Source organism: Lissotriton vulgaris, chromosome 4_1 (assembly GCF_964263255.1).
Source record: "Lissotriton vulgaris chromosome 4_1, aLisVul1.2, whole genome shotgun sequence".
Taxonomy (NCBI): Eukaryota; Metazoa; Chordata; class Amphibia; order Caudata; family Salamandridae; genus Lissotriton; species Lissotriton vulgaris.
Window position 1 is genome coordinate 964,747,422 of NC_141691.1, and position 72,089 is coordinate 964,819,510.

Sequence of the window (72,089 nt, forward strand, 5' to 3'; positions counted from 1 at the left end):
TTGAGACTAATGTGGTTCATCTCAAGTGGGATGACTACGGTTACACAAATAACTGAAACTCAGTTTAAACCCAAAAGTAAATTTGTCTCACCTATATCCCACAAAACCTTGGATAACTTTGAAGTCTTGGTGAAAAAAGACTTAGAACAAGTCAAATATACAACATCTGCCTATCCTAATCTAACCTCTGAAGACCGGAGGATTCTAAACAACATGCGACAAGATTATACAATAACCTTTTTACCAGCAAATAAGGGAGGTGCATTGGTGATTCTTGACACTGAATTCTACCAAAGTAATGTAAACACGCATGTTTCGGATGAAGACATTTATTTCCAACTAGAAGTAGACCCCATTAAAGAGCTACAACAAGTTTTGAATACCATTTTGACAAAAGCAGTGGAGACGGGAGTGATCACGGAAAAAGAAAAACAGTTTTTGTACAACCAACACCCTAAAACTCCTTCAATGTACATGTTACCTAAGGTACATAAAGAAGGAAACAACCCCCCATTCCGCCCCATTGTGGAGGGGTGTGGGTCAATACATGAAGCATTGGGTTTCTTTTTGGATTTCTATTTACAACCACTTGTCCAGAGCTGGACGACCTATGTGAAAGACACAACAGATTGTCTAAGAAAACTTGATTCCATAAAAGACATTTTCATCAAAACATACTGCTTTGTACCATCGATGTGGTGGCGCTTTATACATCTATAGCCCATGAAGAAGGACTTAAAGCCACAGAATGGAGACTCCTCAATTCACATTTACCACATGAAAAAAGTGTATTTTTATTGGAACTATTACACTTTGCTCTGTTTCATAGTTATTTTTGCTGGCAAGATCGATTTTATGCACAAAGGACAGGGACCTCCATGGGATTTCCAGGGGCGCCCGCGTATGCAAATACATTTATGGCACACTTTGAAGAGAAATACATACTCCATCATCCTGACTGGAAACTAAATGCCATGATGTTCATCCGTTACATCGATGACATCTTAGTTATTTGGAAAGGCCCACGTTCAACACTGGAAAAATGCCTTGATGAACTGAATTTATTCAATAGTCGGATACAGTTCACACATGATATCAATGAGAAGAAGATACATTTTCTGGACATTGAAATTTTGAAAACAGAAAGAGGACTGGTGACCAGAGTTTACAAAAAACCAACTGATGTAAACAGTGCACTTTATTCTCTAGCGCACATCCATTGTCTCTGAGGAAACATTTACCTGTTTCACAGCTGATGAGAATCAAAAGGATAACATCACAGAAAGAAGATTGTGAACAACTGATGGATGATCAGGTGAAGAGATATAAATCTAGGGGTTATCCAGATTCCACTTTGATTGAAGCGAGAAGAACAGTGTCCAACAAAAAAAGAGAAGATCTTCTACGGAAACAGGATAAACCCAGCGCTAAAAAGGAAGTGTTTGTCTTAAAATATTCCACCCAAGCTCCAAAAATTAAAGCAATCATCTGCAAGAGATGGGAACTGATTGAAAATGAACCTGATTTTCATGGTATCATTACAGGAAAACCCCTATTTGCCCATACCCGGGCCCAAAATCTTCGAGAACTGTTGAAATCTCCAAAGAAAAATACATTGAGTGAATTTAAGGGGATGAGAAAGTGCCACAATTGTGGTCAATGTGGGAACGTAATTATCGGGAAAGAATATCGACATCCCCATACTGGCAAAATCATTCCCTTAAGGCACACTTCTGATTGTACGACTGAGAATGTAATATATGCAATCAAGTGTCCATGTGGATTAACATATGTGGGCAGAACAAGTAGAAAAATCAAAACACGGATAGTCGAGCATAAGAGCGGCATACGCAATAAAAACATGAACTCTGTACTAGGAGCACACTGGGTTAACACAGGACACACAATTCCGCAATTGAGATACACCATCCTTGAACGCATTACACCACACACAGGTACTGACATCAACACCACACTTTCACAGAAAGAGACACAGTGGATCCTCAAATTAGGGAGCGTAATCCCAGGGGTCTTAATGACCACTACGAACTTCTGTGTTTTTTATAAGTGTATTACCATTTGAGTTCAGAATGTGAGGGGCATTTTACATACTTCAGACGACAGAGTATTTAATTTGCACGTTTAAATTTCATTTTGCACTTTTTATTTTTATTTTCATTTATATTTATTTTCATTTTCATTTTTACTTTCATCTTAATCTATTTTTATTAGCCATCTACACTTGATGAGGTTTATGTAGCTTTAGACTAGAGGGAAGCGCCATTTTGGATAAGGACAACTTAGGAGTCCTTTGTTGATGTTGCTGATTAATGAAGGGCGGTGCGCCGTCTCTCTGACTAATAACATGAGTCGAATCCGGCTACCATTTGTGAACACACACGAGGAGCAGTGAGACTTATTTGCGCAGCATATTTGAAGATTCGAAGGTAGGGGGTCGGTCACAATAACCTCCCTTTCATAACTGCTTTCTAATTGTTTCTTCGATTCCAGATACGTTTTACCTACTAGTATGGTATTGGTTTCAGATACTTCCTCAGAAGGGTGATAACACGAGACCCAGCATTTTGCATCAAAAACTGAGAGATTATTATTGTGAGTAAATAGTCCGTTCTCATAAACGTTTTACCATTCTTTCTATAAAATAGACTTACATAGAAATCAACATTGGTTACAGATTTTCCCATGAGGTAGAGTTAAGAAAAACGGAGGGGGAGTATCCGAGTTTCTGGTTATCTTCCTGAACTTGTTGTGAGTACTAAGCTTGTTGATACTAACAGTTTAACGGTGATGATTAGCACCAGGATGGTTAAACAACAGTACTTTATTAATTTTTTCAAGAAAAAGTGCTGTGCATCAAACTTGTTTGCGATAGACCTCTTTGGCCTTTTGAGGTACTTTGAACATCTCACCATAGATTATTCCTAATCATATCTAAGTGGCATTGAGCACGGTTAGACATATGTGGTGATTCTTTTACTTCACTGCTCACACAGGCATATAGACTTTGGCTTTATTATGTTTTTTGATTCACATTGTTTTTAACTCACATGGTGGAGGCAACTTTTTTAGACACTATTGTCGTTTTGCGGTATGAAAAACCCACAGGGACATGGATCACAAATGAATACTGCTGTACTCATTTCCTTTATTTTGAAACTGACATTTTTAAACTCTTCTTGTTGTAGATTCGCAATCTGACTGGCTCCGAGGAGTTCAAACCATTTGTAAATATGTAAACTTGATTTCCCCTGATGAAGGGTTCTGAATGAACCCGAAATGCATTGGGTTGTGGATGAATATTTAACAATACTATAAAGTGATATGTACTTCTCAAAACAGAGATATTGATCAGTTTATTGATAAGTACTAATTTTTTGAGTTCTCTTGAACTGTGTATAACATTGTTTATGTTTGTCTCATTGGAGGAACATTTGATTTAATAAATTTGCTGAACAACTGTGGCAACAAGAATTTTGTTCATAAAAATTAGGCCTTAGTGCCTCTCAAGGGGGTCCCGTGGGGCCATTAGGATGCTCCCGCCACACTGGTGGGCGCATCCCACATTTTTAGCATTGCAGCAGGCGGTACTGAAAGCACCGCCCGCCACAATGCTAAAAATGCACATCATGCATTTTAATGCACAATGTGACACGCACTGAGCGGTGCCTGCCACATTGTATTTTGAAATGCAGGGGTTACCATAGGTATCCCTCCTTGTGCACCCCCCAGCCCACAGAATCCCTGGGGGCCCGCTAGGGGTCCCGCAAGTGATTTCCCCTGCCTTCAGTGGTGGCAACGAGGCATGTCCCCGCATTTATGCTAATATGGATGGTGGTGTCTGGGAGACACCGCCGCCATGTTAGCAGCTTTTCCGCCGGGTCGACTCTCTGACCAGGCGGAAAAACGACGGACGGTCTTTCCGTCTGCCGGGCTCCCCCCCCGCCTAGGTAATGTGGCGGGGGAGATTACAGTATGGGCGGAGGTTTTCTGCGGGCGGATCGCCACTGCCATATGGGCGGTGGTGATCCGCCAGAAATCATAATGGGGCCCCTAGTGAGGATGTAAAAACATATATCCCTAGAGAAGATTGCACTGTGTTCAAAAACAGGGTGTACCAAAATATCTCGTAGAGAAATAGGAATTTGTGGGAATATCTGCAACGGACCATCGGGTGCCAGCCAGACAGTGCTGGGATTTCAATGGGGGGCACATGACCAAAAACCGTATGCCTCCAGGTAAAGATGGTAAAAAAGGTGGAGAAGTGTGGCTCACTGGTTAGAGCAGGCAGACCCTGAAGCAGAGGTCAGACCTTGGACCAGGGTTCAATTCCCGACGCGGCAGGGTCTTGAGCTCAAATGTCCATGGACTCGATAATTCTCGCTTCGGTGCCTGACCTAATCATGGGTTCACACTCTGCAACTCTGGGCATTAAGCTTGCTTAATCTCCACAATGGCCCCCCCGCCGCGGGATGCCTGGCTTTCACCTTGGGGATGCCCTGTAGGGGCTATCTCACAGGGAAAAGCCAGGACGGGTTCCCAAGGCAAGCGCGGAGATACCCCTTCGGGGGTCGATTCAGGCGCTATATAAGAAACATAATAATAATAATAATAAAGGGAGCCCTGCTACAGGCCACAAAAGCAACTTTCTGACAGCCCTTCAATGTCAGAAAAGCCTGAATGGAAAAGATGTAAAACATTGTAATCCTGATATTGAAAACACTGCCGATCAGGTGTTTTACACTGAAAGAGTCAACATCATAATCCCAAAGTCACACTGTAGAGCTGCCATGTCGGTCTGCAAGACTCCTACTAGAATTCAGAGGCTTAACGTCTGACATTGTAATAATACCCATAATATAATTTACCAGTATGAATAGCATGTGATTGTATTCAAAGTACTCATCACATTTCAACCAACATGCTCATAAAAAGAAAAATATAAATAAAGAAATGATACAATAAACATGATTATTATCAAGTGTGCTTTTAGATTTCAAGTTAAACATGAATAAATATTGAATTAGTAATTGAAAATGCACCAGAATTTCAAATTTATAAACACGAAAATGCCCAACGATGATAAAACATCCATAAAGATTTGCTATTAAAAGTTATACCTAGATTTTTAATAATACTTTTAATAAAATTACAAACATAGGGCCTCATTAGGATGGCGGGCGCCATCCTCACGGTAAAAGGGACTGCCCGCCATAAGGGCAGGGGTCCCGTCGGGGCAATTAGGATGCGCCCACCAAAGTGGCGGGTGCATCCCGTATTTTTAACATTGCTTTCAGCACTGCCCGCCACAATGCTAAAAACACATGTTGTGCTTTTCAAAGCACAACGTGACAGGCACCGAACGGTGCCTTCCATGTTGTTTTTTGAATGGCAGGGGGGTACCATAGGTACCCCCCATGTGCACCCCCCACCCCCCAGAGTCCATGTGGGCCCGCAACGGTCCCCCTAAGCAGACTCTGCATGCCTTGCCGCCACAGAAAAGCATTCACAAATGCACATTCTAATATGGCTGGCAGTACCTGAAAGACACCGCCACCATATTGAACGCTTTTCTGCCCAGTCGTCATGTCGACCAGGCAGAAAAGCGGCAGACGGTCTTTCTGTCCGCCGCTGACCCCCAGCCATTATAAATAGGGTTCCCGGTTTTATGCTATTTATTTTTTTGCCATTTCAGTCTGTATTTATCCATATTTATTTTTTGGGCTTTTTTTCTGTATTTATCCACATTTATTTTTGTCACAAGTAAAAGACGATGCAACAGCTAGTTTTTTCCACGTTTATTTAAATTGACAATGCACACATGTGCTTACTTGAACTGGCGGTTTGTTGTGGCTTTAGCAGTGCTTTAAATGGTCCGGTAATTAATAATTTGAAAAGGAGAGTACCTGTGCTTCTCAGTTCTGCTATAAAAACATTTTAGGATAGAGTACATGCACTTTCAAATTTAAAATATAGACAGAACTCCTCGGGTGAAAAATTAACTGATGCTGGTTAACAGAACAGATGCTGTCCTTACATAAATGCTATATTTCTCTATTATTCCATGCACTTCACATTTTACCTTTCCCTCATTACCTCTGTCTTGGGCAGTCTGACAATCCTTCCACCTCCCCTCGTTTCCCTCCTTGCGACCAGCAATCTGCCCCTCATTCTCCTTCTTTTCCCTCACAGGCACGTCCGCGTACCACAGACTAGTTATTATGTGTTCCATCATTAACTATGAATTAAATCACTGAGGGAATGTTAAGGGGCTAGACTATTTACATTGCAAAGGGTGCTATGAGACTTTCATGCCATAGAAATGTAAAGTTAATATTTATATATGTACTGCAAACAAAGTTAAGAAAATGATGGGTTGGTACAAAATATTAACAGGAACAGCTATTGGTGGTGCAGCAAGTGCAGTGGCACCGGAGCCTGAGGGCCCCACTATAGCTGCACTTCACCGCCCAAACTGTGGACCAAAACGGTTCCAATTTCCTACTTGCTTATGGCAAATTTTCTACGCCACTCACTGCATATTCCTGTGTGGGCTCCATATGCAGACATTGTAGTGAGGGGAGATGTGGGGTAGGTTTGTTGACCTGATCCCTGAGAGAGCTGTGTAGGAAATGTGCGGTGGTGGTGAAAAGCTCAGCAAGGGAAGAGACTCTCCTTTCCTCTCAGGAACCGGAGCAGGCTATATAGGATAGATCTGTCACAGTATTGTTTCTCTCAGCAAACCCCTCCCCGCCCAGGATTTCAATTGCTGGGTGTGTCATTGACATCTCTTTAGGCGATACCTCATTGTACTGAAATGTGTCCGCTCAACGCGGCTTGGAAGAGCTCGCCTCCCAGCCTATGCAACATTACATAACTCCGGAGTGAAACGGAGAGACGCACTTTAAGAAATACAAAAATACCTGGGAGCTGGGAGCTAACGAACAGGCAAATGAACAGAGATGCAGAGGCGCATCCCCCGAACTCACAAGAAATATAACTTTCTGATGGGCAAGATACGTTCTCATATACTGACCTTCACCTAATGCAGCGAGTCGCGAGGAAACAGGAAAGAATATCCTCCAGACCCCCCCCACCCACCCATGAGTCACAAGGTACCAAGAAACTATTTTTCAGTAGTTGTGCTTGTTTGAATGTCTCGTATTTCATTACGAGGAGACCTGATCATTCATTATGCGCTCGAAAATAAGGGACTAATTAAATACATGGATTCAACATCATGTTGCGGTACATCATTATTTTAATGTATAAAATACAATCAAAGGTTGAAAAACCTTGTCAAATGTTTTCTACATTTGTAATGATCTCAAATTAATCATTCTCAATTAGATGCTTTTCTCACCAAGTTATTGTACATTTTACATGGTTCAAGTTATATAACATGAAACAAAACAATATTTTTCTTTTGAGGAAACACAAGAAACAAGCTTGAATAAGCAAAAAAGTATTAATTATTTCACAGATGGTGCCAATGGTAATATTGCACCTTTTCCAAAAGATCGTGAGCAGTGAGAGGAATTATTGACAGCGTTAACGCCCAAAGGCCTCTATTATCCTTGTAGCTGTACTGCATTAATGGCTGTGGTTGTTTGTGGACCTGAGCATACTGAGCGCGAAAACCCACAACATAAACACATTTACATTTCAAAGCTATGGCACAGTTTTAACACAACTGCAATACCTCCTTATACAAGGAATAATCATCTTCTTTTAGGTTTAAAAAAGCCGAGTGACAGGATGCCCTGCTGCAGCACTGTGAATTTAAGTGCTTAAAACGTGCACTGTATGTGGCCTGGGACAGGAGGAGTCGGGGCGTTGGGGGAGGCTATGGCATGGGGTGAAAGAATAAAGACTCATTAACAAATAAATGGTCTTTCAAAAGACCTGTGATGTACTGTGGTGCGGCTGGCTGTGTGTGTGTGTGCCCGGGAAGGAATTTCCAGCAGTAGGAAAGGGGCCTGGAGAGAACTCGGGATTCGAGTGCAGCAACGTTTTCTAGTATTTTGCAGTTTCTAAATATAAATACAGACAAAGGAAATATAGATTCCCGTCTGTATTTATATGTAGAAATCCGTAAAAACGGAAAACCGGGAGCCCTAATTATAATATGGCGGGCAGATTGCTCCGCCATCCTAATGGGGCCGATAGTTTTAAATCATTGTAATAAAAAAGAACATTTAAAAAAAGATTGTTCTGAAGTATATTAGTATTTAGGATTTTTTTATCATGCGTTATTAAATTGAAAAATTCGTTAAAAATAAATAAATAATAGAATTTCTTTAGATAGATGTAATTAGGGCCCACATATAATTTTGACACACAATATTTTCAATGGAGGAACATTTTTGGAAGTCAATATTTAAGTCTGACAATTTCTTATTTTTTTTATTGTAATATTTGTCACCATCAGTACACAAGAGTTCATATACTCTAGAGGATTGTACATATACGTACAATGCATTTTAATGAATAAGGAATTTATACTCACCCTTTATCATTTTTCAAGATAATAATACCAAGGGGGTCAGTAGCACATACCCCTCTGAAATGAGACCGTCCAAAATACCTGCGGCGGTCCTGCACATCCCATTAGGATGCGCCCGCCACACTGGCGTGCACATCCCGCATTTCTACCATTGCGGTGGACGGTCTTTCCGTTCACAGGAGAACCCCCGCCATGGTAATGTGGCCGGGGAAATTTACATGTGGGCGGGGGAATATGTCGGGCGGATCTCCACTGCCATGTGGGCGGTGGCGATCGGCCCCCAAGTCTTGAAAGAAGTTGCAGAGTTTCACAATAAAGAAGCTTTTTGGTAATTTGAAAGAGAACTTTTAACATTTATCATATACATGGAATTGTACTTGCAGACCACCAAAAAGATTTGGTGAAGAAACAGAAGTCTAAGGGCATCATTAGGATTAGGATGGCGGGTCGACTTCACAAGTTGTTGAACAGGTGTAAGGACCACCTAACATTTGAAAATCTGCAGGAAAAAACATATGGACAAGTTTAATACCAATAATGATGTATTCAAGTTCTTTCAGAATAAACATAGGAAGGTGGGAGTGACAAAGTGAGATGGTTACGTGGCGTTTGTTTAACTGGGTGCCATATTAAATATGGTCCACCAAGGGAAGTTATAGGAGTTGCTCATTGGGACTGCACTTGATTGGGGTAATCATTGAGGGGAATGTTCACTAATTATGGTGTAGAATGAAGAAAGTAACCAAGGCTTTATTGTAAACCATGATGTACGTATATTCAACGGTCAGCAGTCTAGCTGCTACCCATTTCTAATTAAACCAAAGCCATAGCCGACGCACAGCGGGTGTGATGCCAGCATGCCAAAGGGAAGCTGGTCACGTCTGTTGATGCACATCGGTTTCCAGGATAAATTAAATCTGCTACTTCCAAACCAGGGGTTAGCCGGCACCAGTAATTTTCTTACACAAGCGTAAAGCTTATTGTACAAAGATTGACAAGCCCTTGGAAATGTTCCTCTAAGACCCTCACAGACAGGGAGGGACCATTTGCATTTAGGAACTGCCAATTACATAGTCTTGAATTGAGTCATGAACAATGGGGACTCTGCTACCAGCCCATGGTAAAAGACAATCAAACGCAACATAAACAACTTCCCTCCCCCAAAAACACTCTATTAGTAGTGTGAAACCGAGCTCCATCCCAATGATTATGGTGGCAAAATCTGATGGCTACTGTATCCAATGACTTGAGATGCAGTACAAGATGGGCGTAGATATAGCCATTGCTCTTAAAGACCCCATACTTAACAGTGTATTGCCAATAAAATATAAATCCTCATTTTAAAAATCGATTTTCAATCACACTGCTGTTGGAAAGGGGAACATATATAATGGCCCCCAGGATCCCTAAAGAATTTCTCGCCAACACTTATGGAACTAATTGCCCCTCACATTATTTCTAATACACACTTCTTACTTCTAGGAGACTTCAATATACATAGCGAGATTAACACCTATGCAGATACCGCAATGGTTTTATCGGACTTAACTGCCTTAAGACTAGATATGATCAATGTACGGCCCACACATCTTGCAAGTCCTACCTTTAATCCAGATCACTGAAATAATTAAGCATGGGCGGAAAATCCGTTCTGCCTGCGGATTTTGCGGATTTTCGGTAAATTCGCAATCCGCGAAAGCTCGTGAATTTATCGAAAATCCGCAAATTTGCACGCAGCGGATTTTATTTCTTGGTGATACAATTTTGCGGCGCGCGGCGTTCACTTACCGTCATTCAGCGTTTGCCGAGTTGTTTTTCTCGATATTTTGCGAGTGCTGTGCCATTTTGGATCTTGCTGCGGGATCCCGCGGGAGTTTGGCGAGCGCGATTACGTCATCGCAGCTTGCTACCTTGCACAGCGAGAGTTTGTCAACGCGAGTACGCCGTGATCACGTATCGCGGGGGTTCGCAATTGCGAACACGTAGATGCGGCGGGCAGCAACAATCTCGCACTCGCAAAAATACAAAATTTGGAATTCTGCACAAGAAATCCACCAGCAAGCAGCATAAACCTTCGGGAAATGATGATTTTTATCAGAATAAATTCTCAGGTTGACATTTGCCTGCACTTTTTTTTGCAAGGAGTCCATTTGGGGGGGGGGGGAGTGCCCCACAGTCTCCAACCTTCTGTTCCTGTCCAGCAGGCTCCTCCCAGCGCTTTCTTCATGTGCTGGTCACTTTCATTCGGAATCTTCACCTGGAAGGATTACTTTTTGTGGATGCTGCTGGATATTTGGATTTGAGGCCTTTTTGACTTTCTTTGGATCACTATTGGATTAGAAATTTCACAAGTAAGTTTGTTTGGGGCATTACAGTTGCTGCAACTACAATTTAGGAATTTTCGCTTTTTGGGCTGCTTTGGGGCCTTTTGCCCAGGGGTACTCAGTGGAGGGTGGACTGAGTCTTTCTGTGGGGTGTTTTGAATTTAAACATCATGGAGGGCCTGGATGGCTTGGGATTGTGCTGATTTTTCTGTGATTTTCGTTTTTTTGGGCTGTTGTTGTGGCCTTTTCACCAGGGGTAGTGAGTGGTGCATGAGCTTAGTCTTTCTGTGGGGTGTCTTGAATTTAAACATCATGGAGGGCATGGATGGCATGGGATTGTGCTGATGTTTCTGTGTTTTTCGATTTTTTGGGGTGTTCATGGGGACAGGCCATGTGGGTGGGGGGCATTTTGAGTGCTGCTACAGGCAGGCCCTTGCCATGTGCTGGGAGGCAGGGGGGCCATTTTGAATGCAGGCAGTGTTCTTAGGTCTGCAACCATTTTGCCTAGCTTTCAACCTTTATGCCCAGGGGTAGTGAGTGATGCATGGGCCTAGTCTTTCTGTGGGGTGTCTTGAATTTAAACATCATGGAGGGCCTGGATGGCTTGGGATTGTGCTGATTTTTCTGTGATTTTCGTTTTTTTGGGCTGTTGTGGCCTTTTCACCAGGGGTAGTGAGTGGTGCATGAGCCTAGTCTTTCTGCGGGGTGTCTTGAATTTAAACATCATGGAGGGCATGGATGGCATGGGATTGTGCTGATTTTTCTGTGTTTTTCGATATTTTGCGGTGTTCATGGGGACAGGCCATGTGGGTGGGGGCCATTTTGAGTGCTGCTACAGGCAGGCCCTGGCCATGTGCTGGGAGGCAGGGGGCCATTTTGAATGAAGGCAGTGTACTTAGGTCTGCAACCATTTTGCCTAGCTTTCAACCTTCATGCCCAGGGGTAGTGAGTGATGCATGGGCCTAGTCTTTCTGTGGGGTGTCTTGAATTTAAACATCATGGAGGGCCTGGATGGCTTGGGATTGTGCTGATTTTTCTGTGATTTTCATTTTTTTGGGGTGTATAACTGAACTGATGTTCCTCTGTCTTCCATTGCTTTTAGGTGCACAAGACTCAAGAGAACCACCAGTGCCAGGAAGAAGTCCTGCAGCGGTGTGTGTGTGCAGCATAACGTCACGCGATGTCACGTCTGGCCACAGACAACTCTGCAACTCGTGCTACTGCGGCCTGCTGTTCTGACCTGCTCTGAAGAAGATGGCCCCCAAAAAAGTTCCCCGTAGCTCCTCTAGGAAGAAAGTTGCCAATAAGGAGCAGAAGAAGCAAGTTACCTAGGAGACTGGTGTGCCGCCCGCCACATTTTTTGAGAGTAAAAAAAAAAGTACGCCTGCAGCAGCAGCGGGATCTGCTGGGGATCAAGCTGGGAGCAGCACCCCTGCTCCATTGGGCTCAGTGCCACCACCACCACCACGCCAACTTAAGTCCAAGCCCTTGAGTGCTTCAGAGGCAGCCAGTGTACTTGTTCAATCACCATCGACCAGTGATGTTGGATCATCGCAAGAAAGTAGCAGCAATGTCTCTCAATCAACACAGGTTGTTGTAACTCATATGACGAGTGTTGAACAACCACAGCCGCAACAACAAGCACATGTGGAAGTACAAGCCCAAGTACAAGTGGAAGGAGAGGCAGCGCAAGGAGATGCGCAAGCAGAGGTGCATGGAGGGTCACAAGTGCCCACAATAGTTGTTCCTCCCGAAGTAGGGGCACATCAGGAAATCGACAATCAAGGCGAGGTATCATTTGAGGAAGCCACTCCTCCTGATGATCATTCATTGTCTTCCATAACCCTAGCAAGGAAGAGATCAAGGGTGGTGTCTACATCTTCTTCAAACACCCCTCCTTCTGATTATACGGATCACAATTGGGAACCAGCACCACTGCCGTCTGAGAGTGAGGCACACCATGATCTGACAAAGGTACTTAAGCGTAAAAGGAAGCTCGTCCAAAGTCTCATAGTTATGGAGTGTGATGAGGCTCAACAAGAAGTGGCGGATACTGCTGCTGATGAAGGCTCTCACGACGACGACCCAGTCATCATAAAGGTCACTTCAGCCCCAGCGGGCATGCAACAAACAGACATTTTGACCCTAGCTCGAGAAGCTGCTGATCGTGATGATGATGTTGACGAGGAGGCAATGGAAACACAACAACCATTGGAGTTAACTAGTACACCAACACGTACCGCTTCCATATTTCTTCCTCACCAGAAGGGACCTCCATCCACCTCGACCTCAATTAGTGGTGGTGAAAGTGCACAACGTACTAAAATTCTGAAATCCACATCCTCCATTTCATCTGGCATTAGCAGCATGACCACCACCACCAGTATCGCCGCCTCCTTCGGCCCCCACAGACAATTCAAGTCCCCAGCTTGGGACTTCTTTAGTGTTTGCCCAAAAAGGGAAAACTTTGCCATTTGTAGCATTTGTAAGCTTGCAGTTAGTAGTGGTACGTTTGGTACCAACTATGGTACCGGAGGCCAGAGAGGTCATCTTAAGAGACAGCACGCTGTCCAATGGTTTGCGCACCTAAAGGCGATCAAGGAAGCCCGAATTGCACGTCAAGAAAACGTTGATGTTTCATCTGATGATGACGAGGAGGAAGAAGACGTGTCAAACACTTCACTTACACCCAGTACCCCTGTCAGCAGCAAACCCCATGTGAGCCACACTAAGAGTGTGAGAGAGAGTGTGACACCAATGTGAAAAAGTTCATCAGCGAGCGTAATTGGGTCGAAGAAGTCATCATCATCATCCCGTAAATGCTTGGTCCAGGGTAACATTAGAACCATGTTGTTTGCAGAAGCGCCAGATGAACGCAACCACCCACTGACGCGTCTGTATAACACTAAGCTGGCTAAAATGCTAGCTCTGGACCTTCTCCCTTTTTCTTTTGTAGAAAGGGTTGGTTTTCTAGAATTAGTGGCAGCGCTCTGCCCTAAATGGAAGGTTCCTAGCCGGTTCTATTTTGCCAGAGTTGCGGTTCCAGCACTACATGAAGATGTGCTGGAGGTGATTGGGGCAGCTTTGCAGAAGAGTGCTGTTCACACTATACATCTGACAACAGACATGTGGACCAGTGGCGCAGGCGCTGATTACATGTGCATCACTGCACACTGGGTCTCTTTTTCAGGGGTTAAAGCAAAGCTAAACGCAGGTGTTGACCCAGACCAAGTTTTTAAAGCTGCTCGGAAACATGCAACACTAGCCATGTTTGGCTTGGAGAAACGTCACACAGCAGAAAACATTTTGAATGAGTTTAACACAAAGGTCTTTCACTGGCTGTCCCCAAAAAAATGCCAGATTGGTTATGTTTCCACGGATAATGGCGCCAATATAGTTAAGGCCATGGAGCTGGGTGACTATTTCAGAGTGCCGTGTTTGGCGCACTGTATAAACCTGGTTGTTAAAAAATTCTTGAGTGATGAAGACAGTCCAGCGTGCGAGATAGTGGCCATCTGCCAAAGAATGTGCAACCATTTCAGCCATTCTTTTAAGGCCCGAAAGCATCTGAGGACCCTGCTACATGAGCGTTGAATGCCAGTGAAAGGACCCATCCAGGAGGTGGCAACACATTGGAACTCAACCTTCTACATGCTTGAGCGTCTGTATGAGCAGTATACGGTACTCGATCACTATTTCTTAACAGTGGGTACAGCTCAGAAGGACCTGAGGCTAGATGTGGCGCAATGGGACCTAGTTAAAAGCCTGACAGACATGCTTCGTCCTTTTGAGGTCTTCACGCATGCAGTCAGCAAGGAGGACTGTAATTTGGGAAAAGCTATCCCATTGTTGCGCATGCTGGAGCACCAACTGAAGGCGGTGTCTTCTATGTTTGAAAAAGATGAAGAAATGAAAGACGCTTTTCTTTTGGCGGAGAAATTATTAGAGCGTCTACTTGGTGATGAACGTCTCAAAATTATCCACTCAGAACAGCATTACATTTGTGCTACTATTCTGGATCCACGCTACAAAAAGGTGCTGGCAGGTCAAGCATTCTTTCCTTTTGGTGATCAAGATGTTACGAAGTACAAACGTTGGCTAGCCTTGTCAGCCAAGAGGTTTGAAAGAGAACGGCAGAAAATTGAAGGAAAAGGCAGTACATCAGCATCAGCAGGCCATCCCAAGTCAAAAGAATCCACTTCTGCACCTGTGGCTGGGGCACAAGTGACCTCTCAGCCGTTAAAGACACCGGCAACCGGATCATCTGCACCAGACACAACAGTAACATTGGATGCAGAAGAGGATTGGCTAACTCGGCTTGGGTTTGGTTCTCAAAAGGTCACAGCAAAAAGTAAGCCTAGTGGAGAAACCTTGGAGGACCTTGAGTCGATGGTGCAGGACTATCTGAATGACTCAACAGAGGTCTATGTTAATGCTGACCCATTGGCGTATTGGCATTGGAAAAAAGAATTGTGGGCACAGCTCTCAAACCTGGCTATAAACTACTTGTCTTGCCCACTCGCAAGTGTGTCTTCTGAACGTGTTTTCAGTGCTGCTGGTGGCATTGTAACTTCCAAACGGAGTCGCCTCTCGCCCAAAAATGTGGAGAGGTTAACAATGATCAAGATGAACCAGCACCTCATACCAACAGATTACAAAGTACGAGAAAGCACGCCGGATGAAGACAAGGTGGACAGCAACGTAGATGAGGGAGTTTCTTCTCTGTTAGGTGACACTGACCTCACCCTGCCTGAATTCGCAGAGTATGATAACGAAGCCTTATTCTTATTCACTGACACCGAGCCCTGAAAATGAGACAATGAATCAATAACTGTCTTTTTCGTCCTTATTCACTTTTATTCCTGTGTGTCTGTCTTTCTTTGTTGTGCACAGTTAATATAATTCAAACTTTAATCACCTAATCACAAAAACAAGCCCATCATCAGAACTGTCTTCACTTGTTTGCTTATTGATTTGAAGGTGCCGCAGTCTGTCTTCCTCAGGTTCAAAAGTTCACAAGAACATGCTCCTCTATCCTCCTCCTCCTCCAGACTCCTATTTCCCTCAAAGCTGAGGGCTGGATTACGCCCAATGAAGAAAGACTCTGCACTTGTGGGGGTGTTCTACTTCTTTGCGGGTGAGTTGACGGCTCTGGGGCCATTGCTGGGAAGCTCTAATACCGGATAAAAGTGGTTTGGACCAAATCGGAGGCGAATTTTTTTTTGCGTTTTTGCTGACTTGCTTGCCTTTCAGGTGCTGTTTGGGGGGGTTCCAGGTGTTTGTGGGTGAGTTTTGGGGTCTGGGAGCACTGCTGGGACAGGACAGTCTAATTTTGATTGCATTTGCTTTTCAGGAAATCCGTGGTGGAAAACAGGAGTTATGACCTAGCTGCACAGCGCGTTTGGACCGAAGGCCGAGAAATATTGTAAGTATGAGATTTTCCTTTTTGGCTGTTTGGGGGTGTTGTGCTTTTTTGCGGGTGGGTTGGCGGGTCTTGGGGCATTGCTGGGAAGGTCTAATACCGGATAGAAATGGTTCGTACAAAATCCATGCAGAATTATTTTTGCTATTTCTGACATTTTGCTCAATGTAGCGTTTTTGGGGACCTGTTTGGGGGGCTTCCTGGTGTTTGTGGGTGGTTTTCAAGGTCTGGGAACACTGCTGGCTATGGATACTTTAGATTGCAAGAGGTTTGAAGCAAATCCATGGTGGCAGAGGGGAGTTAGGGCCTAGCTGCAGAGCACGCGCGGAGTGATTTTGGAAATTGCCAAAAAAATGACTAAGTCCCCATTTTTGTACTTTTGCTTTTTGGCTGTTTGGGGGTCTTCTACTAGTTTTCGCCTGGGTTGACGGCTCTGGGGACATTGCTGGGAAGCTCCAATACCGGATAAAAGTAGTTTGGACCAAATCGGAGGCAAATTTTATTTTGCATTTTTGCTGACTTGCTTGCCTTTCAGGTGCAGTTTGGGGGGGTTCCGGGTGTTTGTGGGTGAGTTTTGGGGTCTGGGAGCACTGCTGGGACAGTCTAATCTTGATTGCATTTGCTTTTTATGAAACCTGTGGTGGAAAACAGGAGTTATGACCTAGCTGCACAGCGCGTTTGGACCGAAGGCCGAGAAATATTGTAAGTATGAGATTTTCCTTTTTGGCTGTTTGGGGGTGTTGTGCTTTTTTGCGGGTGGGTTGGCGGGTCTTGGGGCATTGCTGGGAAGGTCTAATACCGGATAGAAGTTGTTTGGACAAAATCCATAAGGAAAAACCTTTTGGCACTTTTTGTAACTTAGGGTTCATTAGGGTTAGCCCTAGCAGCAGGATTGCATGTGTTTCGGGGTGTTCTACATTTTTGCAACTGAGTTCTGGGGTCTTAGAGCACTCGCGGGAATGTGTAATTTTGGTTGCAAGTCATTTGAAGAAAATCCATGGTGGGAAAGGGGGGATTTGGCATAGTTAAAGAAAGCCTTTGACACTATTCTTAACTTAGGGCTCGTTAGGGTTAGCAGTATTTCTATTGCATGTGTTTGGGTGGGGGGTGTTTCGAGTCTTGGAGCGATGCTGGCTATGGATACTTTTGCTTGCTTGCAAGTGGTTTGAATACAATCCACGGTGGGTAAGGGGGTATTTGGGCCTACTTTTACTTTCAAAGTACGTTTTGTCACCAGTTTTCTGCTAGGCCTCGTTTTTTGAGATCTGATTGGGGTCTTCTACATTTTTGCGACTGGCTTTAGTAAGGGTCTGGGTGGGAGCACTGCTGGGAAGGTCTAATTTTGTTCTAAAACACAGTTTACAGTACACCTAGCTTGAGGGGAAAGATCCGCTATATTATTTTGCCCATACTTATTTATCCTTCAAAAGGAGACTCGGACAGAGTACGCACTTTCAAAAATATTGTACTGTCTATTAGGAAACTCAAAGTGTGAGTTTTTGCACTACACAGTGTACATACCTTATATTTATTTATCAGTGGTGTTGTATTATCACTTCCTGTTTTTCGTTCAATAATTACAGGCCGGGTTTCAGTCTGTGCAATGGGGAAAAAAGGATGGAGTCAGGCTTCACATTAGCGAGCCGCAATTCAGCAGCCGCCAGGCAGGCAGTGGACAGGGTGTCTTCTGGTCACCAACATTGATGGACGAAGCGTCCGCTGGAATGGAGGAGTGCCGCTAATAAGAGGAATTGTTTGCTGCATGCAACTTACTTACCAAATTCAACAGGACAACTACAACAACATACAGATACAGTATCCATTGTTTTCTTCTATGAGTGTGACAGCATTTCTTGGATCGCTCTCTGCTTCTAAATTGATCCCTACAGCCATTCTATAGGTTTTACTTCGGCTATTTTTTAAACCTAATTTAATGTAGCCCTGTACTGTCACATTCTGTCATTCACGGTTGTCGAAAGTACTACTTACTTTTCAGTAACAATGCATTCAGTAGTGCATGCACTTCTTTTATGTCACGTAAAAGATTTATGGTTAGCTTTGTACCCAAAGATTTCTTTATGCTCAATTATTGTTTGTCCATGCTGTGCTTTTTTTTCTCTCAACAAAACCTACCCAAAAAGAAACCCCCATTCCCATCCATTTTCCAAACCCTAACCCTCTTCCCCCGGGCTGTGTGGTTTTGATTGATGTGTGACTAAATGACATCAATAATTCCACACACTTGCTGGGGAGGATAAGGTCATAGCAACAGGCTGGTGAAGGAATCTGAGGATATATTCTAGACTTACTCAGCTTCAGTACTATTTCTTGTAGTAGTAGCCAATGTCAAAGATATTCAACGCAAGTACTAGTTATACTTTCAATACTTTACCATTTGTTAGGCTACATTGTGGCACTGTTGTAGTGTACTGTCACCTGCTATATTCTCTATCGTACCGTTGTAATGCTACAGTAAGGACAAACCAGGTTTAATTTTCTTTTTTCCATAGGCATGCAACTGCCACTGTGTCACACCACTAGTACCACCGCAATGAGGACATCTCATCCGCCCAGGTTTGCCAACCTTAATTGCCATTTCCCGTGGAGCCAGCCCTGGCCCTAGCCCTACTTTCAAACACAAATTACAGGTAAGATAAGCGTTTGGTGGGAGGTAGTATAATGGAGTATTAGGAGAGACGAGAGATTGACAGTAGTAATACTAAAGTCCTAGCACTCTTGAATTCACTTACTCTGTGAGAGGCACTTAGTATTGAAAACTTAAGTGTCACCAAAACAAAGTTACTGTTAAACCCCCACCCACCAGCCTCAAAAGCAGTAAAAAAAACACGTATGCTAAGATAGAGTTTAAAGTATATTTATATCCCTGACAAAAATAATCTCCCACAAGACCCAACCCACCCCCACTCCCTAGCCCCAACAAATGTCAGTGAAAAGTCCAAAAAAGTGAAAAAACCCAACTCCCAATTCCCACCCCCCAGAAGTCTTTAAAAAAGGGGCAAGGGACAGTCTCCTCCTACTGCTGGCTGCTGCTGTTGAATTTCCAGGCCAGGTCGGAATGCTCCTTGTGGAGGGTCTCGAGCAGGGTTTTGGTGTTGGGCAGCTCCTGCTCGAGGTAGGAAACCCTCAGGGAAAGGCGGTGCATAAGTTTCTTCCAACTGCTGTGGGGGGCAGCTGATTTCTTTGCTCGGCGGTGGTGGGTGGCTGCGGTACCCCGGCTCAGTACCGCTGGAGACCTGCGCCGTCTGGGTGGCCCAGGGAACACGGAGGAGGATGCAGCAGTCCCTGTAGATGTTGTGGTAGACTGCATGTCCCCCTCCTCCTGGGCCACCAGCCGCCCATATTCAGCGACAGTGGCCTCCAGCCTCCGTTGCTGGGCCAGTGTAGCCAGCTCCTTCTGGCTTGGTTTGAAAGGAGCATCTATATGAAGAAAGAAAGACATAGTCTGTAACCAATGCTCTTTAAGATTAACAAAAATTGATTCAGCAGAAAGTTGTGTCACAGTAGAACTAGCAACTTGCAAGTGCAGTACATAACTATTGAGGCCAGTATCTATCTAACCTCCCACTTCTTCACCCTTGCTCTAACATTAGTGGGAGTTTAAGGAATCAATTCTACGAGCACTATGGACTCACTCCATTAGAGTCGACTATGACAGTACACCAGTCTTATTCTTCTTCTTCTCTCTTGTTTAGCAAAATTGGTACGTTAACTTCTGCAAGCCGGCATCATGCCAGCGCAGTCAACTTGCACCCGAGTAAAACAGACGCCCGCCATGATGAGTGAGACAGAATTGCGTTACTGTACCAGTCCAGTACATCCAGGTGGTGATGCTGTTACTTTTCTATTACGGGTGGCACTGAGAATACACTGTTACAAGGGCTACTGCTTAATTAATTTTAGTTTCACCCTACAGTGCCAATGAATACTAGAAAAGGAAAATGAAGAAGATAAACAATCTGATTATCTATCACTGCACATGGTATATATTTACTTACATATGGGATGACTTTAGGTGCTTTGCTTTTTATTGAGTGAACAGTGATACATCCACACATGAATGACCGAGTTCTACTAAACTTATTAACAGAGGTAGTGAGTGGCCATCGTAATAGCCGGATATATGCTGTGCTTGCAATACAAACTACTGCTACTATGCATGGTAGTATTCAGACAAAATTACAACTTCTTTTCCTTGCCTTTCCTACACTGGGACGGACGTACGGGTGCGGTGTTACATGCTCTTCAAAGTAACACTTAGTTCATCCAGTGACCGTCTACTCTCTCTAGATACACATAAACTATCTAAGACTCAGATAGTACCATGATCCAGGCATCCATCCATTCAAACTATGGGGCAGATTAGGATTGCGGATTTCCCGCATCCTCCGGGCCGGCGGAATCCACCACCGGCCTGGAGGATGCGGGAAATCCGCAGCGGACTGAAAAAGACCCCCCGCCAGATTAGGATGGCTGGGGGATCATTTTTCAGTCCGCAGCTTTTCCGCCGCGGTCGCCTCCCGTCCGCGGCGGAAAAGCAATAACATGGCTGGCTATCAGACACCGCCAGCCATATTAGGATGTCTGGAGGAACACATGCCTTTACACGGCGGCATTTCCGACGTGCAAAGGCATACGGATTTTTGTTTGGGGGCCCGCTGCAGGCCCCCAGAGGTGAAGGAGGGGGTGGGGGTGCACATGGGGGGTACCTATGGTACCCCCCTGCATTTGCCTGCACAAAGCGGCAGGCACCACGCGGTGCCTGCCGCTTTGTGCATGTAAATGCACAACTTAAATTGTTATCATTGCGGCGGGTGCTGCTTCAAGCAGGACCCGCCGCAATGATAAAAATACAGGATGTGACCGCCAGGGTGGCGGTCACATCCTAATTACCACGGAGGGACCGCCGCTGCCCCTGCCGACGGTCCCTCCTACTCTATGGTGGAGAACGGACTCAGGTCCGTCCGCCATCATAATAGGCCCCTAAATGTCAATCATTCTTCTTCATGTCTCTCATCTGTACAAACCTTACGTTTTCTCACGGGGAGCAGCACACTATACAGTCTGCAATCTCAATAAGTAAGGAATATAAGAGCTTACCATTGCCCGCCACTACCGTGGCAACCTGCACATCAGTTTGGTCTGGCACTTGCACCGCCTCCTCCCCAGAGCTTTCCTCCTCCACCTCCGCGCTGGGCCCAGCACCAGATGTTCCACCTACAAAGTACATTTAAGAATGTTAGATGTCATAGACATACACCACTCACTAGCATTTTGTCTAGGAATGAAGAAATGTGAATACAGAAACCAATCTAATAATTTGTGACTGTCTACTCTAAAGTAAAATTTCCCAGTGAAGGGTCTTGTCTTGCTGCACTTTTTGGCACAACTGATGAATGCTTGCTTTTTAACACGCACCATTTTTCTAATAACAGACAGAAGCTTCACTTCTAAGAAAAAATCATCATCATCACCACTAGGACAGAGGGACCAACGATTCATCACCAAAAAGAAAAATTAAAGTTCAAACCAGGTGAGGGCTCGGCTCGCCCACAATAAATGTGTGATATAAATCACTATTAGCACTTTTCCATTTTTAATCAACCGTTTCTGTTTTATGACAAGCTTGATTTTAATAATATTTTTTACCTTTAATAAAGCTTTAAAACTTAAATAGACTCTGTGGTTTTTGGTCATGAGTGAATGAGCAAAAGGTTTTGCAATTTGCAAGCATGAGCCCGTGCCTCTGACACTTCTGGACTCTGACTCCGTCCTGCGTTGGATATTCATTCATCATTGGGGATTAATCATCGATGAATTCGGGAGCTAAATGACTCTGCCACACTATCTAGTCAGTAAGGAGATTGGGGGTTCTTCAAAGTCTGATATCACTGAGGTATGTCGAAAGTCTACCTGCGCCTATTATAATTGATAAACAATGCACTATTTAGTGTCCATAGTTCTGTTTGCGCAGATTTGTCCCTGCAACAGTAGGAGAATGGATTGTCCTCCTATCCAAACCAAAAGTAAAGTAGTATCTTATGCATTCTTGGTGGTCATTCACCTTTTTATTGTTGGCAATTGTAAAAGCATAAACATTTAGAAGACTTGAAAAGACATTATGGACAATCCCAGAGGACTGCAGTCATTGCATAGAGCTATTGCTGACTAGAATGGGAGTCCAATGGAATTGCCAAATGTGCAATCTTACTTAGCTACACAGACAGACTAATAATAATCTACTAATACCACAGGGAGTCATAGTCGAGGCAGGATAAGAATTTAGATACAGTCTACAAGAAGATCAAACACGATTTAGAAAAAATTGAATGAGGAACGCTAGGAAAAAATAGATACTCTATATTAAAATTAAAACTTACCGGGGCCAGCAAAGGAGCCCTCGCCTGACCGATCCTGTTCAGCAGCAGCCTCCTCCAATGCCCTCTTCCCCTGGGGGGAGCTGATGTACAACATGAAAGAAAGAAAGACCAGAAAACATGGATGAGATTTGTCAACCAAATCGAACATTTCAAAAGAACAATAGCAAAATATTTTGGCGAAATAGCAAATAGACAACTATTCCACGGGATATATTGACCGATCTCATGTGGTCTACTACGTTATTAGTATTGCTTGATTTGCGGACCGTCGACTTGGAAAGTTCTTATGTAACTCACTAAACAAAGTACTATAAAGGTTTGCCTAGGACTGGAAGGCAGCAGTCCGCAGCACGCGAAGTGACAGACAAAGTCCATCGTGATTGCAGATCAGCGACAACACTAAAGTTTCCTACTACATTAACCAGTCATTAAAATACTCAAACTATCAATCCACCACCACTATTTCTTCCTATCGCCATGTGTACAAAGGAAGGACTGGACTTGAGTCTGTAGGGGCTGATTTAGAAGCCCCTTGCGGCTCTTTTGCTCCATTGTTGCGTGACTTTTGTGATGCAGCGGCAGAACAAAAGAGGCGCCATGGTGCGGCGTATATTAACAATGTGACGCATATGGGAGATGCATCACGTTGTAAAGCCCTGCGCCATCAGGGGGCGTTCTGGCGCAAGGGAGGGCGTTCCTGCGCAGGAACGCATTGTAAAAAGTGGCTGAGGGAAATCTACAAGATTTCTATCAGTCACTTTGAGGACAATGATGCGTGACTTAAACCCTGCGCCTGCTTTAAGCAGACGTACGGCTTGACGCAGCATTGGGGAGATAGGGCACCCCAGAGCATTGCTGGAGCTGTGCCATCGTTGCAACGCAACTCCAGCAATGCGCCGCCTTTACGGCACAGATGCGTAACGCTTTGGTGACGTTTTGGGCCCATGATGGGCCGCATTGTAAATACGGCGCACCATGGGTGGTGGTGGCGTGGCGCACAATTACTGGCGCATCCCTGCTACTTTGCAGGGATGCGCCGGTAATTCAAAATCTGACCCTTAGTGTCTAGCATTAGGCAGTTCTTTAAACTACACTCATGCATAATTTCACAGGCCAATGAAATGAGCACAAAATCAAAAACAAATAAGCATAGTAGCAGCGCTACTGAGAAGGAGAGCAGTGCACCTGAAATGCACATAAGATTTTGAAATATAATTTACCTACAATGTAATCAGCAGCATTATTTCTCTTGGCAAAAATTTGCAAGATAATAACACACAGAGCAGGAGAAAACATAGTAAAGAAATAGCTACTACTACTCACCAAGCCCGGGGATCTCAAGGCCGATCAGGTCGAGCAGATCGCGTTCCCGGTCCAGGACATCCGTCCAGCGGTGGGTGGCCTGGTTGTAGGTGCGCCGGACCCGAGAGTGGTGGTACATGGCCCGGCACACCTTCTCCCACCGCTTCCGGCGCTCCCGGATCCCGTACCTGCTACCGATCTTGCCGCCTGCCATGATGGTCCTGGGGAGTCGGCGCTGAACATAAAAAATTAGTGCGGCCACCTCCTCCGGGCTGAAGATATCCCGGGGTGCGACTGTCTCCCCCCTCAAACGCCCGCACGGGAGCCGGGCACGGGGTGCCGGGCCCTTCCCCTTCTCGGGCTGCTTCCCGGCTCCCTTTACCATGGTCTGGGCAGAAAGGAAGCTAAATAATAAAGAAAATAATATAGGGAAGAGAAGAAAAGAAAAGAGTTTAAAAAAGTAGTTTAAAATTAACCAAAATGAGCAGAAAACACAAAAATATAGAGCTAGAAAAATAGAGGGATAGATAATAAGTAAAATAGATTAAAAAAAACTTCAAGCAAGCAAAGGATGTCAGAAATTCAGAGAGGATAGAAGAAGCATGCCCAGAACCATAGCAATGAATGAGAAACAAGATGGCTGCGCCCGTTCACGACCGCGTGGGTAAGTTCGCGCGAGATTTTGCTCGCGAACAGACGCAAAATTGTACTAGCGAGCCTCACACTTTGCGAGATTACACATCGCGCCTGGAAACGGAAATACGTCATGCAAACAAGATGGCCGCCCCCGTGAACGACCGCGAGGGTAACTTCGCGCCGTTGCGCTACAAGCGGCTCGCTAAAACGCACAAAACCATGCGAACTAACACGCCGCAAAAAAACAAATCGCATATTCGTACGAATTCGCGTCTTCCGAATTCAATCTCGCGCAAGTTCGCGCCCCGCGAATCCCGCGAAATTGCAGAAAAACGAGTTTTGCAAACTCATCATTAGTAACCATTCCCTGTAGTGCTTCCTGACTGGGGCCCCTCCAGAGTTCAGTTGCTAGTTGCAACAATTGTATGACCCTGCACTGACCCTCACAGCAGGCTCATAGAATAGCTACAAGTAGGCCACAAAGGTCCTGGGAAAAAAAATGCACTGCAACAGAAAGCAAATTACTGATAAGGAAGCAGGTGCCAGACTGGAATTTTAAAACAGTGACACATTAATAAACCAACCCCAAATTAATTCATGTCAGTTGAAGCAGGGCAGGTGTGCTTGCTTTTCCCCCCCATAATCTACAGTGATGATGAACCAGAGGGTGGCATTGATGTACCAGAGGGTGGCATGGGTGAAACAGAGGGTGGCAGTGGTGAAACAGAGGGTGCTGGGAACCAGTGATAATAAACCAGACGTAGAAACAACATAGTCGCGACCGTTGTGAGCCGACAAGTAAGTTCGCAATTGCGAACTGGTACCAAACCCTCACAAACTGGCAGAAACCCTTGCGAACACACAAAAAAAAATCCGCGAATTCTCGCGAATTTGCGGATTTTGCGGATTGCGAGTTTGCAAATACGCAAATTCGTGAACGCCAGATTCGCAAAATTCGCCCATGCTTAGACATAATATCGACAACCAAAATATAGAATAGAAAAAATATTGTCGTCAAAATATCGACACGCAATACTTATTTAAATAAATGCAAAAATATCGAGTACACAATATCGTCGCTAAAACATATCATATCCCACAATATCGAATTAATAAATATTGTTAACAAAAATATTGTTAAACCTAAAAAAATTATAAATTAACAAAAATATCTAAACCAAAAAATATTGACAACAAAAATATTGACATTTTTACCATATCGAATATCTAAAAACAGGTAAATAAAATATATCTTTAGCACAAAATATACGTTTGCATTATAATACATGAGAAAACACTTAAATAACATAAACTTATGATTTACTAATACATGTACATATAAAAATTAAACTGTCATGTACAAAAATTTATATTAGTAACATAAAAGCTTTGCAAAATATCACTCTTGCATTATATCACACTCAAAACAATGTTTAATACATTTTAAACAGAAAAACGAAAATAACATCACTTTCTACTAATAAGTTAGTAATTACGTTTTGCTTATACGGAAACAAATAGCCAAAACAATAAAAACAATTAATGGGATCAATGAAATGCTCACATTTTAAACTAAACCAATAACATAAAGGAACTAATTAAATAAGCACTATAAAAGCACAAAATGTTTGCATCTCTTTTACACTTCTAACTTAAAATAAAGAAGAAGGTGAAACGCTGCCCAATTGTTTCCTGCGAGAATATTTCTACTATAAAATAATTTTTCACAACTACACAAAGCAAGTTAAATTCTATTTAAAATATAACAATACTACTAGGCTACAACTAAAATTATTTGTGAGACACAATTTACTAATCTTTATTTTATTACATTCATATCTCCTCTACAGACATCTTGTAAAGACAGCAAAATATTTCCTACATCCTCACAAGTCAAATATTAATCAATGTAAGTATATTTAAATTTTTTCATACCCACCTACAACTATTTTTTAAACAAAAATCTCTAATTTATATTTTATTTCTTTTTATCTCCTCTACAGAAAACTGCAAAACCATCCAAAATTACTTTCTTGAAACTCAACAACTTTACAAAATAAAAAAGTAAGTATATAATTTACAATCAATAAACACCCTGAAATGCCCACCCAAAAATCCCTTTTCCTCTAAAATCCCTATCAGATATAAACAAAGTAATCCTACCTTTTTTCTCTCTCTTACCAACAGAAATGACATCCTCAAAATCGAAGAGAAAGCTTGAAATCATCTCCTGAACATTTTTGTTAACATCAAAATAAACATTCTAAGTATATTCACTAAAATGTAAATGTAGTAAATGTAATTAAAATATATGTATCATTTTTTGTATATAAAAACATGTTTTTTAATCTCTCCTAGCATAACACAGAACAACATAACTGAAGGTGCAGAATTTGTAATGTCTAAAAGAAATGTTATTATGTGATATGGGATATGTGTAAACACAGGAGAAGAAGCAAAGTGGTCTCTAAGTTTTTTGGAAGTGTAGCAAATACTACTCAAACAAATGCTATGGTAGAGCTATTACTGAAGAAACTACATGATCACAGAGATTGAGGTTAGAGATGCTCTAGAAAGTAATAAAGAAGCAAGAACTAATACTAATAAACCCAACACTGACATACTGAAAGAGCAATTATTAAAGGTACATCAACATGCATCAGGACAAATACACTCAATAGATAATTTAAATAGAACTATTGCCTGACAAAAAAAGCAACTACAACTATTATACCTACCCCTAAAACCTTAGAAGAAGTAGTTATTCACCCAGAATTAAGCATGACTAACTCTAAAGAACTAATTATTTCGTAACAAATGTCCTGATAAAAGAATAATTATGTTTGCTATTGCAAACAATTTAGTGCAATTACAGCAATGTCACACCTGGATGATGGAAGGGACTTTCAAAATATGTCCAAAAACCATTGTACCAGCTGTACACAGTAGATGGTTTGTACCAACATTCTAACATACCATTCATTTATTCTCTATAACCAAATAAACAGCAAACTACCTCCATAGATATACTAACTAAAATAAAACAAGAAACCAATAATTATTTTCCACAATAAATAATTATTGATTTTGAATTACCCATGATATATACTATACTAAAAAAATTATCCACACACAGCAATCCAGGGTTGCTATTATCATTTTAACCGGAGTCTGTGGAGCCATCTGCAAAAATCAACCCTAAGAGGCGGAATCCGATTTCATCCGGAAGAGCTCCGGACCATGTTCGGAGCCCTTCCGACCGAATCGGACAGTGCCGACCGAGCAATTCCGATGGGCTCGGTCGGGAAGGAATCCGACTCGGATTTCCAGATTCCGGACGACAGGCTTGGAGAGCCTGTCCGCAGTCCGGAAATCCTCCAGTACTACCCGGGTCGCCTCTGTGCGACCAAGGAAGTACGATGGCAGCTTTTCACTGCCTTTTCATGCCGGTCTGTTGGGCATGAAAAGTCAGTGGGAAGCTGTCTCTGGGGGCCCCCAGCAGGGTCCCCATGGGTGTGAGGCCGCTGGATGACGGCCTGGGGGCACCTAAGGTGCCCCTCCGTTGATCCCTGCACCCTGTGGCAGGTACCTTGGAGTGCCGGCCACAGGGTGCAGGGATGAACTGCACCCCTGCTTTCTACATTACAAGCGTGCTTTACGATAGGAAAGCATGCTTGCATTGTAAGGTATACGAATGCGACCGAACCCTGTTCGGTTGCATCGTACTAGCAGGGCTATGACCGACGACAGCAGGTCGGTTGGTTACAGCTCCTGCCCGATGTCGGACAGACTTAGGTCCGTCCGACATCGGAAAAGGCCCCTAAGTGTGCAATATGCTACAGATAGTACTTGTGCCTACCAGGTAAAAAAAGCAATAGCACTAGTATATGTACCTGTGACCGATGTAGCAGAGCACTATAATTTTCAAATAGAGAGCCCCTATTACAAAAGGAACGAAGAGAAATTAACCCCACTCCTAGACTACTTTGAGGACACCTGGGTGGGAAGACTACACCGATCAGGACATAGAAGGCAACCAAAGTTCCACATTCCTTGGTGGAATGTGTACCTAAGTACCTTAAACAAAGAAGCCAAAACAAATATTAACATTGAAGAATGGCATAATACCTTCCTAGCAACTACAAGCAGAGGGAAACCTACCCTACAAAAACGACTGTAATCTATACAATTAGAACAAAGCTATCCAGAATTACAGATGGAACAATCTGTAACTCAAATCGGTCCTAAATTAACTAAGCAAACTAAACAAATGTTTGAGGTACTACAAAGTTAGGTTATCCTATACCCATCAACAAGAGGCCTAGACTACCTCTCCCTAATAGCCAAAACCATCTTATAAAATACCTATCCACAGCTAATAAAATACATTTGTTTACAAAACAAACATTTAACACACATATATTAATATTATATTTTCACAAATAATCTGTAATTGTCATATACATATTTTTAACATACTAAATAAATATCAAAATATAATATATATTACAATTAATTATAATAATATTTCCCACCCAAATAATTAGAAAGAAAGAAACTTATGATTTATGTAGCAGTAGAAGATGAAGTCCAACAAGTAATAATTATTACATATGTCTCGTATTCATAGTAATTATAAAAAATGCCAAAAAAGAAAATGCAAAAATTCAACAGGTCCAATATAAATCCATCCTCAATAAATTCAAGAACTCGAAACCCAAAAAAGATGTAAAAATGTAAAAACCCGCTCCAGGAAATCCCATAAAAAGAAAGAAAGTGTGATAACTTTATTAATTGAATCAACTAATACACACTTTTTTTTTTTAAACACGTCTTCCTCTCCAAGGTAACATCAAAACCCTCAAAAACCCAAAAAATATTTAAATTTTTTTTTAAAAAAACCCTCCAGGAAATCCCCCCCAAAAAAGAAGGAAAGTGTGAAACAATATTAGTTAAATCAACTATTACACACTTTATTTTAAAAAAAACCTTTCTTTCTCTCCAACGTAACAGCGTTTAACTGTAACCTGCAAAAAATGTTGAAAAAATACCCATCCACTCAAATACACCCAAATACATGAATAAAATACAATAACATCAATTTAAAACAACTATTACACACTTTATTTAAAAAAACTGTATTTCTCTCCAACGTAACAACGATTAACAGTAACCTGCAAAAAATGTTGAAAAAATACCCATCCACACAAATACACCCAAATACATGAATAAAATACAATAGCATCAATTTAAAACAACAAAACAATAATATTTACTCATATAATCAGCTATGTACACTAGGCCTCAAACACTAACTCACGACACCTCAGTAAAACATTGCTAACACCTACAACACACCAAAAACATGACAACCTAACAAGAAATACACTACAGACATACTAACTACACTTAAACATAAGTATTAAGGGACCCATTAGGATGTTGGGCGGATCGCTACCGCCCGCATGGCGGTGGAGATCCACCCGACATCAGCCCCCGCCTGCCACCCATTCCCCCCCACCATATTACTATGTCGGGGGACCACGGCAGACGATAAGACCATGCTTCATGCTGGAAATAAATAAATTAAAAGATCTTTCTTTCTACTTCTACAAAAATAAAGCTTGTTTAAAAATAACAAAATTCTAATTATTTTTATCTATAATTATTAGTATATAATATTTCACTTACATGAATTGTTCTTATAATTGTATTTTTTTTAAATATGTTAAATAAACATATATAATTTACTATTCCCACTCCAATTTAAATAGAGTCAGGGAAGGAGCTGGACAGTAACCATATATAATTTACTATTCCCACTCCAGTGAGGTTAAAGTCGAGGAAGGTGCTAGACACTAACCATATATAATTTACTATTCCCACAAATTTAAATAAAGTCAGGGAAGGTGCTGGACAGTAACCATATATAATTTACTATTTCGACTCTAGTGAGGTTAAAGTCAGGGAAAGTGCTGGACACTAACCATATATAATTTACTATTCCCACTCCAATTTAAATAAAGTCAGGGAAGGTGCTGGACAGTAACCATATATAATTTACTATTCCCACTCCATTAAGATTAAAGTCATGGAAGGTGCTGGACACTACCCATACATAATGTACTATTCCCACTACAATTTAAATAAAGTCAGGGAAGGTGCTGGACAGTAACCATGTATAATTTACTATTCCCACTCCAGTGAGGTTAAAGTCAGGGAAGGTGCTGGACACTAACCATATATAGTTTACTATTCCCACTCTAATTTGAATAAAATCAGTGAAGGTGCTGGACAGAAACCATATATAATTTACTATATCCACTCCACTTGGGTTAAAGTCAGGGAAGGTGCTGGACAGTAACCATATATAATTTACTATTCCTACTCCAGTTGTGTTAAAGTCAGGGAAGGTGCTGGACACTACCCATATGTAATTTACTATTCCCACTCCAGTTAGGTTAAAGTCAGGGAAGGTGCTGGACACTAACCATATATAATTTACTATTTCTACTCCAGTTAGGTTGAAGTAAGGAAAGGTGCTGGACAGTAACCATATATAATTTACTATTCTCACTCCACTTAGGTTAAAGTCAGGGAGGTGCTGGATAGTAACCATATATAATTTACTATTCCCGCTCCACTTAGGTTAAAGTCGGGGAGGTGCTGGATAGTAACTATATATAATTTACTATTCCCACTCCAGTTAGGTTAAAGTCAGGGAAGGTGCTGGACATTAACCGACATATATATATTTAAAATTAAATTAAAAAATATAAATTTTTAATTATTTAAATGTACTAATATTTAAAAATAATGTGTGATTTTATACTATTAGTTTTAAAACATTACCCACCCTTATCCCCTAAAAACCCAACATCTCACTAAATGTTCAAAAGTACTTTATTCGTTTTTGTTTTGGACAAAACCATAAAAGTTCATAAAACAAAATATATTTCAAATATTCAGTTAAAACACATGTTACAATATACACCATTTAAAACAGGTTTTCCATAACTTTAGGATCCAGCTATTGCACATTAGGGCGAACATCATTAGGGGATTACTTATACAGTTCTAGGTATCCAGACATTTTCTATACTTCATTGAGCTTTTTAAAAAGCCGATCACATGGGGTATACAATCAGGTTTTAACAATTGTAAATACAGTAGGGCAGGGCGAGCTTGTACAAATTGCAATCTTTTTAAAATAGGTTTAAGATAAAAAGCCCTGGGGAATTCATAATATTTACAAAAGAACATAAAGTGCAGCAAGTCCTGTGGAGACAGGTTGTCGCACCCACAGGGTGCTAGCACTGTTCCTCTATGACACCCCCTTGGGACTGCTAATAAAAAGTGAAACAAATTAAACCTAAACATTGTTAATAAAAAATGCTCATAGGCTGGTAGTGGCCAAAGTAGATATGGTTCCTCACCTGGTGAGGTTTTGAGCATCAAATGATGAAGCACATTGGGCTTCAACAGATCCTTTTCCTGCCTTTCCATTATTTTTCGTGGGGTGAAGGACTGTTTGATATATGCTACGTCTTTTCTAGTGATTCCTTCCGGTTTTAAAAACAGATCAAAGCGTCCCTCCTTCCCAAAACTAGTTTTAAGATATTTCATCCAGAGAATTTTGGTCATACAATCTAGGCTCAATATCTCTTTTAGGAGACTATGAGTTAGACCAAGCTGTTTATTGAGCCAGCATTGTAGCCAAAAGGTAAGGGGTCGGAAGGACAGGGAGTCACTAATAAAAGGCATGCCGGTCTCTTCATGCACAGACATATGTAGGACACACAGAAGCTGTTTTAGGAATTTGTTTTCAACCACCTGGAGACCCTCTAGATTGCACTATCTCCATAGTTCGCTTCCATAACTAGCTATCGAGATGCTCTTTGCACGATAAACCTTCAACTGGCCGCCACTGGTCTATTGCCCATTCTCGCAGCAAAATCAAAAAGTGCTGCATTAGCCCTAATAACTTTTCCCCTTTTCTTATTCAGGACTGAAGCCCAGTTCAACTGATGATCTAAGAAGACACCCAGGCAGGAGAAAGAGGTACATGTAGGCACCCTAGTGCCATTTACCCTAAAGGGGTACTGTTTTTTTGCTCCTTTCCCCACCTGCATCACGTACGATTTTGTGTTATTTATGGATAGGTCAGGACTAGCCATAAATCCGTGAAAGGCGTTGAGTATTGTTTGTAACCCTTTCGGGGTGCGGGCTAAAAGGACAGCATCGTCCGCATACAGCAAGACGGGCAGTCCCCGGCAACCCACGTATGGATAATCCGCCCCTGTGTCAACCAATGTTTCCTCAAGGTCGTTTCTATAAAGATTAAAAAGAAAGGGGGCCAGGATGCACCCTTGCCTGACTCCCCGACTAGTACTAAAATTTCTTGTTACCTTGAGGTCCATGGTGTATCTAGCGTTTGCCTTTGTGTCTCTATGTAGATCTTTTAGGAAGTTCACCAGATGTTGCTCTACCCCCATGGCCTCCATGGACTGCCACAACTTTCCCCAGTTGACACAGTCAAAGGCAGAGGAAAGGTCCATGAAGGCCATGTAGATAGTCCCAGGACGTGACAAGGTGTACTTACCCAAAATCAGATAGAGGTTTAGGCATTGGGCCAAGGTTGAGTGCCCTGTGCGGAACCCGTACTGGATGTCAGAAATTATCTCTTTCTCCTCCGCCCAGGTAGTCAGCCTTTTTAATATAACAACCCCTAGAACTTTTACAATAGAGTCAATTAGGGAGATAGGCCTATAATTTACGGTACTATTTTGATCTCCCTTCTTCAATACCGGTACAATTGTTGATAATCCCCAGGAGGTTGGACAGCCCTTTTCCGCTGCGGCATTTCCCACTGCTGTCAAAAGTGGGGCCCAAAATAGAGGGCTAGATTTAAATAAGTCAGGGGGATGCCGTCTGGACCTGGGGCCTTCTTATAAGAGAGGTTATTGATTCCCTCCGTCATTTCCACAACTGAGAACACCACAGAGGCCAACCCCGGCCCTCTTTTGGATTGGGCTGGACATATAGCGGTATCCTTAAAGACTGTGGTAAAGTGGGACACCCAATCATCCTCCGTAATGTTTGACCCCACTTCTTTTACCCCTGACATTAATAAAGGTGAGCGGTTAATTGTGGACCAGAATCTTGAGCTGCTTGCTAGGGTCAATGGGTCTAAAAGCTCCTGCCATAGCGCAATTTTCAACTCCTTTTTCCTATTAGCCAGCACACTTTTATAAGTTTATCGAAGTGTAAAGATCATCGATCTATCCCTGTTTTTTTTTTTAGGGCCTTCTTCAAGGCTCTGGCTGCTTTGGAGCAGTTGTGGCAGAACCATTTAGGATCTCCGGAAAGGGTTTTACCCCCGGGGCATGTAACATCTTTCCTACATGAAGAGCAATACTGTTGAAGGCTTTAAGGACTCCTTCGCCCAAGGGATCGGTGCTAAGGCAGGTTGAAAATTCTGCAGCACAGTCCTTTTTAAGTCTATCAAGGAAGACAGGAGGTATGATCTGGTTCCATTTAATGCGTCACCCTCCATTTATAGGTTGCAGCATATTTCCTCCTATGGCTTTATCCTTTTTTTTCAGAAGGTTCCCTCCTAGCAACACACAGACTGGAATTTGTCGCTGTGTGCGCTCGGTATTATACAGAAGGCCAAGATGAGGCTCATAATAGTTCTAGAAACTAGGATAAAATCTATAAAGGTCCCTAGGCTTCTACCGTTAAAAGTAGATAATGGTGGTGCAATGCTCATGGTAAACCAAAGGGCGTGCTCGTCTAGCATGAGGTTCAGTGCATTTCCTTGTTTTGTGTGTTCAAAGTGTAACCCCGTTATCATGTGGCAACCCATGGTCGCTAAAATATTTAACATAGGGTTGCCGCAAGGGTGTACATTGAAATCGCCTGCAAGTAGTAGATTACTTCTTGTTGGTCCACGACACTGATTTATAAAGTTATGCAGTTCGGTAATCCTTCATCCCTCGCCCTGGTTACTTGCGTTGTAAAAGTTTATCACACGCAGTCTGTTGTCTTCTGTCCCCAAGATGATGGCCTGGATGTTTCTATTACCTGAGGAAAAGACCCTTATGCTGCATCTTAATGCCAGGGAGGTAAAGATGACCAATCCTCCCGATGGACGACCACTGTTTGAATTTATTGCTGGAACACTAAATGATTTATAACCCTCCAGTGGAGTATTGCAGTTGGTAAAGTGTTGGCTTACAAACTGCACCCATAAGGGGTCTAAAACCTTTCCTGACAGCCCAGCTACATTCCATGAGAGAACGTTAAATTCTGAGTTAACATCTATGTTCATAGGAACAGGCTTTCTAGGTAAATCAAATTGAGTTATTCCAGGGTGGTTAACCTCGCAGGAGCCTTCTTCTACTAATGGTACCATTTTATTAGGGCTAACAACTGCTGGATTATTAAAGTTTCTCACCGAACTATCCAGGGGTAAGGAATATACAGGCAAAGTGCTAGGACCGTTAAGAGGGGGGTAGCTAGTTAGATTACCACACAGTCAGTCGCAATCATTGAGGCCCGAGAGAGCATCAAATCTGTTTGTGACCTCTATATGTGAGAGATATCCTGGTCCACCCCTCATCTGAACTCCATTGGACCTTAGAGGTATTGTGTCCCACCCATCTGGTCCTCTAGGGTAAGGTAGTTTGATAGCGAACATCCTGTTCCTGTTGTTAAAAGCGCCCTGCTGCCCTGGTCTATAAAAAAACCTAAGGGGCAATATTTCTATACCCTGTCCCCCCGGCGGTGTTCCTCCCTCTGCTTCCCTAAGTATCCTTTCCACTGGTACCGGACTGTTAAAGTTTATCACTATACAGTCTCCATCTCTGGTTTTCCTAGAATATCCCAGCCATGCTACTCGTCGGGCCATAATTATGTTGTGCCCTACCATATGGCCTCCTACTGTGTTTCGGGATAGCCAGTGTGTAACCTTATTTTTATTCTGGGAAAAGTCCTCTCTCTCTCCTTGGAGGAAGGGGGGGAACATTTCCCAGAACTATCACTAAAGGGGTACTTTGTGAGGGCAGGTCTAGGATAGTTCGATTACCCACACCCTGGGCCAACCTATTAGTCTGTATGGATTCGTTAATCAGTAAGGCTGGTTGTGTGCCCTCAACCTGATGTGTCTGGGGGGCACCCACAAAATTGCGACTTCCCTCCATGCCCTGAGGTCTGTCCTATATGTCCTCTGATCTAGTATCTCCGTTAATCAAAGTCCCTCTCTCTATTGACTTTACAGGTTGACTGGGAGTGGGTGCGGGGGGTTGGTTAGTATCAATCCGTTTGCTTACTTGTGTAGCTTATCCCCCCAACATCTTGTTGTCTACTATGGAGTGTAGCAGTTGGGTGTTATCTAATGTGGCCTGTTGTAACTTGCCTAGATTTTCGTTAATTATTCCCAGTCTCTCGATGAGGGGGAGCATTAAGGACTTTACAATCTGTTCCACCTGCCCTATCAGCCCACCATCTTCCTGTGCGATCATAGGCAATCTTTTCAGCGACTGATGTTGGGCTTTCATGGATGGAAGGGGGATGCTCTTATTCTGGGCAGAAGCGACGGCCTGTGTATGGTTATGTGTGCCCAATGGATTAGCCGTTTTGTTCGCAAGTTTGGGGATCTTTGCCCGTTTGCCTTTCAGCCCGCCCCCACCCCGCTTTCTTTTTCCGATTGGTTTGATACTTGTAGTTATCGTTTCAACAGTGGGGCATGCATGTATCTTCGTGGGGGGTGTCTTGCAAGGCTGACTTTCCTCGTGAGTTGTGTTACTATTCTGTGTACTGTTCCCCAGGGAGATGATACTTTGTGTATCCGACCCTATACTAATCTCTGGCAATCCTAGATCAACAAGGCGTTGACTTAATCGGTTTTCAGGAGTTGTACAGCTCCTGATAGAACCCAGAGAGGATCGTTTGGAAAATATTTCTAGTGAGAGACGTTTTTCAGTGTCTGCTATCTCCTGGTCAAGGGCGGCTGCTGACCGGGTGATATAGTTATCTAAAGTTCCGATAAGGCCTGTGGATTTAGGTGGCAGCTTTCCCCCTTTATCTGATCGCGACGACATGATTAATAATATAGCATGTGATTATGCTTTAGACAATTAGCGAATAGTCTAAACAGGTATTGCCTCAGTCCTTTACTAATCACAATAGTCTTACTTACCTACGTTAACGGTCACACCAATGTTCGAGACCTTAGGGGGTGGCCTGGCCCAGCCTCCTCTGGCCTCTGACGGCCACAAACCGTCCCGCCCATGTCCCGGGCATCTACTGGCACGTCCTTGCAGGAAGAAGGACCAGGCATGTCTATATGCGCCTCCTGGTGCGTGAGGATGATGCGTCTGCCCCTGAGGCTCCTGGGGCTTGCAGGCAGCAACTGCGGCAGCTGTCCGTCCGGCGGAGCCAAGGCTGGACGGTCGGTGGGAGAGAGGGGGCGGGGCAAAGCCCGGCCACGTGGAGAAGAACAGCGGGAGCGAAGAGTCAAGCAGCCGACCCCTGGTGAGTTAACAGCATCCAACCGGCACCGGGGACTCTGCACCAGGCGTGTCTATATGTGCCTCCTGGCGCGTGAGGATGATGCGTCTGCCCCTGAGGTTCCTAGGGCCTGTAGGCAGCAACTGCGGTAGTTGTCCGACCAGCGGAGCCAATCCCAGCCGGTCAGTGGGAGAGAGGGGGCGGAGCAAAGCCCGGCCGCGTGGAGAAGAACAGCGGGAGCGAAGAGTCAAGCAGCCGACCCCTGGTGAGCTAACAGCATCCAACTGGCACCGGGGACTCTGCACCAGGCGTGTCTATATGCGCCTCCTGGCCCGTGAGGATGATGCGCCTGCCCCTGAGACTCCTGTGGCTTGTAATGATATGAAAAAACAATGGTTCTAATCCTATTGATTATAAGAATTGACTCAATCAATTATCGTTTCTGGAATTTTTAAACAGTATAGAGCACCAACGTCAAGTCTACTCCAATATATTCAATGATCTTAGTACAGAATGATAAATGGCCACCACGATCAAAGGCAAAAGATACAATGTATTTAATTCATTGTTTCATCTTATTAAGTTCATTTTTTATATACACAATGTAATGCTTCAGATAAGTAAAAACAGGTGGTTGCCCAGAACGAGCGTGCAAGGAAAGGAGTGATTAAGGTGTGAAATAAGTGAAGGGAAAGGAAATTCACAATAGTAATCAGAACAGATTCACATTATTTTTGAAACAATACCGGGCATGTAATTTTCTCCGTATTGAATACCTGCCAAACATAAAATTCTTTTTAAACCATTGCAATCACAAGATTGTTACATCCGGACATTTATGCCCAAACTTTTTGCACTTTATGAAATCAAGGATAAAAGGTCCAAGGTAAGGGAAGATAGCGTCGACGTTTCGATTCGTCTTAAGCCCAAACGGTGATTTGAACCTGGGGCGTGCAAGTCTTCACCAGGACAGGGTATAGGGGGGCAACCAAGGGATAGCGATAGCCCTATGGAGAGCGAGGAAGAATTTGAACGTGGTGGTCAAATTATTTAATTCAAGATAGCCCATGACTGGGCAGCGTCTATGCTTACCCTTCAATAGAAGACAGCGGAGAAGAGGTCCTTAGTTTTAACTTCCTATCAAGTATCCTGTAAAACAAATTTCATATAATCCATCAAGACTTAATCGATGGCAAACGTTTAGCCTATTTGAAGCCAAAGCATATATGTTTTGTAATTTAATTTTTTTAAACAATTTTTTAATAATATGAAATTTTAAAATCTTAATTTGATGTGTGATTAAATACTAATATTTCTTAAACACTACCCACCCTTATCCATAATAACCCAACATCCCACTCCGAAAACAAAAATATAAATGTGAAATTAAAATAAAATGTGTAATTATATAATTTCGAAATGACAATGAAATGTCTAAATTTTAAATAATTTAAACATATAACATTTTAATTTAATGTGTGATTAAATATTAATAATTTTAAAACACTCCTCACCAATATCCCCTAATAATCCAACATCCTGCTCCTAAAACAAACATAACATTTTGAAATTAACATAAAATGTGTAATTATATAATTTCAAAATTACAATAACATTTCCAAAATTTTAAAGAATTTGAAACTATAACATTTTAATTTAATGTGTGATTTTATAATAATATGTTTAAAAGACTCCCAACCCTTATCCCCTAATTACCCAACATACAGCTCCTAAAACATATCTTACAATAATTTTTTTTTTAAATTAATGCAATTAAAGTAGTAATACATTTTTCAAAAATAACGAACTCGATATTTACAAAATTGATATTTTACACAGTCTATATATTATTTATATATTATTTTTCGATATTTTTAACAACACTAATAAATCAATATTATCTACAAACGATATTACTGAATCGATATTTTATACTTCGGTATTTTAAATATAAAAAAGCAATATTTATTACATCAATATTCTATTATGTTAAAATCGATATTTTCCACCAAACCCACATGCAGCTTCCGAAGACAATGGCATAAAATCATGCAAGATCGCTTTGCAGACGCATTAACGGCTAATGTCAAAGTAACATTAGAAAAGTTTGACGAATGTTTGGGTAATTACTAGGCCATAGTATAAGCAAATTTAGATTGATTGGCCCCTTTAAAAACATACTCCAATTTGACCAGAAACATGCATGCAGTATGGTTGTCACGAAATGAAAGGAAGGAAAAAAGCCTTTGGAAGAAGATGGAAAAACGCTGGGGTCTCTACCATGACACAAATTTCAAAAATAGGTACAAGACAGGTCTCGGACAATATCATAAGGAATTAATAAATGAACATAGAGCACACATTGAGTCGCAACTTAGTCAGGGGGGGAATTCCTCTAAAGAACTAACTTGCATCGCTACTCCATCACAAATCCTAATGCATGTCACAATGAATTTACCCCATCACAAGAACTCAGTGATAAGATAGGCAATCACTTTTTTCAGAAAATTGTGATTACTTATGACAAATTCATTAAAGTGAGGGAACTGTTGATTGATATTTCTATCCACAGACTCTCACTTTCAAAGAATGTGAATTCTCTGGAACGCTTCACCCCCTCTTACATCTGATACTGTGGAAACTTTAAAGGAAAAGATAAAGTCAAGTTACCATCAGGACGTTCTTCGGGCTAAACTATATTCATGACTGAATAAACAGTTGTCCCCCGTAGTCTACTCAATCCTCAAATTGAGTAAGGGCCATTTACCATCCAAATGGATAGCCGCACAAATAATCCCTATATCAAAGAAACCCAATGCCTCGCAGGATGATCTATCTTATTAACGCACCATGTCTTTGTTACCGCAGTTGTGTAAAATCATGAACAAACACATTAATAAACACCTCAGCGAGTACATTGAAGTAACGGGTAGCCTCAACCCTTCTCAGTATGGGCTTCAGCCTAGGTTTAGTACAGAGACAGCACTGATTGCCGTTATTGACAACTTAAGACAACGAACAAGCAGGACAAGAAACAAACAGCACTACTGGTGCTGCTGAAATTCTCAGCGGACTTTGACACAATATTCCATTCCATTCAGCTCAAAAGACTGAGGGAGATCAGAATCGACGGTCTAGCCTTTAAGTGGTTATCATGTTTTCTGAATCACAGCACCCAAACCATCAAGGTAGGCGCCTATAGAGCTCGAACCTCAGTGTTGACCAAAGGAGGACCACAGGGATCTTGTATTAGTCCAACATTGTTTAACTTTTACGTACCTACTCTGGCAGGTAAAGTGAGGGAAAAAGGTTTGATTCCAATCTCATACTATGATGCCACACAGCTTTTAATGGGTTTTGACAAAAACTCTCCCAACATCCAGGTGACATTTTCATAAGGCATGACAGCCTTTGATGCGTGGATGATGAACAAATTCCTGCAGTTAAATGTAGAGAAAAGTGAGATTATGTTATTCGGAGATGCCCCTCTGCTGTGCTTCCGAGCATGGTGGACAACTGAAATATGTGCTGCAAAGGCTCATAAAACTATGGTAAAAAAATAGGCGTAATAGTGGACAAAATAAAATAATATGAAGGAGTACGACAGTACCACCGCAGTTGCATGCTTGCATACGCTAAGACTTTTACTGAGGGTTTTCCCTCTTCTAACTCTGAATATGCGTAAAACACTCCTCAAAACATTATTAATTCGCCACCTAGACTATTGCAATTGTCTTCTGATTTCAGCTAACGAGTCCTCCCAAGATAGAGTAAAGGTGGTTCAAAACACAGTGGCATGCTTTGTCTCCAACTCTCCCGCTAGGACCGCATCTTTGCCCCTTCTTCAAGGATTAAACTGGTTTACAACAAACGAGCAGATCAAACTTAAAATCAGCTGCATCGTTTACAAGAAATAAGTTGAAAAGTGGCTGCAGGGGATTTTGTTTGAAAACGTAGTTCAATGGTTATATCTGGAAAGATTGTTTACTGTTCCACCCTGATTGGTGGTGAACTAATGATTAATCAAACATTAAGAGGGAAGAGAAGTAATTTTTTTAGGCAGACATAAGTCTCAAAGATATGAATTGGGTAACCGGGGCAGACTTTTCTTTAAAAAAACATAAATTTAATATATACACAAAAATGAACAAGGTAAGTACATGATTGTGAAACCAAAAGATATCCCTGTATACACAATGTACATAAATATTTAAACATTGTCAGCAGAAATAATTAATTCAATATTTTAAAAGAAAGAAAAAGACGCACCCGTATAAAAGAACAAGTTCACAAAGAACTCAATGGCTTGGCCCTAGGTCTTTGGCAGATAGGCTTACCCATTACCAGCAATCCTGAACACTCGAGATCGGCTCTATGTCAAAACTTCGGGAACCTCGTGTTGAAAAATTCCGCACAGATGGGAAAGCCTTTTATTACGTAGCCCAATTCCTAGTGGAATACACTTCCCAGTCACATTCTGAAATGCCCAGACTATTTAGTATTCTGAAGAGACCTAAAAATTGAGCTCTTCTGAAATCTCATCTCCTTGGTAACAGTTGCACTTCCGTAGAGCGGAGATACACAGTGGGGATTTGGCCGCTTTATAAGTTATAAAGTAAAGGAAACAACGCAAGGTATGCCTCCATGGCAGAAACGTATTCCTCACATTCAATAACAACTGTATTGCTTTATTATCAAATTGTGTCACTGATTAGCTCCCAGTTGGCGGCAGTGAAAAGAACAATACATTTTCTCTCATGATGGCATGTTGTGATTGTCCAAAACCAGAGGGGGACTGGAAAAAGTGATAGATAGTTGTAATGAATTTTAGCGTGACTAGTGTCTTTAAATGTACATATTCAAGACCAAATAGATGACTACACCAAAATGGAAAGGGTGAGCAAGTTTGTGAGGGTAAGAGCTAAAGATCTTAAATAATACTGGAGGTTGAATAATTGCGACTAATATTAAACAAGTTGGGCTACAGGGACTGACAGATATTTAAAAAAACACTAATTATAAAACAGCTGGCTGTCGCAATACAAAATCTATTTTAAAAAAAAGATGGAATACTGCAAGGCAAGCAGTGGAAATCAAAGAACTATGGGGCCATCAAAACAGTACTGCACTAAGCAGAAATGATAAAATATGACTTAGAAGCCTGGTGGGTCTACGAAAGAGCAATGAACTAATTATTTTCCACTTGCATCAGGAATGTGAGAGATATTGTCAATAAAGTTGTTAAACCACACAAATCTATTTAATTAAAAAGGGAGCAGAAACACATTTTGTCATGTCAAGGAGGGCATGCAAAATGTTATTTCGGCAAATGCTGGGAGGATAAAAATCTATATGGGTGTTAAAAACGACATTTAATGATCTGTGCCTATAGAAATTCTTGACTCAGGCACAGTAGATCAGGAAAGTGGATACCACTGTAATAAAAAAAAAATGTAATGAAACTAAACTTCCTTGGTAGAGAGTTTAACAAACAACTAACTTGTCAAAAAATCTGTGTGCAAAGCCATGAAATTAATTGCTTTTATCAATTAGAAACATGCTCGTTCCCTGTACCTGAAGATTATGGGGTTGATTCCGATTCAGGAAACGAATCCGTACGACGATTCGTATTCAAAGATGTTTCCGTACGATTCGTACAAATGCGTCCGAATCGCATAGTACGATCCGTAGAAAAGAAGTAAATCAGAATCCGTGCAAACCATACAAAATACAAGGCTAAATCCGTACAAATTAAACTCTCACAGTGAACCGTACGAATCGTAAACATGCCGTATGACCCACCAAGTACGATCCAGACTGGGGAATGAGTATGCGATTCGTACGGAACACGTCGCGTATAGGCACTTCGTACGGAGAGCCACACATTCACATATGCACCGTACCCCTAAACACAAGGAGTGTACGCACGGGGTGTACGCACCATACACCTACGGCCTTGGGGGTACGAACCGTAACCATACGCGCCGTAAGCCAACATTCATGGGGTGTACGCACGAGGACATATGCACCGTACCCCTGAAATACAGGGGTGTACGCACCGTAGCCCGACGCACCGCACTCCTGCTATCATGGGGTGTACGCACCGTACCCGGGGGTCTGTTTCGTACGCATTTTGAGGCAAAATATGCTTTTACAGATGTTTTAAGCTCCCGTCGAAAAAGAGTTCTACGGAGTGTTGATGATACGAATCATACTTGATGGGCCGGAAAATACAGCTTCGATTCATACGGACGTCGCGACCTGCGTGTTGCGAATGCAATTCGTACGGATCAGTGAGTTGTACGGTCTTTGGTACGATTCGTACGGAGAACTGCTTTGGGTATACATCGTACTAGGTCGTAGGTACGGGTACGGTTCTCCATACGAATCGTACGGGAAAAAAGCTACGTACGGCTATTCGGAGGGCATTTTCCTGAATCGTAATCGCCCCCTATGTGTGGCTCTCTCTCAGTTGCAAAATTTAGCAAATAGGAAGCTGAAACAGTAAATTAAAATCACATTTTATAACAAAAATGCATGATAAAGTGATTAAACTGTTCAGTTTTTCAGTCCAATTTATGCCAAACCAAAGTCAAAAGGAATTGTTCGAATGTACAGAGCCCGTAGCCTATTAACTAGCAGTATATAAAATATATGTAAGTGAAATGTACTCCTTTATGGTTGCGGGGGTTTATTTTCAATTTATATATTGGTTGATTACATGTAAAGTGTTGGTCAGTGTACAAATTAATGCATAATTTTGGTTTAGAATGTTTCTAGATGTTTGCTCATAGCATAGTGAATAACAAATATTGTTAGACACAATCTAAACTTGAGCTACTGATGTAGCTTCAATATCCGATAAAATGGTAAATGTACCATAAACTTATCTAAATATTCTTTTTAATAGGTTTATTTTTCCATGAAATTCAGAGACATTTTAAATGTTTAAAAATCACACTGTAACAAATGATTGTCATACTAATTAAGCTAATTGAAAATAGTTTTAACAAAAATTTGAAAGATTGTTACTACTGGAAAAAGCATGACTTGATGGAAAGATGGATTACTTATACTTTTTTCTTAAACATTGATAAAAAAATATTTATATGGAACAAAGCGTTATAGAGAGACTTACAATACATTATGAAAGATGGCTAATTTACACTCACAGTTGGTATTTCTGTAAGGATATCACGGTTTAAAAGTGCCAAGTTGAAAAGTTAAGGGGGTTAGTGGCAAGGAGAAGAAGACCATCAAACAGATATGATTTATATGAACTAGTAGTTGAAAAATGCAAATGTAACTGGCAAAGAAATGTTAGGTGGAAAAAAAGTCATCAAAAATGAATGTGACAAAAATGAACGAGCCACTTACATCTCGAACCAGAAGCCAGACTCCGACACAGCATTGTGGCACCTTTGAAAATTCAAGTACCAAACATACTAATCATAAATGTAGCTTCCATGTGCCATCAGGCGCGGTGGGTCCATTGAGGCGTGGGGGCGTAGCCCCCCCCGCCCGCAGCCGCCTGCAGCTCCCTCGGCGTTTCACAGACACCGAGGCCCGAGGGAGAACTGACAATCTTGTCAGTTAGCATGACGTCGGATCGCCCACCCCTTCAGGGGGTGGGCGGTCTGGCGTCATGTTGACTGACATGATTGTCAGACCAGTGGGGGCAACAGGCAGCAGCACAACACAAGTGCGCGTGAGTGGGGAATTTTCGCACCGTGCCCACTCATGCGCACTTGTGTTTGAACTGGTTTGCGCATGCCCATTAGGAGCCCCTCGGTCTCCTAATGGGCGTGCTGTGGGCGAGTAGTAGTCATGCCCTAAGCTAATCCTGGCTCTGCTGGCAGTGCCAGGATTGGCTGAGAGGGGCTGCCAGTCCACTCCAACCCCGTTCATGAAGGCGGCAAGAGGAGCAGAGGTGGCACGGACCGGCTGTGTGTGAGGTAAGTTTTAGTTTTATATTTCATTCTGAATTTCCCAGGCCCCCCACCCCCAGTATTGCGATGCATGTGAGCCATGATTTTTTGGCAGTTGGTATTTGGGTAGACCCTGTACACAATCTAATTCACCTCAATGATCGAGTATTTTTTACGTTTGTTACACACTGACCCTTGTGTGTAATCAGCTCACAAGTACAGCTAATTACAGTGTATGACGTGCTCACGAATTAGTCCATCATATGGCCGTGAGAGAAGTTAAAAGGCTGAGATGGTGAACAGAGTCCACGCACGCTTGTATTTTTGGAGTGGGGCCCAGACACCCCGAGACCGGGCGCTGATCCCGGCTCGAGCCCTGGGAGTCGTCCACAGGCCGGGGTGACTGTGTGCCTGAGTGTGGGTGTGCCCACTGGGGGCAGCTGGCATACTTAGATACCAGCCAGGGCCCAGGTAATAGAAGTGGAGGGGGCGAGGCTCGGCTGCAGTCATTGTCCACTCTGTGATGCTGGATCTTATGCCATTTTATGAAACCAACAGATAGTAGGCGGTAAGCATCTTGTGCTTTCTATTCTACGCCATGTGCAATTCCGGAAAGTAACATGACTTCTCTCACCAGGAACTAAATTTATGTTGCTAAAAGAAAACAGCAGAATTTACTGCGCTTCCGGGTCAAATAATCTGGAGTGTTAAATTCTGCTTCTTTCTTCCCAATCCCAGCTGTAAAGTTCTCAATGAATGTGTTCACTTGTTATGAAGCTGCACCCGGGCCTCTCATTCACATATTAATTGCTCAGTTTAGGGACTCTGAAATCACATGCTAAACAAATGATGATTGACAGGTGAATGCTGAAAAACTTTCCACCAGCAGCAAGATCCACATCTTGCTGAATGTTAATAGTTTCCAGGTGCTGGTGGTTAGCTCAGCAAGCTCCTGGCCTGCGGTTGGGCACTAACTGATATCCATCTGGGCTTCACATGTCAGTGTGAGGGATTTAAGAGGAGGAGAAGAAGACAGACGAAGTAGCCACGGGAGAGGCGAAGGGAGAGGAGGATGGGATAGGGGTAGAAGAGGTGAAGAGGGCAGAAGAAGATCACAGGGCAGAAGGGGGCAGAGCATAGATGGGGTGCATCAGAGTGTAGAAGAGGAGCATAAGGCAAGAGAGGATCAGAAGGCTGAGGAGGTACTTAATACTGAGGAGGTATGTAAGGCAGAGGAAGCATGGAGGGTAGAAGAGGCACGGAGAGTAGAAGAGGCACTTCGAGCAGAGGAGGCTTGTTTAATGCTGTAAGATATGGGGCATTTTGTAATGTATTTACATATTTCAAGTCTACACCTTCAGAATTGCTTTATAAACATTCTTGCCCTCACAAATTTGCTGTAAAATGCTCCATTTTCACACACTTTGCAAGTCCCTCTCCCCTCAAGTCCCTCCTATGATAGTCGGCTTGCTCACTATCGACATAACACTTATCCTCAACTTTTTACGCCTCACCAATTTGAAATGTCACCAGCCGCCCCTGTGTGCCATCCACACTATACAATAATGTGCCAAAAATGTAAAGGATATAAAAAATATAAAACCCTAGTGATAAATGGAAGAAGAAAGAGAGAGACTTGTAATGGGTAATTTATGTATGTAACCCAATATTAAACATGGAATATTCCTGAATAGCCTGCTCAAACAACTGAACTAATAATGAGAACATTCGTTATTTCGATAGCATGATTTTTCAAAGTTAAAGTAATAAAGAGCAAGTTGAGAAAGTAAAGGTCAGGCTGTGGGATGAAAACAAATATTGGTGCATTGGAATGAAACACTTCAACATGGTAATAAGGGGGCCCATTAGGATAGCGGGCGGTGGCACCACCGCGGTGGTGGCGGGGAGAAAAACAGCTTTTTCCGCCCACGAGCAGCGGAACTCATGTCCGCCACATTAGGATAGCAAAACATAGGTAATTTCCCGTCCGCCGCGGAGCGCCGCGCACCGCCATCAAAGTGCGCCCACAACCGCGGCAGTGTGAGCCAATCGAGACCCTCCGCCGTGCTGAAAGACGTCCGCCCGCTACACAAATTATACCAACAAGCAGCAAGCACTGCAGCAAGCAAGCACAATACACACCCTGCACCACAGAAACACACAACCAGGGAGACAGCCACTGCAGGAGTGGCTGACAAGGAACATACAACACCAGTGCCACACACACTGAAGGCTCACAATCCTTGCCAGCACATACACACACAAACAAACACACACCCTGGGTGTAACCACATACACAACACAAACACTGTGATGCCTCAACAGATGCCTGCACAAGAACAACACACAAACACTACAGGAACACATATTGATCCCCAACAGAAACAGACATACCCTGTCAGCCAAATTGGTGAAACGCAATGGGAGCACAGACACAACAGGAGTTCACAACATTATCACTCAGGAACAAAACACACACACCATGACACATATCACACAAGAAGTGCATAAGGACAAACCCACACTACCACATCAAACTAACCACAGATGCACATGAAACACCAATCAACAAACACCACCGGACATCAGGGTATGCACATCAGGCAATACCAAGGACACATACACACAGCACTGCATGCACAACAAGCAGTGTGTGCATAACAAGCACAACAGTTACACACAGACATGATTGACACAACCTCATCACACACACCACAAACCAGCACAGCACAAATACAACAGCACACCCAGGAAGTGAAGCAATACCACAGCCAACACACACACATCCAACACAACAACTACACATGCACCACTCTGGGATACAAGAGCCAAGCCATCTCCACCAGAGCACTGGGCAGCACACAGAGCTGAAGTGCACATGACCACTACAGAATGACTAATACCACAAGGACAGCACACATACACCATTGGGGCAATGTCCAGAGTGGAACAACACTCATGGCCCAAGAACTGCACCACAAAGCACAAGCTCACAAATGAAGTGATGGGGAGGCACACACACATGGAAATCAAGGGGACAGCTGACATCAAAGTGAAATTGTATATAACAGGAGGGAGAGTAAGGGAATTTACATACAAAATGTGTGGTGGGAACTCCTGATCCCTGGAACTAATAGTAATAACACAGAAGGAGTGCCCCCTGAAGGAGAGGAAGGTAGCGATTAGCTCTTTCCTATTGGGTATGTCTAGGTAAGCACAAAGTGCCCCAACACCATTAACTAGACAGTAGTAGTCCTTTAAGAAGACCCCTCACTCACCAACCTGGTTGGTGACATGCTTCATCATTGGGGTCCCACCCCATAGGCCGAGTGCCTATAGGGTGTGCTACGACACCTGACTACAGTGGAGCGGGATATTGTTTCTTCTTTTATATGTGGTAATAATTAATGTGTGAGGGTGTATTAAAAAGGGACAGTACTACTCCGGTCAAGATTTTATTCTTGAGCGTCTGAACCCTAATAAAACCAATGTGGCACCTTTGCCTAATTAGGAAAGCTTTGGTGTCTCGAGAAGTGTGATATATTTAAAAAGTTAAAAATAGCCAAGTGTGCTATGTGAAAGAAATTATAAAGTAAACTAGATCTACATGTTTCAACCAATACAAAAATTCTCTGGTTTTCGTCAGGACCGTGTGATTTACAAGGGGTGGTACGCACACGCTAAGGTGCGCCCTGCCCACATGTAATTTACAGACCACAAATAAGGGTCCGGATGTAAAAGGTGTGTTCAATCCTGGATTCAGGAAAAAACCTGTGGAAAGGGGAAGGAAAGGGAAAACGGGGTTGGGAATACGTACTTGGGGAGACTTAACATGGGTACACAAAACTTTTAAAGTGCTTGATGTGGTCACCCCATCGGGTAGTTACCTATATTGATTATCATATGGGTAGTAGTTGTTCAAGGTGAACTTTAATTTTTAATTTAAAAATGCGCTTAAGTGGGTACCTTACACGAGAGACAATGTCTGTGAGGTACTCACCCTAATTGAAGTTGGTAGGAACTGGGAGTGATCGAAAGTAGTAAAAGACATGGTGGGCTGCTAGTGAGTTAGGCAGGTATGCATCATATCAGTACAAGGAACGTGATCGTCCGGTTTTAAATGACTGGCAGGCTGGTCATTTGTTTGTTAGTTATCTAAGTAAGTGGCGTGAGAAAAACGCATAATGGCCATTAAAGCGATGCTTACACTCAAAGCGGTTTCTGTCGCTTCATGGGCTTCGGATGAACCAAGACGGCGATTCTCTGTCACCTATATCGTTTAAAAATAAGTGTAAGTACAGGGGGATCCAACAGCTTGTAGGCGTGCTCATCCAAGTTGTGAAACTCGGATGCGGTGTATTCGCACCGCGCTGTGCCCATAGACTACGGATCTGTACTTGGAGAAGTGTGGCTCAAGTGTGGCTCAAGTGGTTGGAGCGGCAGACCCTGATGCAGAGGTCTGGCCCGGACCAGGGTTCAAATCCCCGCCTCGGCGGGTCTTGGGCTCAAAATTTCCCCGGACCTAACAATTCTCGCCTTGGTGCCTATTCCAATCATGGAGTCCCACTCTGCAACTCTGGGCAATAGCTTGCTTAATCTCCACAACAGCCCCTCGCAACGGGATGCCTGGCTTTCACCTTGGGGATGCCCAGTAATGGGTTATTTCGCAGGGGAATACCAGGACGGGTTCCCTATGCAAGCGCTGGGACGCTTTCGGGCAGCCATGCGCTCTATAAATCAAATTTCATTTCATTTCACTTACTTTTTTGAAGCGGTCATCTGGCGGTAAAACCTACTCGGTTCCCGCGCGCGAAGCCCCGATGAATGATCGGTGCCTCGATGATGCCGGTAAAGTAAGCTGCTCGGCACTTTCTGGTCAGGGCGGGGCCACGTGTGTCACCGCTTCCTGGGCCAGTCAGAGCGCTTGAAGAGGGCGTGTCTGTTTTTGTTCCAATCGGAAGTTCACATCAGTGTGACTCATGTTAGGATGGTTCCCATGGTAACCTTGCTTGCGTTTTACCCGCTCCGGTGGACGTAACGTGTCAGAAATGAAATGCCGCCCTATTAGTGTGTTTACTTGATCACGTGTTTCTTGATCGCAGTGATCTACCCAGTATTTACCTGGCTGTCAGAGGCGGAGCCAGGACTGATCTTGTGCGTTTATAATGTTACGTGTTTTCATGCCAGTTATCCTATGTGAACGTTCAGACCGCATGGTTGAACAGTCACAGGAAAACGATAGGATGCATTCAGAACGGGACGGCGATCCACGCATCCATTCAGTAGAATGGTGCCGTGTGACTGCCAAGTCACATCGTAGGAATTAGTAGATCTCTCTGTTTAGGGACTACAAATTTGCTCGGATCGTTGGGATGCTAATATGCAATAGGGTTACCCACACAATCCATTTGTGGAGTATTCAGCTTCATGGATAAGTGTTGGAAAACAAGGGTTGCTGTTACATTACAGTGTGCCACGGGATGTTATCATTCAAACCAGTTTTGTGTGTTGAGAGCCTATACACCCATCGCTGCTCCTTTTCGAATAGGAGTTGGTTCAAATTGGTGCCTGGTTTGATTTGTTCGATGACAGTCCATTGTATGTCATCCGCCGTGTGCCCTCTTGATAAAAAATGTTCAGTAAGTTTAGTGTTAGATTTTTTGCAACGGATGTTGCTCCTATGTTCTCCGATGCGTATCCTTACTTTCCTGCTCGTCATACCTACGTAGTGTAGGTTACAAGGACAGGTCACTCTGTCCACTACGTTTTCACTGTTGCAGTTGGTTAGCCCTCTGATAGTCCAGATTTTGTTGGATTCCAGTTGTAAAGTTTTGGTGTTGTATGTAAAGGGGTGTTAGAACCGGCTGTCTCTAGTTGGCAGAGGTATGCACTTCTGACAAATAGGGACACACCTTTTCTAGTCAGGGCAAGGGGATCACACCCTTTGATAACCCCTGCTCACCCCCTTGGTAGCTTGGCAGAGCAGACAGGCTTATCTCAGAGGCTGTGTGTTAAGCATTTATTAACACATACAGTAATAAAGTGAATACACTACAAATGGACACGACACAGTAGTATTATAAAAATAAGGATTTTTATATAAGGCTTAGCACAAGACCAAATAACGACAAAAATATACCACAATCTCAATAAATACTCTTGGAAGGAAAAATAATAGTTCAAGTGTAGTTTCTTCTTAGCACAAAGTCTTTAGTATCAAAAGCAACTCTTCTTCTTTAAAACACAGTTCTTGGCAACAATGTAACCCACACGGGAGTCACACGACGTTGAGGCAAAGGTAATCCAAAGGGTTCGGCGTCGACCGCGAGGAGCGCTACGTTGAGCCCGGAGTCGCACAGACCCCCACAACACAGTACCTTGGAAAAGCGAAGCACACGATGATCAGCGGCGTCGAGATGTCCGGCGTCGCGTCTCCGGCGTCGATCCGGCCTCGGAGTCTGGGCGACCTGCAGCGGCGTCGACAGATGTCAGGCAGGAGCAGCGCTCACGAGGTGAAGCAGGATACGGCGTCGTCGCCGATGTCGATGATGAAGTTACAAGAGTGAGCAGCGCTCACGGCGTCGAGAGGGCACGAAGTCGATGCGGTCAGCAGCGGTGCAGACACAAGGTCACTTGGAGCTGGAGCCGAACTCACTACTCACTGGCGTTGCTGCTGGCGTCGGTCGGGCCCGGCGGCCGGCGTCGAGGAAGCAGGACACTGGAGCCGTTACCCACGATGTCGAGCTGGATTTGGCGACATCCGTCGGCGTCGAGATTGCTGGTTTCTTTCAGAGGTGCTGGATTCTCAGGTTCCAGCAACAAGCACTTTTAGCAGATGAAGTCCTTTAGCCCTGTGACTTCAACAGGAGGCTGGCACTCTTCCAACCCTTGGAGATTTTCTTAGCAAAGCTTGAGAGTACACACTCAGTTCCTCTCTCCTGGTTCCTTGGCAAAAATAAAGAAGCAACTGCAGGATTCCCCCAGCAAACAGCACACTGGCAGAAGGGGTAGGGAAGTCCTTGGATCAGCAGGCTTCTTGTCCTTAGTTCAGGATTCCTTGTCAGAAGTGATCTAAAGTCTTGGTTCAGGGGTCCTTCTCTAATACCCCTTTTTGGCTTTGATCCTTTTGTCCATGCAGGGGAATTTCCCAACATCCTGGGTCTGTTGTGGGTGTAGCCAGGCAGAGGCACCTGGCCTATTCACTGAGCAGGGCTGGGTCCTCAGACGCCCAGCAGGAGGTGGAGCCAGCATTGTCACTGGCAGGAGCAGAGCTATCGGCCTCCTGGTAGGAGGTGGGGCCAGGATTGTCCATGGCAGGCACAGAGCCATCAGTCGCCTGGCAGGAGGTGGAGCCAGCATTGTATTAGGCAGGGCAGGCTATCAGGAGCTACTCTTCCCCTACTCTCAATGCAAATGTCCCACTCATCCCACACTGACTCAGCAGAACTCTGGAGCCACCCAGCTCCTGTCACACACACACCAAACCAGCAGAAACCAGAAATAGTTAGACAAGAAAATAGCCACTTTCTAAAAGTGCTATTTTCAAACCCAGAGTCCAAAAACCATCCACACCAACGGATGCGTTATTAAACCCCGAGTTCAGGGATACCAAACTCAACATTGCACCATGCTCCCCGAGCCAGCTAGGATCATAGCATTAATAATCCTGGCGGCCCATTCTAACTAATGGAGGGCAAGTTACCTCGCAATAGCGAAAAACGAATATGGCTGTCATTCACTATTAGGACATGCCAACTTGGTCAGGCTTGTCCTACCTTATACTTACAATGCACCCTGCCCGTGGGCCTACCATAGGGGTGACTAACATAAAGTTAAGGGAAGGTTTAGGGACTGGCAAGTAGGTGTACTCGCGCAGTCAGCTTGACAGTACCAGACTGCACGTAGGTCTAGCAATGTCAGACCTTCAGACATACTTTTACTAGGCCGCTCTTGTGGGTGGCACAACAGATGCTGCAAGCCCACGAGCAGCATGTGTATTTACAAGCCCTGGCACTCCTGGTGCACTAGACTAGGGACTGATAGTAAACCAAATAAGCCAAACATGGAATTCAATCAATACATCGATTTTACATAGGGAGCACTTGCACTGTGGCACTGATCAGCAGTGGCACAGTGCCCAAAGCATTATACCAGCAAAAACATCGTAAAACAGTGGAGGCAAACAGAAAAAATGGAGTAGAGACTCAAGCCAATGATGCCAAGTCTAACAAGGGGCATACGCTGCAACTCCCACATTTGTAGTGGCCTGTGACTTTGGGCTGGCCCCACGTGTTGAGAACTGTTTCCTGCTCCTTCATTTCCCTTCTGGGCCTGGTATTGACTACTGCATCCTTGATACTGTGTGCTCTCTTATATGAGAATAAAGGTTTTTCCCATCTTAGGTTTCCTGTGTTCAGTATGCCCCAATGTTTGCTTATTATTTTGCTGACATTGTTGGAGATGGTGTTGTATGTTGTAACACATGTCAGAGGGGCCTCTTCCGTTTCTCTGTTTTGAATCTCCAGGAGGGCTGATCTTGGCTGGTTTCGGGCATGTTTTTGGCTTTTATTCAGTATCTTATCAGGGTAACCACGTTCCCGTAGTTTGGTGGTTAGGTCTTGGGCTTGTCTTTTGTAGTCGACCAGTTCACTGCAATTCCTGCGAATGCGTAGGTATTGCCCATAGGGCAGATTTTCCCGTAGAGGTCTAGGGTGAAAGCTTTCAAACCGTAACAAATTGTTTTTAGCAGTGGGCTTATGGTGAGTAACGGTTGTTAGTTTCCCATTTTCTTTAGTGATTGTTAGGTCTAAAAAGACCAGGGTTTTGCGGTCTTTCACACATGTAAACTTTAGATGATCGTCACATGTGTTGATCCAGTTGAAAAAAGACATCAGTGTTTCCTCAGTGCCTTTCCAGATTGTCAGCACATCATCAATGTACCGTCTCCATAGCAAGATGTTGGAACTGTATGGGTCGGTGTCACTGAGGATGTACTTTTCTTCAAAATCGTGGACATAGAGACCCGCCACACTTGGCACAAAAGTACTGCCCATCGATGTGCCTCCAATTTGTAGGTATATCTGGTTCTCGTATTCAAAATAATTTCTTTTGAGTGCCAATCTGGCACATTCCAAAATAAATTCTTTGGGTGTTTTTGAAGACCAGACCTCTTTTTTCCAAGGCTTGTTTCAGGACTTCAAATATAGCATCCTGAGGGATGCTTGTATATAAGCTTTCAATGTCGAAACTGACTAGAATTGCGTCTTCCTCTATGGTCAGTGTATCCAGCAGTTGTAACACACTTTTGGTGTCTTGTAGGTAGGTTCTTGTTTTTTGCTCTAGGGCCTTAAAAAATACGTCACAGAATCTTGACAGATGTTCCAAAAGGGAGCAAAGACCAGAAACAATAGGTCTGCCTGGAGGGGGTATTTTATTTTTGTGCATTTTTGGAATAGTATCAAAATAGGGTACCCTCCCTTCACTTTTACATAAAAAGTCTGCCTCGTGTTTGGAGAGATAACCAGTAGCTTCTCCATGTTCCATGAGGGATATTATCTCTCTTCTCAGGTCCTCTGTAGGGTCAACTAGTAGTTTTCGGTAATTATTGTGATCCGCCAGCAGTCTCAGACACTCCGTCTGGTATGCTGATTTGTCTAGCACTACTATCCCTCCGCCTTTGTCCGCGGGCTTTATGACAATTGAATCATCATTTTGTAATTCATTGAGGGCAGTTCTTTCTTGGTGTGTAAGATTCATAAACGGTTTCTTTGGGGTGGCAATTTCCACGTCGTTGAAGACCGCTTGTTCGAACGTCGAGATCTCTACTGGGATCATATGTGGTGGGGGCATGAAATTAGACTTATTTCGTAGACCCGTCTCATTTGTCTCCCGATTATCTTCAGTGTTAGCTTGTTTCTCGAAGAATGCTTTCAGTCTTAATTTCCTGAAGAAAGAGGCTAGTTCACATTGCAGTTTGAATTTGTCTAGGTTTGCCGTTGGTACAAACCCTAGGCCTTTGTTCAATACCGACATCTCATGAGTGCTGAGGGGTCTGGCTGATAAGTTAGTGACTAAGTTTTCCGATTGCTCGGTCCCGGTTGTTGGGGTTTGTTCCGGGTTTGGTTCATGCTCTGGTCTTCTTGCGCCCAGTGGACTTGGTTGCCTTGGTTGGTATTTTTTCTTTTTCCCCGTCCTCTCCCGCTCCGGTTTAAAAAAGGCGGTTGGTAGGGGTTTGGGGTAAAAAACGGTTGCTGGAAAGGCGGTTGCCATCCATACATTGGAAAATTTTGTGGATGGTTATATGGGTCTTGGAAAGACTGCATGGGCATATGGTTGAAGGTAGGCCAATTTCCTCTCCCTCTGCCTCGTCCCCTGCCTCTCTGTTTATTATTTCCACCACTTGAGTTTCCGCTTGAGTTGGAGGTACTGCTTGACGCGTTGCTAGATGCATCGGAATTGTCATCATTTTTAGATGGTGGTGTGAAATCAGGATCTGAGTAGGGATACGCTTTCACCATTGAGAATCTTTTCAAATCCTTTTGAAATTTTGACACTTTTTGTTGTGTCAGGTTGTCTTTATAGTCCGTCATCTCTTTATTAAGCTCATCAAGTTTCTTTTTAAACCCGGTGATGGTCGTTTTCATCTGGCCTTCTGCCATTTGTATATCCACCTGGATTTTTTCAGAAAGTCTAAGGGCAGTTTTTAAAATTAGGACTATCCAGTCGTGGGTACAGTGCCACGCTATTGCAGCCCAATCCTTTCTGAATATTTCATCTTCCAGGAAGATTCGAGGGGCGTTGGTGACAAGTAGCCCCTTTGGAGCCATATTGTTGCTCAAATATTGTTTCAAAATTGTCCCGTGTAGAATCGTCCTGATTCTGTTTCTTTTAAGTTCTGTTAGATTCTCCCAGTCTTTTGTTGCAGAGATGCTTTGAGCAATGTTTGCATCCGCAAATATAGAAAGATCACTCATGACATCCTCAACTTCTTGCGCAGTATATGAAAGGCCCTGATTTTCGGTCATGGTTGTTGATGGTAGAGTACTCAAGTACCTGGTGTATGTAACTCTCACAGCTGCACGCTGCCTAATATGTATATAACAGGAGGGAGAGTAAGGGAATTTACATACAAAATGTGTGGTGGGAACTCCTGATCCCCGGAACTAATAGTAATAACACAGAAGGAGTGCCCCCTGAAGGAGAGGAAGGTAGCGATTAGCTCTTTCCTATTGGGTATGTCTAGGTAAGCACAAAGTGCCCCAACACCATTAACTGGACAGTAGTAGTCCTTTAAGAAGACCCCTCACTCACCAACCTGGTTGGTGACATGCTTCATCATTGGGGTCCCACCCCATAGGCCGAGTGCCTATAGGGTGTGGTACGACACCTGACTACAGTGGAGCGGGATATTGTTTCTTCTTTTATATGTGCTAATAATTAATGTGTGAGGGTGTATTAAAAAGGGCCAGTACTACTACGTTCAAGATTTTATTCTTGAGCGTCTGAATCCTAATAAAACCAATGTGGCACCTTTGCCTAATTAGGAAGGCTTTGGTGTCTCGAGAAGTGTGATATATTTAAAAAGTTAAAAATAGCCAAGTGTGCTATGTGAAAGAAATTATGAAGTAAACTAGGTCTACATGTTTCAACCAATACAAAAATTCTCTGGTTTTCGTCAGGACCGTGTGATTTACAAGGGGTGGTACGCACACGCTAAGGTGCGCCCTGCCCACATGTAATTTACAGACCACAAATAAGGGTCCGGATGTAAAAGGTGTGTTCAATCCTGGATTCAGGAAAACACCTGTGGAAAGGGGAAGAAAAGTGAAAACGGGGTTGGGAATACGTACTTGGGGAGACTTAACAAGGGTCTCTCGTGTAAGGTACCCACTTAAGCGCATTTTTAAATTAAAAATTAAAGTTCACCATGAACAACTACTACCTATATGATAATCAATATAGGTAACTACCCGATGGGGTGACCTCATCAAGCACTTTAAATGTTTTGTGTACCCTTGTTAAGACTCCCCAAGTACGTATTCCCAACCCCGTTTTCCCATTTCTTCCCCTTTCCACAGGTGTTTTCCTGAATCCAGGATTGAACACACCTTTTACATCCGGACCCTTATTTGTGGTCTGTAAATTACATGTGGGCAGGGCGCACCTTAGCGTGTGCGTAACACCCCTTGTAAATCACACGGTCTTGACGAAAACCAGAGAATTTTTGTATTGGTTGAAACATGTAGACCTAGTTTACTTTATAATTTCTTTCACATAGCACACTTGGCTATTTTTACCTTTTTAAATATATCACATTTCTCGAGACACCAAAGCCTTCCTAATTAGGCAAAGGTGCCACATTGGTTTTATTAGGGTTCAGACGCTCAAGAATAAAATCTTGAACGGAGTAGTACTGGCCCTTTTTAATACACCCTCACACATTAATTATTAGCACATATAAAAGAAGAAACAATATCCCGCTCCACTGTAGTCAGGTGTCGTAGCACACCCTATAGGCACTCGGTCTATGGTGTGGGACCCCAATGATGAAGCATGTCACCAACCAGGTTGGTGAGTGAGGGGTCTTCTTAAAGGACTACTACTGTCCAGTTAATGGTGTTGGGGCACTTTGTGCTTACCTAGACATACCCAATAGGAAAGAGCTAATCGCTACCTTCCTCTCCTTCAGGGGGCACTCCTTCTGTGTTATTACTATTAGTTCCAGGGATCAGGAGTTCCCACCACACATTTTGTATGTAAATTTCCTTACTCTCCCTCCTGTTATATACATATTAGGCAGCTTGCAGCTGCGAGAGTTACATACACCAGGTACACGAGTACTCTACCATCAACAACCATGGCCGAAAATCAGGGCCTTTCATATACTGAGCAAGAAGTTGAGGATGTCATGAGTGATCTTTCTATATTTGCGGATGCAAACATCGCTCAAAGCATCTCTGCAACAAAAGACTGGGAGAATCTAACAGAACTTAAAAGAAACAGAATCAGGACGATTCTACATGGGGCAATTTTGAAACAATATTTGAGCAACAATATGGCTCCAAAGGGGCTACTTGTCACCAACGCCCCTCGAATCTTCCTGGAAGATGAAATATTCAGAAAGGATTGGGCTGCAATAGCGTGGCACTGTACCCACGACTGGATAGTCCTAATATTAAAAACTGCCCTTAGACTTTCTGAAAAAATCCAGGTGGATATACAAATGGCAGAAGGCCAGATGAAAACGACCATCACCGGGTTTAAAAAGAAACTTGATGAGCTTAATAAAGAGATGACGGACTATAAAGACAACCTGACACAACAAAAAGTGTCAAAATTTCAAAAGGATTTGAAAATATTCTCAATGGTAAAAGCGTATCCCTACTCAGATCCTGATTTCACACCACCATCTAAAAATGATGACAATTCCGATGCATCTAGCAACGCGTCAAGCAGTACCTCCAACTCAAGCGGAAACTCAAGTGGTGGAAACAATAAACAGAGAGGCAGGGGACGAGGCAGAGGGAGAGGAAATTGGCCTACCTTCAACCATATGCCCATGCAGTCTTTCCCAGACCCATATAACCATCCACAAAATTTTCCAATGTATGGATGGCAACCGCCTTTCCAGCAACCGTTTTTTCCCCCAAACCCCTACCAACCGCCTTTTTTAAACCGGGGCGGGAGAGGACGGGGAAAAAGAAAAAATACCAACCAAGGCAACCAAGTCCACTGGGCGCAAGAAGACCAGAGCATGAACCAAACCCGGAACAAACCCCAACAACCGGGACCGAGCAATCGGAAAACTTAGTCACTAACTTATCAGCCAGACCCCTCAGCACTCATGAGATGTCGGTATTGACAAAGGCATAGGGTTTGTACCAACGGCAAACCTCGACAAATTCAAACTGCAATGTGAACTAGCCTCTTTCTTCAGGAAATTAAGACTGAAAGCATTCTTCGAGAAACAAGCTAACACTGAAGATAATCAAGAGACAAATGAGACGGGTCTACGAAATAAGTCTAATTTCATGCCCCCACCACATATGATCCCAGTAGAGATCTCGACGTTCGAACAAGCGGTCTTCAACGATGTGGAAATTGCCACCCCAAAGAAACCGTTTATGAATCTTACACACCAAGAAAGAACTGCCCTCAATGAATTACAAAATGATGATTCAATTGTCATAAAGCCCGCGGACAAAGGCGGAGGGATAGTAGTGCTAGACAAATCAGCATACCAGACGGAGTGTCTGAGACTGCTGGCGGATCACAATAATTACCGAAAACTACCAGTTGACCCTACAGAGGACCTGAGAAGAGAGATAATATCCCTCATGGAACATGGAGAAGCTAACGGTTATCTCTCCAAACAAGAGGCGGACTTTTTATGTAAATGTGAAGGGATGGTACCCTATTTTTATACTATTCCAAAAAATGCACAAAAATAAAATACCCCCTCCAGGCAGACCTATTGTTTCTGGTCTTTGCTCCCTTTTGGAACCGCTGTCAAGATTCTGTGACATATTTTTTAAGGCCCTAGTGCAAAAAACAAGAACAGACCTACAAGACACCAAAAGTGTGTTACAACTGCTGGATACACTGACTATAGATGAAGACACAATTCTAGTCAGTTTCGACATTGAAAGCTTATATACAAGCATCCCTCAGGATGCTACACTTGAAGTCCTGAAACAAGCCTTGGAAAAAGAGGTCTGGTCTTCAAAAACACCCAAAGAATTTATTTTGGAATGTGCCAGATTGGCACTCAAAAGAATTTATTTTGAATACGAGAACTAGATATACCTACAAATTGGGGGCACATTGATGGGCAGTCCTTTTGCGCCAAGTGTGGCGGGTCTCTATGTCCACGATTTTGAAGAAAAATACATCCTCAGTGACACCAATCCATACAGTTCCAACATCTTGCTATGGAGACGGTACATTGATGATGTGCTGACAATCTGGAAAGGCACCGAGGAAACACTGATGTCTTTTTTCAACTGGATCAACACATGTGACGATCATCTAAAGTTTACATGTGTGAAAGACCCCAAAACCCTGGTCTATTTAGACCTAACAATCACTAAAGAAAATGGGAAACTAACAACCGTTACTCACCATAAGCCCACTGCTAAAAACAATTTGTTACGGTTTGAAAGCTTTCACCCTAGACCTCTACGGGAAAATCTGCCCTATGGGCAATACCTACAAATTCGCAGGAATTGCAGTGAACTGGTCGACTACAAAAGACAAGCCCAAGACCTAACCACCAAACTACGGGAACGTGGTTACCCTGATAATATACTGAATAAAAGCCAAAAACATGCCCAAAACCAGCCAAGATCAGCCCTCCAGGAGATTCAAAACAGAGAAACGGAAGAGGCCCCTCTGACATGTGTTACAAAATACAACACCATCTCCAACAATGTCAGCAAAATAATAAGCAAACATTGGGGCATACTGAACACAGGAAAACTAAGATGGGAAAAACCTTTATTCTCATATAAGAGAGCACGCAGGATCAAGGATGCAGTAGTCAATACCAGGCCCAGAAGGGAAATGAAGGAGCAGGAAACAGTTCTTAACACGTGGGGCCTGCCCAAAGTCACAGGCCACTACAAATGTGGGAGTTGCAGCGTATGCCCCTTTACAAACAACACCAAAACTTTACAACTGGAATCCAACAAAATCTGGACTATCAGAGGGCTAACCAACTGCAACAGTGAAAACGTAGTGTACAGAGTGACCTGTCCTTGTAACCTACACTACGTAGGTATGACGAGCAGGAAAGTAAAGATACGCTTCGGAGAACATAGGAGAAACATCCGTTGCAATAAATCTAACACTAAACTTACTGAACATTTTTTATCAAGAGGGCACACGGCGGATGACATACAATGGACTGTCATCGACCAAATCAACCCAGGCACCAATTTGAACCAACGCCTATTCGAAAAGTAGCAGCGATGGGTGTACAGGCTCTCAACACACAAAACTGGTTTGAATGATAACATCCCGTGGCACACTGTAATGTAACAGCAACCCTTGTTTTCCGACACTTATCCATGAAGCTGAATACTCCACAAATGGATTGTGTGGGTAACCCTATTGCATATTAGCATCCCAACGATCCTAGCAAATTTGTAGTCCCTAAACAGAGAGATCTGCTAATTCCTACAATGTGACTTGGCAGTCACACGGCACCATTCTACTGAATGGATGCGTGGATCTCCGTCCTGTTCTGAATGCATCCTATCGTTTTCCTGTGACTGTTCAACCATGCGGTCTGAACGTTCACATAGGATAACTGGCATGAACACACGTAACATTATAAATGCACAAGATCAGTCCTGGCTCTGCCTCTGACAGCCAGGTAAATACCGGGTAGATCACTGCGATCCAGAAACACGTGATCAAGTAAACACACTAATAGGGCTGCATTTCATTTCTGACACGTTACGTCCACCGGAGCGGGTAAAACGCAAGCAAGGTTACCATGGGAACCATCCTAACATGAGTCACACTGATGTGAACTTCCGATTGGAACAAAAACAGACACGCCCTCTTCAAGCGCTCTGACTGGCCCAGGAAGCGGTGACACATGTGGCCCCGCCCTGACCAGGAAGTGCCGAGCAGCTTACTTTACCGGCATCATCGAGGCACCGATCATTCATCGGGGCTTCGCGCGCGGGAACCGAGTAGGTTTTACCTCCAGATGACCGCTTCAAAAAAGTAAGTACAGATCCGTAGTCTATGGGCACAGCGCAGTGCGAATACACCGCTTCCGAATTTCACAACTTGGATGAGCACGCCTACACGCTGTTGGATCCCCCTGTACTTACACTTATTTTTAAATGATATAGGTGACGGAGAATCGCCGTCTTGGTTCATCCGAAGCCCATGAAGCAACAGAAACCGCTTTGAGTGTAAGCATCGCTTTAATGGCCATTATGCTTTTTCTCACGCCACTTACTTAGATAACTAACAAACAAATGACCAGCCTGCCAGTCATTTAAAACCGGACGATCGCGTTCCTTGTACTGATATGATGCATACCTGCCTAACTCACTAGCAGCCCACCATGTCTTTTACTACTTTCGATCACTCCCAGTTCCTACCAACTTCAATTAGGTTGAGTACCTCACAGACATTGTCTCTCGTGTAAGGTACCCACTTAAGCGCATTTTTAAATTAAAAATTAAAGTTCACCTTGAACAACTACTACCTATATGATAATCAATATAGGTAACTACCCGATGGGGTGACCACATCAAGCACTTTAAATGTTTTGTGTACCCTTGTTAAGTCTCCCCAAGTACATATTCCCAACCCCGTTTTCCCTTTTCTTCTCCTTTCCACAGGTTTTTTTCTGAATCCAGGATTGAACACACCTTTTACATCCGGACCCTTATTTGTGGTCTGTAAATTACATGTGGGCAGGGCGCACCTTAGCGTGTGCGTACCACCCCTTGTAAATCACACGGTCCTGACGAAAACCAGAGAATTTTTGTATTGGTTGAAACATGTAGACCTAGTTTACTTTATAATTTCTTTCACTTAGCACACTTGGCTATTTTTACCTTTTTAAATATATCACACTTCTCGAGACACCAAAGCCTTCCTAATTAGGCAAAGGTGCCACATTGGTTTTATTAGGGTTCAGACGCTCCAGAATAAAATCTTGAACGGAGTAGTACTGGCCTTTTTAATACACCCTCACACATTAATTATTAGCACATATAAAAGAAGAAACAATATCCAGCTCCACTGTAGTCAGGTGTCGTAGCACACCCTATAGGCACTCGGCCTATGGGGTGGGACCCCAATGATGAAGCATGTCACCAACCAGGTTGGTGAGTGAGGGGTCTTCTTAAAGGACTACTACTGTCCAGTTAATGGTGTTGGGGCACTTTGCGCTTACCTAGACATAACCAATAGGAAAGAGCTAATCGCTACCTATCTCTCTCCTTCAGGGGGCACTCCTTCTGTGTTATTACATCATAGTGAAATTCCCTGCATGTCAGTAGCAGACATGTAAGGGGTGTACCACACACAAATAGAGGGAGGGAAGACCCACAGTGGCCAGACACAAGTGGCACACATAGGGGATGGCTTTACACCACACATACCATGCCATACAGGTGGAGAAAAGCCTCCATGTGCCTGCAATGCATGACAAACACAATGCCAGTGTGGAGCAGCAGGGCCACACAATCTACACAAACACACACCCAAGACACATTGAGGATCAAACAAACACAACACTGATATGCAACTCACACACTTTGCATACTACTAACTTACCAACAAAACAAGGAGGAGTCACACACAACAGCATGGAGACACCAACACACAGCACAGTGCACAACAAACAGCAGTGTCCCCCAACCTTCCATGTGAACAGTGTAGCCAACAATAGCAAACCAATAAGAAGCAAACTGCATGGCAGGTAAAATAGCCATCACAGATTACACTATTATCGGGTTCAGAATGGACAGAAGACCCTGTCACCCCTGTCTAAAAATCTGATGCATGCAAAGAGCTTTGCAATGTTGAAGTGATACATAGAGCATAGGGCGCAGACAATCAAATGCAAACACTAAAAGAACTTTAATCCACAAGGACACATACAAAACACACAACAGGAGTAACTGTGTTTAATCACATATTGCACAGATGTAGCAGTAGAACAATTGGAGACAACAACAAGGCACAAAATGATGATCATATGCAAGATAGTATGCACGGGTCAAATACAAACAGGAAAGCCAGTGTCCATAGGACAGGGGAGACAGCAAGTACATGAGAGACTGCACGATAATACAGCACAGCAGCCAGTGTCCATAGCACAGGGGAGACAGTAAGTATATGAGAGGCTGCACAGGGGAGAGTACATCACAGCAGAGCAACAGGGCCAGTGTCCATGGCACAGGTGAGAGCCCAACACAGCGGAGCAACAGGGCCAGTGTCCATGGCACAGGTGAGAGCCCAACACAACAGAGCAACAGGGCCAGTGTCCATGGCACAGGTGAGAGCCCAACATAGCAGAGCAACGGGGCCAGTGCCCATGGCACAGGTGAGAGCCCAACACAGCAGAGCAACAGGGCCAGTGTCCATGGCACAGGTGAGAACCCAACACAGCAGAGCAACAGGGCCAGTGTTCATGGCACAGGTGAGATCCCAACACAGCAGTGCAACAGGGCCAGTGTCCATAGTACAGGGGAGACAACAAGTACATGAGAGGCTGCACAGGGAAGAGTACAGCACAGCAGAGCAACAGGGCCAGTGTCCATGGCACAGGTGAGAGCCCAACACAGCAGAGCAACAGGGCCAGTGTCCATAGCACAGGGGAGACAGCAAGTACATGCGAGGCTGCACAGGGGAGAGTACAGCACAGCAGAGCAACAGGGCCAGTGTCCATTGCACAGGGGAGACAGCAAGTACATGAGAGGCTGCACAGGGGAGAGTACAGCATAACAGAGCAACAGGGCCAGTGTCCATGGCACAGGTGAGAGCCCAACACAGCAGAGCAACAGGGCCAGTGTCCATAGCACAGGGGAGACAGCAAGTACATGAGAGGCTGCACAGGGGAGAGTACAACACAGCAGAGCAACAGGGCCAGTGTCCATAGCACAGGGGAGACAGCAAGTACATGAGAGGCTACACAGGGGAGAGTACAGCACAGCAGAGCAACAGGGCCTGTGTCCATAGCACAGGGGAGAGCCCAACACAGCAGAGCAACAGGGCTAGTGTCCATGGCACAGGTGAGAGCCCAACACAGCGAGCAACAGGGCCAGTGTCCTTAGCACAAGGGAGACAGCAAGTACATGAGAGGCTGCACAGGGGAGAGTACAGCACAGCAGAGCAACAGGGCCAGCAACACACCCAGATTGTAAACAATGGTCAGGACTAGCACACCTGTATGAGGCACAGGCATATGAGGGGGATGTCAACTCACTCCTGGCTGTCATGCGGACTTGGATCTGGCTGTGTGTCGGGGACAGCAGGCCCACTTGACTGGGGTGACAGAGCCCCAGGTGATGTGGGGCTAACAGTGGCTTGGCAAGCTGGATGGCTGTGTGGACCAGGTCACAAAAACCAAAACGAGCACCACTATTGCCAATTATTCATAAAAGGGTTTAGGAAGACCTACTGAACTAAACAGTAACTCTCAGGACACTTTTTGTCCAGAATCAATCAAATGACTTTAATCAGATTATTTTTTATACACATTTTTTTGAAAAAATTCACATTAAATAGAACAACATATTCACTCCACATTAGACTTATAATAACAGTTCTCGCATTCTCAATCTCTCATTCACACATTCATCCAAACTATACTACACAACAGAAAAAAGACTTTACATCAGTTAGTACAAGGTCATTATTTACATCAGTTAACACAACAAACCAGCATCAGAAATTATTTTTTCAATGTAAAGCAAGAATTAACATTTTTGCAACACAATCCTAATGCTGTATGAGGAGGAAGGTCTACGTGTTTCGATAACCCCTAATTTGGGGGAAATCTCATCAGGACCACGTAGCTCAAAGGTGCCGGTTTTTCTTGACTGGGAAAGGCTTCGCTCTCAATGGTAGTCTATAGTTCATAGGGAGTGAAACTTTGTATTGTGGCGTGTGCACGATCCAGCGTTTGGATAGTGGAGGGCGGTAACGTTTTTCCGCCTTAGGCTCAATCAATGTGGCAAAAACGTTCAACACGCCAGACAGCCTCCGTGTCTTTCCTCAGAAGGCTTCTTGAAAAAATAATTTCCGATGCTGGTTTGTTGTGTTAACTGATGTAAATAATGACCTTGTACTAACTGATGTAAAGTCTTTTTTCTGTTGTGTAGTATAGTTTGGATGAATGTGTGAATGAGAGATTGAGAATGCGAGAACTGTTATTATAAGTCTAATGTGGAGTGAATATGTTGTTCTATTTAATGTGAATTTTTTCAAAAAAATGTGTATAAAAAATAATCTGATTAAAGTCATTTGATTGATTCTGGACAAAAAGTGTCCTGAGAGATACTGTTTAGTTCAGTAGGTCTTCCTAAACCCTTTTAATGAATAATTGGCAATAGTGGTGCTCGTTTTGTTTTTTGTGATTAGTAGTGAGGCTTGGCCTTATTGCCCATGAGCCCAGACCCAGTTTTGGTTAGTGGACCAGGTGGCATAGTGGCACGTGAAGGTGGAGTTATGCAGACCTCTGACACAGTGTCGGTGGGAGAGGTTTGCACCAGAGGAAGTGGATGGGAGGCTGGGCATTGGCCGCTGGGTGGTAGATGAGGACGCAGACACCCCATCCCCTGTGCCTGCCAACATGGATGCATCCCCGCTGGCATTAGATGATGTGGTACTCTGTGTCTCAGGCACAGATTCCTCCTGCATACTTTGGTCCCCCTCAGATGCGCTGGTGGGCTCTGTGTCACTGGCCTCCGCTGCAGCTGTTGTGCTATTCTCGCCACCACTGGTGTCTGGCTTATGTTCCTCCGTGGTCTCTTGCGAATCTGCATGAGAGTTAGAGACAGGGTTGTGTAAGTGCCATCATCTGGTCACACAAATTCAAATCAATGCAGTACAGGAGAGGACCAAATCTACATGGTAACCACCACACCCTGCAATCACTGTGCAGCAACACACAACATATACCACAACAGTGCCTGTAATGCTGAATATCTGCCATGAGCGAGCCATGTTGATGCCAGACTGCACTATACCATGCCCGTAGATGGAGTGCACCACACACACAACTTGCCCTGCCCTCACCTAGGGACTTGATGTGGGTACAACACTTATTACCACTGACAGACCTTCAGGGAACAGGAGGGGACAACACACACACCTATTATGACATCACAGTCCACAATGCCAAGTAGGCCATAGCAGGCACCATGTGGTAATCCGGGGCACATTATTTTCAGATGTGTGGGCCTCAACGATGATGGTGTATGCAAAGTAGGCACTAATGAAGTCACTCTCAGAAAGTGGACACTGCTGTTCACCCCATAATAGATACCCCACACTATCACAATGATGAATGACCATGTGGATCCTAACACATCTGGCAATATGAAAGTACAGCAGGGAGGATCAGCTTATTAAATCCAGGGTGGCCCAATGCCTCATACAAGCATACATCACAGCAGCCACTCACATTACACAGCACAGCACAGCAACACACACACATCACATGGATCACTGCTGCCACAGGCCCTGTACACATGCATCCACTCCCAGCAAAAGGCACCCTCCCCAGATACTCACCACCCCTGCCTTGCTGGCAGAGCTCCTTCAGATGTGCATCCAGGTCTGGATGAGTCACTGCCAGCATGCGGCTCATCAGTGGAGTCATGCTGCACCGTGCCAAACGCCCTGTGCGTGGTACCATCCCGAAGGTCATCTCTGCCATTTGCTTTGCCAGCCGGCTGATGTTGTCCCACCTCTTGTTAAAGTGGGTACGTCATATGTTCGATACCCCCAGGGCTCGCACCTTTGCTGCAATGGCCCTCCACAAGGCCTTACGCTGGTGTACGTTGAGCTGCATGTATGAGAGAAAAGAAGGGTAAATGACCAGTTACACAGTGTCAGGTACCAACATTTATCAGTACAGTAGCAAGACACAGGCTCAGTACCAATTGTAACCTCCCTCCCTTCAAAAATAGGACACCCCTCACAAACACATGTGGCACAAACAGATGTGATTGCATGCACACATTGGGGCGTTGAGGGTCCATGACAATCTTACAAATACAGGATGCATCAACAAAATATGCATCAACAGAAGTGTGTAAGTGTGTAATTATACAGGACACAAATGTCTACTATTCACTGTGAAGGAACTGTAGCAAGGAGCATGTAAGGCTGGTGAGGTTTTCTCGTTTGGGTGGGCAGGCACTGAACCTACACTCTGGGTCACACTGAGTCGGACAACAGGGGCACACTGAAATATTCACACAATCAATTACTGTCCTGGCACCTACATGGCTAACATCCGGTGGCTCTGTATGGCTGACAATGTAACACACCCCACTCACACATACAAGTACAGGCATGGAAAAGAGTGAATTTGGGGCACACACACTCCGTCGCCCTGGAGACAGCTTGTCTGTCAGTGTCTGACACAACCCCACACCCCCAGGAATATACTGCAGCAGCACAACTACACGGTTGATACCCCCCTGCCCTACAGCTACCTTTGTGGTGCCTTACAACTACATTGGGACCACCAAACAGCCTTGTGTACTGTGCCAGCACCCCGTCCACAAGGACCTCCAGCTCCTTACTTGTGAATGGGCTGGCACAGATCTTCTCTGTCCTTGCCATCCCTGTGGACATGGAACACCTGTGGTGGAAGTGAGTGATGGTTGGTTCCAGGCAGCAGGCTCTTGAGGCTGCAGCAGGAGAGGGTCCCAGGCAGCAGGCTCTTGAGGCAGTAGCAGGAGAGGGTCCCAGGAAGCAGGCTCTTGAGGCAGCAGCAGGAGAGGGTCCCAGGCAGCAGGCTCTTGAGGCAGCAGCAGGAGAGGGTCCCAGGCAGCAGGTTCTGTGAGCAGTGGAAATGTGAGGCTCACTCCCACAGATTTATAGCCCCCTGGGCTCGGCTGTAAGCTGAAAAGCTGCCACAATTGGTTGTCCGGGTCTGCCTCTTTCAAAAGCATCCAATGACCGCCTCCGCGGTGGCGGTGCACACCTTCCGCGATTTTCAAATCTGCATCATGCCACTGCGATCATCGCTGCCATTGGCTGTAGGCAATGCTCCATGGTGGTGATGCACCGCGGGTGCCCGGGGTGCGCTACTGCGATGGTGCATCTTTCTAAAGCATCCAATGACTGCCTCCGCATTGACGGTGCATACCTTCCGCGATTTTCAAATCTGCATCATGCCACCGCGATCATCGCTGCCATTGGCTGTCGGCAATGCTCCATGGCGGTGATGCACCGCGGGGGCCAGGCGGTACCTACCACCATTTGGGTGGCAGATCATGCCCACAGCCATCGACACATGTCTCCATGCCAATGGCTACCGCACTTGTGATGGGGGTGGTGCTGGTGTCACACCGCGGGGCCAGGCGGTAGCTACGGCCATTTGGGTGGCGAATCATGCCCACAGCCATCTACGCATGTCTCCATGCCAATGGCTACCGCAGTTGTGATGGGGGTGGTGCTGGTGTCACACCGCCAGGGCCAGGCGGTAGCTACCGCCATTTGGGTGGCGGATCATGCCCACAGCCATCTACACATGTCTCCATGCCAATGGCTACCACACTTGTGATGGGGGTGGTGCTGGTGTCACACAGCGGGGCCAGGCGGTAGCTACGGCCATTTGGGTGGCGAATCATGCCCACAGCCATCTACACATGTCTCCATGCCAATGGCTACCGCACTTGTGATGGGGGTGGTGCTGGTGTCACACTGCCGGGGCCAGGCTGTAGTTACCGCCATATTAGTAACATTTACTGTCTATGTCCATCGTGAACACTGCATCAGTACACAGCTGCAAAATGGTGAAGGGTACATCATTGAGGGTACATCATTGTACACACAATGCCATTCTTCCATATCATCCACAGGTGGACGCACGTTCTGTGAGACGCACTTTGGTCTGTGATCACTGCCATGTCACCTATGCATTTGATGGTTGATGATGCTTGACACTCTTAAGCTGGTGTCAATGATGTTGAAGAAAGCATTGTGTTGTGGTTCAGTGCTGAGCTTGTTAAGGCTTGTCTCACTGTATGGTATTGTACCAGACTGGTGCTTTCACATCAGCTCATGCACACAACATACATTTTTCCGTCTTCTGTGATCATTGTGTTGTGGATGTGTGCAGAGTTAACATGATGCATTGAGGTGTGACATGTACAGCCGATGGGTATGATACAGTAATGGTCATTTAAGACAAATTGGCGGGTGGTACAGCACCAGGTGTGCACCGGTGACATGTGTGGTTCATTATGTGTGCATTCACATTGACCTATGTGTTGTTTGTGGCACTTGTGTATTATAAGTAGAGAGGTGTGCCCTCTGTGTGTCTCAACTGGCCACCCATGTACCTGGTGTGCCATGCATCTCTCAGGGCAGTGTTTGTTTTGCCATGCCATCGTTGATGGTGAGTACTGTGGCCATCTCATGATGGTTGCCACTGACATTTTCACATTTACATCTCAACTAGGAGGAGGCCAAATCTCCTACGTCACCTGACAGTGATGGAGGACATGGAGAATGTTGCAATCATTCGGAAATTCCGCCTCGACAGACCAACACTGAAGACCCTGTGTGATCTGTTGGAGCCCCACCTGCAGCCTTGCCGCCACTATCCAACAGCATTCCCACCCACATACAAGGTGATGCATCCCTCAACCTTTTTGCAACTTGTTCCTTCCAGGAGACCGTGGCCAGCGCTGGAGGGATGTCGCAGCCCATGTTCAGCCATGTGCTGAGGGATGTTCTTGCAGCCATGATGCAATATAAGAATCGCTACATTCATTTCCCTAGGGGAGCAGAATTGGCCGGTGTGAAGGGTGACTTCTATTCCCTTGGGCGCATCCCCCATGTTGTTGATGCCATCGATTGCACCCATGTAGGTCTGGTGCCACCAAAGGCAACTGAGCACATTTTTAGAAATCGTAAACATTATCATTCTATCAACGTGCAGGTGGTGTGCCTTGCGGACATGACCATTTCCCATGTGTGTGCAAGATTTCCTGGCTCTGCATATGATTTGTACATCATGAGGAACAGCATGGTGCCACGGATGATGGAAAATCTGCATCCAGAGCGTGCTTGAATTGTGGGTGAGTATGCCTAATGATATGGCGTGCTGTGTGTTACCTGCTGCACTCTGGCTGTGCGACATTGCAATGGGTCTTTATCATTCACAGGTGACTCTGCACATCCCAGTCGGCCATGGCTGTTGAGCCCGCTAAGGAATCCCAGGACCCCGGGTGACGTTTGGTGTTGTGTTATGTCTGTGATAGCACACTGACGCCAGTGACTGTTGTTCTGTTGTGTCTCCCTAGGTGCTACGGAGTCATCCTGGCCTACATAATGTACATCTTTTGTATTCATCATGGACATTTTGGACACAGTCAAAATAGCACTAAAGACAAGACTGCACAAATTGCAGTGTGTAAGGTGTTTTATTTACAAAGTTGACATGTGAGGGGTGCGTGCATTTTCACATGTAGGTGGTGATGGAGCAATGAGTTGACAGTCATAGTAGATGAGATGTAGAGACCAAATGGATGTGGTGACCCAGTCCAACAGACATGTGCCATTCACAAGGCGGGAAGGACAGTTCAAAGAGGCAATGCAGTGGGTAAAGAGGGTTGCAATCAGGGCTGGCTCAGTGACAGGTGTGTGGCAGGTGCTTTGCCTCCAGAGACTCCCAGGCTTTTCTTTGGACGCCCCCTTGATCTCTTGGGGGGGGACTGCTGCTTGGCCAGCGGCGTTTGAGGACTCACCCGTCTCTGTGGCCGCAGGGGAGGATGGTGCACTGTCATCCTGTGGCACAGCAGAGGGGGGCGGAGGTGTTGTTTGGGACGCTGGCCTGTCCCTCAGTAATGCCACTTGCTGGCCCATGAGGTCCACCATCTGTCCAAGGCGGTTGTCGATGGACCTCATAAGAAGGATGAGCTCCCGTAATAGTTCATCAGACCGGCCACTTTGTCCCTGGACCTGTTGGTATGATTCTGGTGAAGTGATCCAGGGATGGTGTCTACTCCTCCTGAGGTCTGGTGGCGACCATGCCCCTCCCACCTGCCCTTCTGCCACAGACCTGTTGCCTCGCCACTCTGGGTCCACGCACACTCTCCCTGCCCTCCAAAGTTGTTGATGTGTCCTGGTCATCCCCTGGGACAGGGAGGGTGCTGCAGGTGGTACTGGTGGTGGTGGTGGTGGTGGCGGTAGTGGCAGCAGTGGAGGCAGAGGCTGTGACTGCAGGGGTCTGCTGTGCTGTGTTGTTGCAGCAGACGTGGTGGTGGGGAGAATGGGGTCTTGGGACCTCTGGGTCTGTGGCCCACCAGATGGGCCGGTCTG